This window comes from Hevea brasiliensis, chromosome 18, assembly GCF_030052815.1.
Source record: "Hevea brasiliensis isolate MT/VB/25A 57/8 chromosome 18, ASM3005281v1, whole genome shotgun sequence".
Classification (NCBI taxonomy): Eukaryota; Viridiplantae; Streptophyta; class Magnoliopsida; order Malpighiales; family Euphorbiaceae; genus Hevea; species Hevea brasiliensis.
The window spans coordinates 33,804,956-33,877,044 of NC_079510.1; the positions used below are offsets into that span (position 1 = coordinate 33,804,956).

At 33.5% G+C, this 72,089-nt stretch overlaps 2 protein-coding genes, 1 non-coding gene and 2 pseudogenes across 5 annotated transcripts; 3 read left to right on the forward strand and 2 right to left on the reverse strand.

The window, feature by feature from the left end:
• Positions 1–1,796: 1,796 nt before the first annotated feature.
• Positions 1,797–3,122, forward strand: LOC131175960 (metalloendoproteinase 3-MMP-like; annotated as a pseudogene).
• A 4,559-nt stretch (positions 3,123–7,681) lies between these two features.
• Positions 7,682–9,176, forward strand: LOC110633164 (uncharacterized; the record flags this gene model as incomplete). The annotated part of the gene is made up of 3 exons (XM_058140534.1): positions 7,682–7,848; positions 8,267–8,302; positions 8,681–9,176. Coding segments are annotated over 3 exons (456 nt in total), but the record flags the coding sequence as incomplete, so codon positions are not given.
• Positions 9,177–9,651: 475 nt separating this feature from the next.
• On the forward strand, positions 9,652–10,745 carry LOC131175959 (metalloendoproteinase 3-MMP-like; annotated as a pseudogene).
• Positions 10,746–12,731: 1,986 nt separating this feature from the next.
• On the reverse strand, positions 12,732–13,812 carry LOC110633162 (metalloendoproteinase 1-like). Of its 3 annotated transcripts, none has more exons than XM_021781674.2 (2): positions 13,337–13,812; positions 12,732–13,252 (listed from the first exon to the last, which is right to left on the reverse strand). In XM_021781674.2, exons 1-2 carry the CDS (start codon positions 13,733–13,735, stop codon positions 12,815–12,817), a joined length of 837 nt encoding a protein of 278 aa, XP_021637366.2. In that variant the 5' UTR covers positions 13,736–13,812; the 3' UTR covers positions 12,732–12,814. The 3 variants fall into 3 exon arrangements, with proteins under 3 accessions (XP_021637366.2, XP_057996833.1, XP_021637364.2); XM_058140850.1 differs by having other exon boundaries at positions 12,732–12,991; positions 13,022–13,812; XM_021781672.2 differs by having other exon boundaries at positions 12,732–13,808.
• A 29,139-nt stretch (positions 13,813–42,951) lies between these two features.
• On the reverse strand, positions 42,952–43,058 carry LOC131176156 (small nucleolar RNA R71). Its single transcript, XR_009146281.1, has one exon. It is a non-coding gene; the product is annotated as a small nucleolar RNA R71 (small nucleolar RNA).
• Between the last annotated feature and the right edge of the window lie 29,031 nt (positions 43,059–72,089).

Here is a 72,089-nt window from a genome sequence, read left to right on the forward strand (position 1 = left end):
GTAAGATCGAGCTTTTAACTTAGAATGCTTGCCTATTGAATTAACTCTACTAAGTACCAGCTTGAATCATGATTTGGGCTCTGATATTAATTGTAGGATCGAGCTATCACCATGCTAAAAGTTTAAATTATTAGTAGAGGTGTAACTCTAAGCCCCTTATTGCGTAGCAGCCTAAGCATCATAAGTTAAAAGGACATGAGCAAAATGATAGCCCATTGGGCTATTCTTACTCAGTATCAATAAATTCTAATCCAATAATCTTTTGTAACATTATTTTTTTTATTACACCAAAAAAAATATAATAATATATGCATTTTATTTGCAATCACAATCTTAATTATTTTGCACTTGTAGGCTAGTATAATTTATATAAAAACTAATTTTTTTGATTCCTAAGAGTAGAGGGCATGAATGCCGTCAATGTCATCCTGACTAAGATGCCCTTTGGTCGTATTTGCATTTTGGGAATGGACAGAAGAGCTACCGGACCCACTTCAAAAGTGGGTCAATATTATAGTCCATCTCACTATTTTCAGATGCCTTAAAAGCGTTCTAAGCGTTAGAATTGGCGTACGTAAGTCCGAACTCCGAATTGCCTTATTTACTTAATGCCGGAATTAGAATAAAATTCATAAAATATTCGTAGGTAATTAGAAAATTGTAATTCCTTTTGTAATAGTGTTATAGCATTGTTGTGGACTGCGAGGCATAATGTTAGAACTTTTAGACCGCCTAGTTTGGATGATTTTTGTAGAATGTTAGTTTTAAGGTTTATAGCTGAATTATCTGAATGCCTAAGTTTGGTTTGGTTTGGTTTGGCGGGCCTAGGAGGGACCATGTGATGTTGGTAATATATGGGCTTGAGGCATGTGGTCTTAGAAGTGTTGTTTGGACTACTTTGCAAATTGAGTAGGTCCTAGGTACAAGAGAAAATCTATTGGATTTTCGGCATAAATTAGGATGTCTTTGTCTCTTTAAATTATTGATTTGAGTTAGTGCTAATAAATTCATAATATAATTATTTAGGTAATCAGGGTCAGCTATCTTCCTCCACCCAGCCGCCACTGAAGTCACTGGTTGATCTGTGAGTAGGTATTGATTTTATTTATAATTTCAAAATTATTTTATATTCAAGGCATGCCCATGCATTCACTTATACATATATATATATATATATAGGGCTAAATATTAGGCATGATTCATATTGCATTTTTATTTGCTAAAATTATTGTGGTGTCGCTTTAAGATAATTTGGAGCTGTGTGCGTGTGTCGGCGTGCGTGTGGTGTGATATTGGATATGGGTAGGATGGGTAGAACAGCTGGAGCTTGACTCGTTGGGACCTGATCCTTTTTGTGGATAAGTCGGGGTGAGTACGGCTTTGAGTTAATCTCACTGACCCCCGCATTTAGATTATTAAGAGAAAGTCGGGGTGAGTACGGCTCAAGATGGCTAGACCTTTGCCAACAAGAAATTTTAGAACATAATCATCGGCATTATTATAGGCAATATTGACTTTCTTTTCTTCAGATTTTTATTGCCTAAATTCAGTCTATACTGAAAACAAGACACCAATAAAATTATCTATTAAATATATAAGTCTCATATATTTATAGTGGGCAGGTTATTTCCCTTTTGTATATATACTGAACTCACAATAACACCAGTCATGAGACGTAATGCTGGTCAATGGTCATAGAGTTGAGACCAACTCATTCTTCTAAACAAATACACATATATTGACTGCTGACTCATTCTTCTCACCGTATGATGATATAAATAGGCACAAGAGCTTTGAGTTGCTGCCATACCCAATACAAGCTCAACTTTGTCATGATCATGGCTTCTAATTATATAGCTTTTCCCATCTTCTCATTCACTCTCATTGTCTTCATTTCTCTCCTTTCTCATGCAGCTTTAGCCAACCCTAATGATGAAAAATCATCGCCATTTGATTTCCTTAAGCATCTTCAAGGATGCCATAAGGGTGACAACCTTAAAGGCATCCATGAGCTCAAAGCCTACCTTGAACATTTTGGTTACTTAAATTATAAAAAGCAATCCCAAGCCAATGATGATGATTTTGACTATTTGTTAGAGTACGCTGTTAAAACTTACCAGCTGAATTAACATTTAAAGGTCACTGGATCCTTAGATTCCCAAACGGTGTCCAAGATGATGATGCCTCGATGTGGGGTGCCAGACATCATTAACGGCACCACTCGGATGATCTCCAGCAAGGAAAACCACCACCATAGCTCTACTTCTTTCCGTACAGTCGCTCACTATTCATTCTTCCCTGGAAATCCCAAATGGCCAGCTTCTAAATACAACCTTGCCTACGGGTTTCTTCCCCGAACCCCAGTCAAAGCCATGGACCCTGTTACGAGAGCTTTCCAAACATGGGCTGCAAACACGCATTTTAGAATTTCCAAGGTACAAGATTATAGAACTGCCGATATCACAATAGGGTTTCATAGTGGCAGGCATGGGGATGGGAGTCCTTTTGATGGACGTGGTGGAATTTTGGCTCATGCTTTTGCACCGCAAGATGGACGATTCCACTATGATGCAGATGAGGCATGGACAGTGGGTGCAACCCAAGGTGCATTCGACTTGGAGACTGTTGCTTTGCATGAAATAGGGCATCTGCTTGGACTTGGGCATAGCTCAGTGGAAGGGGCTATTATGTTTTCGTCTATTCCTTCTGGAGTGACTAAGGGTCTGCATAGAGATGATATCCAAGGGATTCGTGCATTATATAACGTTTGACATCCAATTCCAATTTCTTGCATCAATTTTATTACTTTTTAGTGCCACTTGTATTTTCAACCAATACTATAAAATGTAAGAAAATGTAATCAAGGTCAAGATGTTGACTTTGCTGCAACAAATATAGGTCATAACCTGATTTTGCTTAATTAACAAATATCACTTTTCTTACTTAATTACCCTTCCTTCCACAGCGTTTGGTTCAAATCTAATTATAAACTTAAAATTTATCAAAAAATAAATTTCACTGAAGTCAGTATGATACAATTTAAAATATAGAATTTAATGTTATATATGTAGAGAGAGATAAAAACTGAGAGAGAAAGGTAGGAAAGAGGAGAGAAAAGAGAAGAAAGAGATAGGGGTACGTGTTTGTAAAGAATTCATGAATGTTTTAATTAAAAAATATTTGTCATCTTAATACAAGAATATTTAACTCCAAAAAATTTTATTGTCTTAAATTTTTTTTATTCATTACAAATTTCACCGAGTGTGATGGGAATTAATTTAATTTGTAACCAATTTCATGAAATTGAATTTTTAAAATTCAATTATATAATTAAATTGCAATAGTAGTACTTCACTTATAATATAAAGAATTGATCCCCCTCAAAAAAAAAAAGTTAATTATCAAGAATACATTAATTATAGAATATGTTAAAAAATTAAATTAAAGAAGTAATATATGGGACTTTTTGAGAATAAATTAGGATTGTACTTATAATATTAATACATATGCACTTCAAATGAGGGTTAATTATTAAAATAATATTAAAAAAATTTGAGCAAAGTAACGTACCATTCAAACTAATTAGAAAACTAATGTACAAAAATATTTGCATTCCTTATTGAGTTTGGAGTCTTCCTCTGCAAAATATCTAGGCCGGTAGCTATTAACTATTTTAATAATTATTAAATATTAGTTATTAATAATTAATTATTTATATAATTATTAAAATAAAAATATTTAGTAAAAATAATAATTAAATTAAATATTTGATGTAAAAATAATGATATAATATTATTAATTCTAATAAAAATGCTCTCTCTACCTCTAAAGCTAATTAACTGGGAGTAGTATTTTCATGTTCAAACTCTAAATACTAATATAAATAAAAAAGATAATATTTTAATTCTGATTAAAATATTAAATGCAATTTTAAAAAGTATTACGAATATGATTTATATAGAATTAGTATAGTAAGTAACATTAACGGGTATGCGAATATATGAATTTAAAAGTAATAAAAAAAAAAAAAAACACCCTCTCCATTGATCATTTTCTGTGATAAACAGCGACATAGTACGCCCAGCCAATAACATGCACCGGATCTGTGTGGCAGGCAACTGCTTGATGATCTAGATATTATTAGATTATTTAGAATAATTCAAGTGAAGCGTAGATATACGGAGGCTCCAGTTAGACAAGTAGAGCACATTAGGTTAGAGGATATAAAGAAAAAAAAAGGGGTAGACCTAAATTGACTTGGAGGAGAATAGTACAACATGACCTAGAAGCATTACACATTTCTGAGGATTTAACCCAAAATCGTTTAGAGTGGAGAAAGCAAATCCATATAGCCGACCCCAAATTTTTGGGATAAAGGCTTAGTTGAGCTGAGTTGTATTTAGAATAATTCAAGATTCTTCTCTTACATGTCATTTTGAAACTGCAAAAGACCTTTCTTTCTTTATCCAAAGTTTCTTTCAGCTTTAATTAATTGATTTTCTCTATCTAACTGTTACATAATTTTATGCCCTTTTCATTCTGGATACCAATCAAATTTCTTCCAACTAATCTTTTAATTAAATCTGAAATTTATATTATTATAATTTAAATTTATTTAATTTTATCATTATACTCATTTATGTTTTATTGATTTAAAATTTGATATATGTAATAAAAAAATTTATTAAATTTGCAAACATTATGATTACACAAAAGATTATTTTATTTCTTCAACAAATATATAACAACCACTTTTTTAAATTTAAAACAAGAGATTTTAAGAATTTTGTAAGATCGAGCTTTTAACTCAGAATGTTTGCCTATTGAATCAACTCTACTAAGTGCCAACTCGAATCATGATTTGGACTCTGATATTAATTATAGGATCAAGCTATCACCATGCTAAAAGTTTAAATTATTAGTAGAGGTACAATTCTAATTCCCTTATTACGTAGCAGCCTAAGTATCATAAGTTAAAAGGACATGAGCAAAATGATAGCCCATTGAGCTATTCTTATTCAGTACCAATAGATTCTAATCCAATAATCTTTTATAATTTTAATTTTTTTTTATTACACCAAAAAAATATATAATAATATATGCATTTTATTTGCAATCACAATCGTAATTATTTTGCACTTGTAGGCTAGTATAATTTATATAAAAACTAATTTTTTTGATTGCCAAGAGTAGAGGGCATGAATGCCGTCAATGTCATCCTGACTGAGATGCCTTTTGGTCGTATTTGTATTTTCGGAATGGACAGAAGGGCTACCGGACCCACTTCAAAAGTGGGTCAATATTACAATCCATCTCACTATTTTCAGACACCTCAGACGCGTTTCAAGCCTTAGAATTGGCGTACGTAAGTCCGAACTCCAAATTGTCTTATTTACTTAATGTCGGGTTTAGAATAAAATTCATAAAATATTCGTAGGTAATTAGAAAATTTTAATTCCTTTTGTAATAGTTTTATAGCATTGTTGTGGACTGCGAGGCACAATGTTAGAACTTTTAGACCTAGTTTGGATGACTTTTGTAAAATGTTAGTTTTAAGGTTTATAGCTGAATTATTTGAATACCTAAGTTTGGTCTGGTTTGGTAGGCCTAGGAGGGACCATGTGATGCTGATAATATATGGGCTTGAGGCATGTGGTCTTAGAAGTGTTGTTTGGACTACTTTGCAAATTGAGTAGGTCCTAGGTACAAGAAAAATTCTATCGGATTTTCGGTATAAATTAGGATGTTTGAGTTAGTACTAATAAATTCATAACATAATTATTTAGGTGATCAGGATCAGCTATATCCTTCACCTAGCCGCCATAGAAGTCACTGGTTGATCGGTGAGTAGATATTGATTTTATTTATAATTTCAATATTATTATACATTCAAAGCATGCCCATGCATTCACTTATACATATATTTATATATAGAGCTAAATATTAGGCATGATTCGTATTGCATTTTTATTTGCTAAATTTTTTGTGGGTGTCACTTTAAGGTAGTTTGGAGCTGTGTGCGTATGTTGGCGTGCGTGTGGTGTGATATTGGATATGGGGAGGATGGGTAGAACAGCTGGAGCATGACTCGCTGGTACCTTATCCTTTTTGTGGATAAGTCGGGGTGAGTATGGCTTTGAGTTAATCTCGCGGACCCCCGCATTTAGATTATTAAGAGAAAGTTCGGCTCAAGTGGATCTCACTGGCAGGTACTAGATTAAGAGAGCTGTGTAGGGAATTAGCTCCCATATTTATATACATTGATGTGACACATAGATGTATGAGTGCTCTAAATTATATTTTCTGCGAATATTGTTTGAATTTGATTGAATATGTTTGTGTGTTGCATTTTATATTTAGGGACGCATTAGCTTTAGATAGTTATAGAAATTGTATTTAAAATCAATATCTTACTCTATGAGTCGAACGCTCACCCCTATTCACTATATTTTTTCAGGCTACAGGAGGATTCGAGAATAATCTTCCTTCTTTCTCACAAGTTTAGTCAAATAAGTTTAATTATGTTTTTATTTTCCTTATTTTCATTCTAGAACTCTGCATGTATCGGCAGTGTAATATTTATTTAGATTTGTAATAACTAAATTCTATGGTTGTAATATTATTTATATGAATGTGCATGGATACATGGGATGTATTGTTCTGAGGATGAGGGAGCTGAGCTCCCATTTGATTATGTGCTTGATTGAGAATTGTAAGAGTGAGCTAAGCTCCCCAATCTGATATATTTTGTGTTCACAAGTTGGGTAGTCCAATTTATGGCCGAACTCCATCCATTTGATTTCTTGAAATTAGACTATGGATGGGCTTTATAGTAGGGTTAGGAACAGTTAGACTCACTACAGGTTTTGGAGGCGTTAAGCTGACCCAAGTCCTAGTCGTACATGAGATTTATAAATTCAATTTTAATTAGAACTAATTTATATATTAATGAAATAATTAAGAATTTTAGAAATATATTTATAATTAAAAAATATATATTTATTTTATATGAAATATTTTTGGAATGAATTTATTAGAAATTAAATTAAAAGAAAACTTTAAAAACACTAATAAAAGAATTTATATATTTGGTTGGTCAAAATTAATTTATTTTCTTGTTCATTTAGGTAAATTCAAATATAATTATATTAAAATATTTTTACATAAACAATTATAAAATAGAGATAGAAATATATTAAAATTCATTAAATAGGTTATTTATATAAATAAAATATCTTTATATTTTTTTTAAATAATATAAATTATGAAAGGATTTTTTAATAATTTTATTTTAAATTATATTATAATAAAAATTTAATAAAGTAAAATTTAAAAATTAGCAGAATTAAGAATTTTATATTTATATTCGATACCTAAATTTTAAGTCTTAAAAATATTAAATTTAAATATAATTATAAATATTAGAAATAATGGAGGGTAATCTGGTAAAATTAATGTTCACTCTTCCCTTCATACAATTATATATTATATAGATATATATGTATTATATTTATTAAATTATTATATAAATTAAATTAAAATTATATTAAAATAAATAAATAATTTAACTATGTCAATAATTTATTTTATAACTGTATTCACAAAAATTATTTTTTAATCAATACTAAAATTTTATTAAATTTAATTTTTTATTTTTATTCTTAAAATAAATAAAATTTTGTTTTTAAATATTAAAAATCTTCAAAAGAAATTTAAAGCAAGAGACCAATTACAATGCTGCCAGCTTTATGTACAGGGAAGGATGTTAGTGCTCAAGAAACCAGACCCAGATAACGCTGCTGCAACTGCTCGTTGGCTTGTTTCTCAGAATTCTTTGGGTTTTTTAAAGTATGCTTCTTTATCCTTTGTCTTGCTTTTGCTTGAAACTGTGCTTTGGTTGATTATTCGCTTTTTGTATTATTATTATTTTGGTTTAGAGTCTTATTCATTCTTGGTTGTTATTGCTTCAAGGGCTGGATTGAGTTTTATTCGTTTCTAATTAATTATTGAAGGGAGTAATGCGGGCATATGGGCAATTAAAGAAATTGTTGCTCAATTGGAAGATTTAATACAGGTTTTTGGTCATTTGCTTTTGAAGCTTGCGCCTGACTTGTATTGTTTATTGATCTTTTTGGTCTTCTATGATGACATGAACTTGTTTAGGTTTTATATTTTTATTTTTAGGAGGCTCAGATATTGTTTTTGGTGTCTGGGTAGTTTAAATAATTTTCAGATGATTGCGTAATCGTCATTTTTAATTTTGCAGTACCATTTCAATGGATTTGGGAGGAGCACCCATTGGGTAAGGTTTTTATCTTTTTTATTTTTAATTATGAGGTTTCTCCTCATAGTTAAGCTATAAATGTATTTTAATGCTCTGTCAAGCTAATTGAAGTACAGGTTAATGGTTTTATATCTTGGCACCTGTTCTGACATTTCAGTTGTCACCTGCTGTTGTTCTTGCTTTTAATATCATGCTACATTGAAATGATTTAGATTTGGCATGTATAACCTAGTTTTCAAAGTGAGGAGATTCAGTTTTACACTTAGCTTGAACCAGTAATCTTAGGACTTAAAAATAACTCCCTTTAAGTCCAAATTCTGAGTCAGCAATTGGGAATTCACATTCATTTCCTGGGGCTTGTTTTATACTTTGGTCATCTATTGTTTTGCACTGCAGGAATGTTGTTTCATTTAGTGATGGGCTACCTAATGAAGGTAGTGGCATCCCCTACTTTTATTTGACAACTCTTGATCCAACTGCAAGAAATGCATTGAAAGACCACAGGTCTTCACTCACAATCAGCGAATACCCTATAGGAACTTGTGGCAAGAATGACCCTGAGAACCCCACTTGTGCAAAAATTACACTGACTGGAAAGGTATTGCCCATAGAAAAGGCCTGTTGTAATTTTTATTTGGTTTTAGTATAGAATGATGAATCAGCTGTGGCATAAGGTGCCTAATGACTATTTGTGAGAAGATTATTTTGCCAATACTGCCACATGTACGCATATATCACAGGCACCTTAATGCTTCTCCTGTTTTTTTTTCTTCTGATTCTTTTTAGATATTTCTGTAAGTATTGTGGAAATACACTTAAATGCTTGTATATGTGCAATTTTGGTCAACTTTCAAATTTAAAGACTTATAGGAATCTTCCATTCATATTCCAAGTATGCGGTGAGAAATGGTCAATATAGGTTTTTTTTTTTCTAAACAAAAAATTTATTAATGATAAAAGAGAGTCAAGAAAGAAAGATAGCTCAAGATGGCTAGACCTTTGCCAACAAGAAATTTTAGAACATAATCATCGGCATTATTATAGGCAATATTAACTTTCTTTTCTTTGGATTTTTCTTGCTTAAATTCAGTCTATACTGAATACAAGACACCAATTAGATTATCTATTAAATATATAAGTCTCACATATTTATGGTGGGCAAGTTATTTCCCTTTTGTATATATACTAAACTCACAATAACAACAGTCGTGAGACGTAATGCTGGTCAATGGTCATAGAGTTGAGACCAACTCATTCTTCTAAATAAATACACATATGGAAGACTGCTGACTCATTCTTCTCACCGTATGATGATATAAATAGCCACAAGAGCTTTGAGTTGCTGCCATACCCAATACAAGCTCAACTTTATCATGATCATGGCTTCTAATTGTATAGCTTTTCCCATCTTCTCATTCACTCTCATTGTCTTCATTTCTCTCCTTTCTCATGCAGCTTTAGCCAACCCTAATGATGAAAAATCATAGCCATTTGATTTCCTTAAGCATCTTCAAGGATGCCATAAGGGTGACAACCTTAAAGGCATCCATGAGCTCAAAGCCTACCTTGAACATTTTGGTTACTTGAATTATAAAAACCAATCCCAAGCCAATGATGATGATTTTGATGATTTGTTAGAGTACGCTGTTAAAACTTACCAGCTGAATTACCATTTAAAGGTCACTGGGTCCTTGGATTCCCAAACGGTGTCCAAGATGATGATGCCTCGATGTGGGGTGCCAGACATCATTAACGGCACCACTCGGATGATCTCCGGCAAGGAAAACCACCACCATAGCTCTACTTCTTTCCATACAGTCGCTCACTATTCATTCTTCCCTGGAAATCCCAAATGGCCAGCTTCTAAGTACAACCTTGCCTACGGGTTTCTTCCCCGAACCCCAGTCAAAGCCATGGACCCTGTTACGAGAGCTTTCCAAACATGGGCTGCAAACACGCATTTCAGATTTTCCAAGGTACAAGATTATAGAACTGCCGATATCACAATAGGGTTTCACAGTGGCAGGCATGGGGATGGGAGTCCTTTTGATGGACGTGGTGGAATTCTGGCTCATGCTTTTGCACCGCAAGATGGACGATTCCACTATGATGCCGATGAGGCATGGACAGTGGGTGCAACCCAAGGTGCATTCGACTTGGAGACTGTTGCTTTGCATGAAATAGGTCATCTGCTTGAACTTGGGCATAGCTCAGTGGAAGGGGCTATTATGTTTTCGTCTATTCCTTCTGGAGTGACTAAGGGTCTGCACAGAGATGATATCCAAGGGATTCGTGCATTATATAACGTTTGACATCCAATTCCAATTTCTTGCATCAATTTTATTACTTTTTAGTATCACTTGTATTTTCAAACAATACTATAAAATGTAAGAAAATGTAATAAAGGTCAAGATGTTGACTTTGCTACAACAAATATAGGCCATAACTTGATTTTGCTTAATTAACAAATATTATTTTTCTTAATTAATTACCCTTCCTTCCACAGCGTTTGGTTCAAATCTAATTATAAACTTAAAATTTATCCAAAAACAAATTTCACTAAAGTTAGTATGATGCAATTTAAAATATAGAATTTAATTTTATATATGTAGAGAGAGATAAAAACTGAGAGAAAAAGGTAGGAAAGAGGAGAGAAAAGAGAAGAAAGAGATAGGGGCACGTGTTTGTGACGAATTCATGAGTATTTTAATTAAAAAATATTCATCGTCTTAATACAAGAATATTTTACTCCAAAAAATTTTATTGTCTTAAATTTATGTTATTCATTACAAATTTCATCGAGTTTGACGGGAATTAATTTAATTTGTAACCAATTTCATGAAATTGAATTTTTAAAATTCAATTATAATTAAATTGCAATAGTAGTACTTCACTTATAATATAAAGAGTTTATCCCCCTCAAAAAAAAAGTTAATTATCTCGAATACATTAATTATAGAATATGTTAAAAAATTAAATTAAAGAAGTAATATATGGGACTTTTTGAGAATAAATTAGGATTGTACTTATAATATTAATACATATGCACTTCAAATGAGGGTTAATTATTAAAAAAAATTTGAGCAAAGTAACGTACCATTCAAACAAATTAGAAAACTAATGTACAAAAATATTTGCATTCCTTATTGAGTTTGGAGTCTTCCTCTGCAAAATATGTAGGCCTATTCAATGGTAGCTATTAACTATTTTAATAACTGTTAAATATTATTTATTAATGATTAATTATTTATATAATTTTTAAGATAAAAATATTCAGTAAAAATAACAGTTAAATTAAATATTAGATATAAAAATAATAATATAATATTATTAATTCTAATAAAAACGCTTTATCTATCTCTAAAGCTAGCTAATTAGGAGTAGTAGTTTCATGCTCAAACTCTAAATCCTAATATAAATACTATATCATGAAATATCATAAATAAAAAAGATAATATTTTAACTTTAATTAAAATACTAAATATCATTTTAAAATGTATTACCCAATATGGTTTATATAGAATTAATAATAGTAAGTAACGTTAACGGGTATGCGAATATATGAATTTAAAATTAATAAAAAAAAAAAACCACCCTCTCCATTGATCATTTTCTGTGATAAACAGCGACATAGTACACCCAGGCAATAACATGCACTGGATCTGTGTGGTAGGCAACTACTTGATGATCTAGATATTATTAGATTATTTAGAATAATTCAAGATTCTTCTCTTTACATGTCATTTTGAAACTGCAAAAGACCTTTCTTTCATTATCCAAAGTTTCTTTCAGCTTTAATTAATTGATTTTCTCTATCTAACTGTTAAATAATTTTATTCCCTTTTCAGTCTGGATGCCAATCAAATTTCTTCCAACTAATCTTTTAATTAAATCTGAAATTTATATTATTATAATTTAAATTTATTTAATTTTATCATTAATGAATCACTCATGTATGTTTTATTGATTTAAAATTTGATATATGTAATAAAAAAATTAATTAAATTTGCAAACATTATGAGTACACAAAAGATTATTTTATTTCTTCAACTAATATATAACAACCACTTTTTTAAATTTAAAACAAGAGATTTTAAGAATTTTGTAAGATTGAGCTTTTAACTCAAAATGTTTGTCTATTGAATCAACTCAGCTAAGTGCCAACTCGAATCATGATTTGGACTCTGATATTAATTGTAGAATCAAATTATCACCATGCCAAAAGTTTAAATTGTTAGTAGAGGTGCAATTCTAATTCCCTTATTGCGTAGCAGTTTAAGCGTTATAAGCTAAAAGGATCTGAGCGAAAGGATAGCTCACTGAACTATTCTTACTCGGTGCTAATACATTCTAACCCAATAATCTTTTATAATATTATTTTTTTTTACACAAAAAAATGTATAATAATATATATATATATATATATATATATATATATATATATATATATATATATATTTATATTTTATTTGCAATCACAACCTTAATTATTTTGCACTTGTGGGCTAGTATAATTTATATAAAAACTAATTATTTTGATTCCGAAGAGTAGAGGGCATGAATGCCATCAATGTCATCCTGACTGAGATGCCTTTTGGTAGTTCCGTATGGAATTGCACGATACATTATTGCATTCTTATCCTGACTATGTCCAAGCCCAAGAAGGTGACCTATTTCATGAATAGCCACTGTTTCCAAGTCCACCTGATCTGCATCAGGGTTAGTACTCCAATTCTCATCTGCATCATAATGGAATCTTCCATCCTCTGGTGCAAAAGCATGGGCCAGTGTGTTTCTAGGCCCATCAAAAGGATAACGATCCCCGTGATCTCCACTGTAAAACCCTATAACAATATCTGATTTTGAACCAGCAGGTGCCTCCTCGAATGTGAACTGGGAAACATCAGCCCATTTTTTGAATGCCTTGGAGCAAACAGACTTTAATACCTTCTCATCAATGACTTGGACCTGGGAGCGAAATGTGTAGGTCAGGTGGTACTTGGAAGGTCGCCATTTCGGCATGTTTTGAAAGAAAGAGTAATCAGAAACTACCATATTGAATTTTCCTGGCTTGTGATGGCTTTGTTTTGTTGGGTGATTGATGTTATCAGGAACTCCACATCGTGGAATCATCATTTCTTTTATGGTATCGGAGTCGAGCTTTCCTGTAACTTTCAAACGGTAATAGTTTTGATATGTTTTGAGTGCAGACTCCATAACTTCATCAAAATGGTCAGTGACAAGATTGGTCTCAGTTGGATAGTATCCCAAATTTTTCAGGTATTGTTTCACCTTACTCAGCCCTTCCACTGTTGAGCCCTTTCCAGCACCTTCCAGGTTTTGAAAGGATTTGAATTGATCTTGGTTTTCAGACTTCAAAGTTCTAGACTGAGCTAAAAAGGGTTGGATTGAAGAGAAGAGGAAAAAGGCTATTAGAATATGGGAAGCCATTGGCAATTGTAAGAAACCAAGGCTTTAGTATTAATGGTGGCTTGGTGCAAGCTGCAGTGTGTGGTGTTCTTTTATGGACAAAATAAGGGGTGAATTAATTAATTAATTATTTCAATAATTTTTTTTAATTATGCTTTGATTTTTTATTGTTGCCATCAATCTCAATTTGTCATAATCTGATCACTAAATTTAATTTTATTTCATTTGATTTTATTTTTCTTCTCATTCAGCATGAATCCAACAAAATTCATTGTCATACTTGTAGCTTGGGTCCAAAACTAAACTTTCACATGCACTAGGTATTGTCTTTTGATTTCAGATTTTTTATTCTCAATCTTTGCAAATAAATTTAAATCATGTGATCATATTATCACGACCCGATCCCACGGACCGGACCGGCACTAGGACCTAAGTCGAAATATAGCGCCCGAGACCCATAATAAGTCTTACTATTCTCAAATCCATAATCAGGACCCAAAATTGAGGCCCAATATATAAAATAAAATAAAGTAAAATAAAATATTACATTTTTAATTCGGGTCAATCCAACCCGACAACCATCAAAAGCTAAAGCCAGGGGAGCCCAGCTCAACCCGATATCATCATTTACAAACGTTTAAATAACTCAAAAATTTTCTTTTATTAATACCAAAAAAAAACTTAATTAACATAGCATCTGACAAGATTCACACTACTATTAACACATGTTGAGTCTTAGATTACAAATTTAGAAGATACTAATACAAATACATAACTGCTAATAAACCTGTGAAGAAAGAAGCAGGTTATTCTGAAAAAATAAGTCCTCCTGTAGCCTAGAAAAATAAGATGAACATGAGTGAGCATTCGACTCATAGAGTAAGATATTGATTTTACATATAATTTTTATAACTACCTAAGTCTAGTGCATCCCTAAGAATGAATGCAACACCTTCACACAATTCAAATAGGTCAAGTCATAATCACATCAAAGGTAATTTGGAGCACTCACATACCCATGTGTCACATCCACACTTACACACATATATATGTGAGCCGATCCCCTATACAGCTCTCTTAGTTACAACTTCTGCCAGTGAGATTAACTCAAAGCCAGACTTTCTCTTAATATCTAAATACAGGGGCCAGCGAGATCAACTCAATATATACTCACTGGTTAACCAGTGACTACTGTAACAGTTGGGCGGAGAAAGACGGCTAACTCTGATTACCTAAATAATTATATTATAAATTTATCAGTACTAATTAAAAATACGACTCTAAAGAGATAAAAGACATCCTAACTCATGTTAGAAATCCGACAGAGTCTCTCCTATACTGAGGATCTACCCAACCTACAAAATAATTCAAATAGCACTTCTAAAATCATACATCTCAACCCATATCTCATTAACTTCATATGGCCCCTATTGGGCCCTCTAAACTAAGCAATAATCACAAAATTGGAAAATTATGTAAACTTATGCTAGAAATCTGACAGAGTCTCCCCTATACTGAGGATTTACCCAACCTGCAAAATAATTCAAATAACACTTCTAAAATCATACATCTCAACCCATATCTCATCAACTTCATATGGCCCCTATTGGGCCCTCTAAACCAAGCAATAATCACAAGATTGAAAAATTATGTTTTAGCCCCTAAAACTGACATTCTACAAAAATCACTTGGAATAAGGGTCAATTTGCCCCCTATACTTATTGTGGAGGTTCAATTTAGCTCATTTTTAACTTTTGGTCCAATTTAACCCACAAGTTTTGATTTATGCTCAAATTAGCCCAATTAATTAACATATGTCATTTTTTAATATTTAATTATTTTTTAATATTAAAATATTATTTTTATATTGTATAATTATTTAAATAAAAAATAAAAATTTTATTTTTATTATTCAATATTATTAATTAAAATGAAAATATTAAAAAAAATTTATATTTTCATATAATTAATTAAAATTAAAATTATCACTATAATTAATTTAATTATTTAAATGAAAAAATATGATTTTTGTATTTCATGCTTTTAATTTAAAATTAAAAAATTATAATTAAATAAAACTAAAAATATAAAAATATTATTTTTTCCATATTATTAAACTGAAAATATTAAAAAATATCTTTATATTTTCATATAATTAATTAAAAATAAAAATTATTACTATAATTAATTTAATTATTTAAATGAAAAAATATGATTTTTGTATTTCATACTTTTAGTTTAAAATTAAAAAATTATAATTAAATAAAACTAAAAATATAAAAATATTATTTTTTCCATATTATTAAACTGAAAATATTAAAAAATATCTTTATATTTTCATATAATTAATTAAAATTAAAAATTATTACTATTATTAATTTAATTATTTAAATGAATATTTTTATATTTTATAAAAAATTCATTTAAATAATTAAATTAATTATAGTAATAATTTTTAATTTTAATTAATTATGTGAAAATATAAAGATATTTTTTAATATTTTCAGTTTAATTAAAAATATTGAATAATAAAAATAATATTTTTATTAATTTTTTTAATATTAAAAAATAATTAAAGATTAAAAAAGGCACATATCAACTAATTGGGCTAATTTGAGCATAAATCAAAACTTCGGGGTTAAATTGGACCAAAAATTGAAAATGGATTAAATTGAACCTCCTCAATAAATATAGGAGGCAAATTGACCCTTATTCCAAAATCACTCAAACGAATTCTAAAAATTCTAAAATTTTGTCTCGAAGTCCTTAATAATACTATAAGGCCATTGCAAAAGGAATTACAATTTTCTGATCACTCACGAATATTTTATGAGTTTTATTCTAAATCTGGTATTAAGCAAAAATTGAGCAACTTGGAGTTCGGGTTTACCTTTGTCAATTCTGACACTTGAAACATATCCGAAACGTCTGAAAATGCTAGGATCGACAGTGATATTAGCCACGTTCCAAGATGGGCCACCGGGTGATCAGATCTGGCTAAAAACCTAATCTCGGCGTCGGTGAACAATCGTCAATCCGATCACTCCTAAATTGAGCTCAAAAATTGTTATTAATTATTATAAAATTATTTTTAATTTTTTAGAATTAAAAAAGTCCGAAAATCTCATCTAACCATCTGTGTAACACCCTAGGCAAATCCCACATCGACAAAACACGGGAGAGATGCTGGGTTCATAAGTTGATAGTTCGTAACCCCTATTGACGCGTTTTAAAACCGTGAGGGCTTGCCAGCGGACAATATCACTAGTGTAGGGCCATTACATTTGTGGTATCAGAGCCGCTCCGCGTGCAACCTTGAACGATGGTGGGGCAAGCCTCAGCGAGGACGCTGAGTCCCATAAGGGGGGTGGATTGTAACACCCTAGGCAAATCCCACATCGACAAAACACTGGAGAGATGCTGGGTTCATAAGTTGACAGTTCGTAACCCCTATTGACGCGTTTTAAAACCGTGAGGGTTTCAGCCCAGAGCGGACAATATCACTAGTGGGCCGGGCCATTACATTTGTGGTATCGAGCGCTCGCGTGCAACCTTGAACGATGGTGGGGCAAACCTCGGTGAGGATGCCGAGTCCCATAAGGGGGTGGATTGTAACACCTAGGCAAATCCCACATCGACAAAACACGGAGAGATGCGGCCGCCACTAGTGATATTGTCCGCCTGGTCAAGCCCTCACGGTTTTAAAACGCCGTCAATAGGGGTTACGAATCTGTCAACTTATGAACCCAAAGATCTCTCCGTGTTTTGTCGATGTGGATTTGCCTAGGTGTTACAATCCACCCTTTATGGGACTCGGCGTCGCTGAGGTTTGCCCCACCATCGTTCAAGGTTGCACGCGGAGCGGCTCTGATACCACAAATGTAATGGCCCGGCCCACTAGTGATATTGTCCGCTCTGGGCTGAAACCCTCACGGATTTAAAACGCGTCAATAGGGGTTACGAACTGTCAACTTATAAACCCAGCATCTCTCCCGTGTTTTGTCGATGTGGGATTTGCCTAGGGTGTTACAATCCACCCCCCTTATGGGACTCAGCGTCCTCGCTGAGGTTTGCCCCACCATCGTTCAAGGTTGCACGCGGAGCGGCTCTGATACCACAAATGTAATGCCCCGGCCCATTAGTGATATTGTCCGCTCTGGGCTGAAGCCCTCACGGTTTTAAAACGCGTCAATAGGGGTTACGAACTATCAACTTATGAACCCAGCATCTCTCCCGTGTTTTGTCGATGTGGGATTTGCCTAGGGTGTTACAATCTGGACCATTCAATGATCGCCTTTTTCAAATGGCGTCTGATTAGAGCGGGGCTCTCAAAGATTTCATCTCCCTAAGTCCATCTGTAGTCTCAAATTTCTGATCTGACAGTCGAATTGCCGGAAAGCTTGAAAATACCCATTTTTCTTTCTCCTCCTTTTGCGTGATTCTGGTGGCTGCCGGTGGTGAGGCTGGTTGGAAAATGAAGCTGGGCTCGTGGGGAGTCGACTGGAGCTGGTGGGGTTGCCGGTCACCAGCTTGAGAAAATTTCTCTCTCCTTCCTCTTTCTTTCCTCTCTCTCTCTCTCTCTCTCTCTCTCTCTCTCTCTCTCTCTCTCCCCTGCTAGCCGAATTCTAGATCTCTGCTGTAGATAATGACATTGCCGGAGGGTGGTCTGATGGGTTTCACCGACGATGGTCCATGCTCGTCGAAGAAAAGGAAGAAGGAGAGTGGGGAGGTGAGAGAGATGGTGAGGGGAGACGTGGGGGGTGGGGGGGGGGTGTTGGGGGTAGGGAAAGAAACTCCCACTGCTTCTTCAATTTTTTTTTTTTTTTTTTATAAATGGCTGTTGACAATGATGGGCATACTGCAACTAAAGTTGTAGTAGTCCCCTCACCTTTATATATATGTATATATGTGTGTGTGTGTGTGTGTATGTATTAAATTATTATATATATAAATAATATTTTTAACATTTAAATACACAATATTTTATTAAAATACCTTTATCAAATTTCTAATAAATCTAATATTAAAATACTATCAATATTTATAATAACCTCTTACTCCATAAATTAATTGAACATAATAATATTATTAATAATAATAAGAATAATTACATTAAATTTAAAAATATCAAAACAAAAAAAATTATAATAAAAATTTGATATTTCTAAAGATTAAATCCAAGACTTCAAAATAATTTTATAAAATATATCAAAATGACTAAATAATTTTTTTAAGCAATTAAATACATAAATTATTGAATTCTTAGTTAATAATAAGATTAAGCACAACTTAATGAATTGTTTAAATCAATAAAATAATATTAGAATAATATTAAACTTACATTTTGATATATATATATATATATATATATATATATATATATATATATAATTTGGATTGTTACATTCTTCTTTCCCTCTTAGGAAAAAATTCATCCCTGAATTTTCAAACAAGCAGGGAGATAAAGAATAAAAGGTTATTGGGATAGGTGCGGACATTTATTCTTCAAACTCTTTGCAAGCTACAGAATACGTTCTACTATTCTCTGTCTCTACCATAGTGTCCTGCCTGTTATTGTCATTTTGTCGTGAAACTCATAGCTTTATTGCTTGTTAACCTTGTCTAACATCTTTAATATCCTCTATGCTTCCTCATGCATTCTAATGTAATAACTTGTAATATTAATTTTTGTTTTATTCTATTATCACTCTACAGTGCAATGATGTGATTCATACTGTTCATTTTGCATTGTCTTGTGAAGTGCCCCCTTTATGATGTAATTCTTTTACAAGCACCTTACCTGACATCACTACCAATCTTGTTGGCCACAGAAACTTTAGTAAGACTTTCTCTGTGTTAAAGCACTCGTACTACTTATTTCCACGATATTGTGAACTTCTTGTTTATTTCATACCATTAACTAGGTTCTTGTACCAATTTCTACCTATCTCATAGGAATTCAACTATGTAGAGTTCCATCCAAAAACCAAACATCCATATTCTATCTATCGATATTAGAAAATGGGTTGGATCTCTTCTCTGTCATGATAAAAGTCTATGTATTCTCAAGCTATCCAGTTAATACAACTTATCATACCCTACTCCTTTTCTGAAAAGGCAGTTTCTACTTTCTCTTAATATCCAAATGCGGGAGCCAGCGAGATCAACTCAAAGCTGTGCCTACCCTGACTTATCCCTAATAAGGATCGGGTCCCAGTGAGTCAATCTCTAGCTGCATCTACCCATCTTATCCATATCCATATACACACCACATACACATCTACTCATACACACAGCTCTAAATAGCCATAAAGCAACAATCATAACAATATCATCAAATACAAATGCAATACAATGCATGCCTAGCAAGTATCTATATACATATATCTATAAGTGATACATGGACATGCCTTAAATATATAATAATATTAAAATTATAAGTAAAATCAATATCTACTCACTGGTTAATCGGTGACTACTGTAACGGTTTGGTGGAGAAAGATGACTGACCCTAATTACCTAAATAATTATATTATAAATTTATTAGTACTAATTAAAAATAAGACTCTAAATAGATAAAAGACAGTCTAATTTATGCTGAAAATCCGGTAGAGTCTCTCCTATACTTAGGATATACTCAACCTGCAAAATAGCTCAAATAATACTTCTAAAATCATACATCTCAACTCAGATCTCATCAACATCATATGGCCCCTCCTAGGCCCTCCAAACCAGGCAATAATCATAAGATTGAAAAATAATGTTTTAACCCCTAAAACTGACATTCTGTAAAAATTACTCAAATGAGTTCTTAAAATTCTAAAATTTTGTGCCGCAGTCCTTAACAATATTATAATACTATTACAAAAGGAATTATAATTTTCTGATCACTTACAAATATTTTATGAGCTTTATTCTAAACTTGGTATTAGGCAATTGAGCAACTTCGAGTTCGAGTTTACCTATGCTAATTTTGACACCAAAAATGCATCCAGAACGTCTGAAAATGCTAAGATTGACTGTAATATTGGCTATGTTCCAAGACGGGCCACTAAGCAACCAAATCTGGCTAAAAATGCGATCCCGATGTCGGTGAGCTATTGTGGATCCGATCGCACATAAATTGAGCCCAAAAATTAATAATAATTATCATAAAATTATTTTTAATTTTTCAAACTTAAAAAAGGTCTGAAAATCTCACCTGGCGATCTAGACCGTCCGATTATCGTCTTTTTCAAACGCTGTCTCATCGGAGCAGGGCCGATCCCATCTCAAAGATTTCATCGCCCTGAGTCCATCGGTGGTATTGGATTTTCAATCCGACAATCGAATCACCAGAAAAGTGGCCTTAAAACTTGAAAATACCTATTTTTCTCTCTCCTCACTTTGCATGATTCTAGAGACTGCCGGCGGTGAGGCTGGTCGAAAAATGAAGCTGGGCTTGTGGGGAGTCGGCTAGAGCTGGTGGGGTCACCAGTCACTAGCCGGAGAAAATTTCTCTCTCCTTCCTCTCTCTCTCTCTCTCTCTCTCTCTCTCTCTCCCCTGCTAGCCAAATTTTTGGATCTCTGCTGCTTCTGGTGATGTCACCGGAGGGTGGTCTGATGGGTGTCGCTAGCGGTGGTCCATGCTCGCCAAAGAAAAGGAAGACGAAGAGTGGGGAGGTGAGAGAGATTGCAGAGGGGGGGGGGGGCAGCGGGGGAAGAAACTCCCGCTCCTTTTTCAATTTTTTTTTTTTTTTTTTATAAATGGCTGTTGATAGTGATGGGCATACTGCAACTGAAGTTGCAGTAGCCCATCACCTTTATATATATATTGAAATACATAATATTTTATTAAAACACCTTTATCAAAATTTCTAATAAATCTAATATTAAAATATTATCAATATTTATAATAACCTCTTACTCCATAAATTAATTGAACATAATAATATTAGTAATAATAATAAGAATAATTACATTAAATTTAAAAATATCAAAACAAAAAAAAATTTAATAAAAATTCGATATTTCTAAAGATTAAATCCAAGACTTCAAAATAATTTTATAAAATGCATCAAAATGACTACATAATTTTTTTAAGCAATTAAATACATAAATTATTTAATTCTTAGTTAATAATAAGATCAAGCACAACTTAATGAATTGTTTAAATCAATAAAATAATATTAGAATAATATTAAACTTATATTTTGATATATATGTCACACCTTACCCCTTTGTAAGGTATAACATGTTCCTGTAGTATACCTAATGAATTATCGAACTACACCTACCGAGAACCCATTAAATATATTATAAGGGATTTTCAACAAATCATAGCATTTTATTTTATTTTTATTTCGCGAAAAACTGCATGATGGTGGTTAAAACTTTAACAAAGCCCAAATTTATATCCTATTGAAATCATAATATCAGTCAAATAAAAGATTTCCTTCAATCCATCTCACAAGCATAATAAAATTCATTTACATTTCAAATGCTTTATTCATTAGAGATAATAAACTTAATGTTACAAAAACTACATTTACATGAGTCTCAAAATGAAATACAAATATTTACAATCTCGTAATGTTATAGCAATGGAATACTTTTTAATACAAACTGCTCAATGTCCGTATATCATACATATAGCTACAAAATACATCAAAAGGAATTACAGAAGTATACCTACTATATATACCCACAGTCAATACAAAATGCTGCTCCCAAGTCTTTCACTTGGTAGCCTTCTCATTTTCCTTACCTACGACAGTATAAATAAGCTATCGCTGAGTATATCGCTCAGTGGTGCATAACTAATAACTTTAAAACTTAAGATAAAGCATAACTTGTCAAAACATAATAAATCATATTTTCCATAAGAACCATTTATTGAAATCACCTTTTACTTGAAAAATCATACTTCACAAATCACAAATCACAAAGCATAAGTGTTGCCAACATCAACACACAGTTTAGACCATCACAAAAAATTTCACGATCAATGCCATGTTGTACACCATGATAAAGCAAATCAACCTCACTAACTGTTATTAATGAGGGAAGGGCTAGCTATTTAATGAGTACTCATATAGTCTCACCCCACTAACCGTTATTAATGGGGGAGATGATCATAATTAATTATCAATCCCCAAGTATCCGTTACTACTGAGAAATTTCAAAAGGGACTGTTATGCTAACTGTGGTTTTAAAACAATTCTCAAGAGTTTCTAAATCGATAATCACCTTTGCAAAGCAATAAACATATTCAAATCATCATAAAACGCATAAAGGGGTTGGCCACACATAATTTCTCCATTTCAAAAGATCATAAGTCATTTAAATCCATTTATAAAGTTAAAACAAAGAAAAAGGTTAGTTGTGCGCAAACCTTCAATGATCTACTTTCTCTTTTCTTACTTCTTCTTGTCCGTTTCAATCTCTTTTTCTACTGAAAACACACAAGTAGAATGTCTCAATACTCATCTCAACTATTGTCAAGAACTCATTACATAAATGTCTAATGCCTCCCTAAGTTAGATTTGTAATTTCAAAGAGTTTTGGATTTTTGGATAGCTTAGTGCCCTCATCTTTGAACTTAATTTTTACCTAGTTTCAATCATAATTTTGAAGGAGCCGAAGCATAAAAAATATAAGTTTAGATCATTGAATTCAAAATTTTTCTTCTATGGTATCATGCATCATGCAAGATTCATTATTTATCTATTTGATTTCAATGATAAACAGCATATTAAAATACTTTTAATATATTTTTGGATCTACATTTGCCATTTAAGATTTTAGAATTAACAGATTAATTCATTAGAACCCTAGATAAATCAAGAACAAGTGCACTAACATTTTGATGCATTATAGTTGTGTTTAGCGCCTTTGTGATGCACCTAGGACACTAGATGTTGTCCCTCTAGCTTATCCACACTAAGATCACCATTAGCAGCCCATTGAACAGCTTCTGAAGCCTTTTCAATTAATTAGAAATTCAGGTTTTACCTTTAGAGAGATTACAAATATATATTGGACACTAAAAACGATTTCTATTAATTTTAATTCAAGAGAATTTTGGCAATTCTCTTTGAATTGATGAGAGATGAAGAAGAAGAGAGGAAGAACAAGGTAAGGGTGGCGACACCTTTGGAAGAAATAGCATATTGTCTTTTGTTATTTCATCCTTTCCCTTATATAGCTAGGTCATCACTTAAAACCCTTGCCACATGTCACCTTCTGATTGGCTCTTAGTTTAATTGAGCCAATCACATTGTGCCAAGTGTCAAACTTAGATTTAATCTTGACTTTGATCATCTTACATGATTAAAAGACAAATGGCTAGCTTATGTGTAGTGCCATGTGTCACCATCTCATGGTGCCACATGTCACCCTGTGAAATGACCAAAATACCCTTGTGTCTTAATTTTGAGTTCTCAACCCAAAATAATTATTTCTCTTCTTCTAATCAATTTACATCAAATATAAATTAATTAATTAATCTCTATTAATTAATTTCTCATAATTAAATTCATATTTAAACGCTTTAAATATAAATTTAAATTATACTATACATCCAATAACCTAGATTTGGTTTCAAGCTATGCTAGGGACTTTGCAATCTAATTGCAAACCAAACCTATTTAATTAATCAATTAAACTCTTTAATTAATTAATTAAATCATATTTAACTTGGTGATTACTTGTGTATGTGTGTGACTCACTAGGCTCATCACTAATTGGCAATGAGATATAATATCAACTCTTAATATCATCAAAACTTTTTCTTACCATAAATGATTTCTCTAAATCATCTTAGGCACCTCATAGGCTATGGTTAACTCCTACCATAGCATGCCATAGTCACCCAACTAGTAATAAAGTTTACCTTAAATGAACCTATAATCATATGTTACCATGCACTAGAATCTCTCTGTTACAAAATCCCAATCCAAGCTGGAGTCATGGTTTATTTCAAACTCCATTTGCTATGAATATTATGTTCTCTTTTAATTTCAGTTCTTGATTAAAAAGATTTTCTCATCAGAAACTCTTTTCTTATTAAATCTATCTGTCCTGGCCAGGAACTTGAAACATCAAGAACAATTAAATGAACATAGGATTTTATCCCTATTTACTTAGGATAACAGATTCCATCTTGATCAACACCTACCTCTATATATAACTAGTAGGAGCCAACACATGCACATAGACCCATACATAGTACAAGTATGAAAGCAGTATCAAACTCAAACCACCTATATATAAGATAACTGTGCCATCTCAGGTCTAAAGATTATATGCACTGATATGATTTATGACAATGCATTGACAAGAGTAAACTCCATGTGCTTGTCATAAATGTCACTGGTTCGGCCTACTTATCATGCATAAGTGCCTATCATGTTTGTTATATGGCATGAGACTCACCATTCCATCTTATTTATATCTCATATAAACACATTGGAACAAACATGAATACAATCTTTCTGGATAAGTCATGTCTTGTGTGAAGTATCCTTGATTGTGAACCAATTTATGATACTTTGTGCTAGAAATACTGTCACTCATATTCTTGACAACTTAAGAATAGAATTTCTAACAAAATATTAATGGACCTTTTCTATTACACATAAATATATTATGTAAATGAAAAAGTGAAAATGCCTTTTATTAATAAAATATGTACAAGATACATACTAAATATTATGCTCTAGGGCATACTACTAACAAATTTGGTGAGGTGTTCTTCATGAAAACTGTTCCTCTAGGTCTCAACTTTATTTTCCTTTTTGAATCACCTAATTTGGAATTCTGTAGCTCAAGTTATGATTAAATTAATAGTTATTGTTCACATGGGCAAATTCTGGCAAATTTGTTGACCTAACTTTGCCCAGCAATTTAGTTGAGTTAAGTTCATAATTTGACTTTACATTATTCATATGAAATGTTTTACTATGTTTTAAGTTTCCATCGGTTCAATAATCACCTAATTTGGAGTTTTCTAGAGTGAGTTATGACAATGAAAAATTTACTATTTACGTGGTCACACTGCCAATGTCCAAAATTCCATCTCTAGGTTCAAGGCTCATTTAGAGTAGCTTATGGTCATTTTCAGGGCAGGGTATCTTCATGAAAATTTTAGCCCTATGTCTTAAGTTTCATTTTCAATTGATTTCACACTAATTGGAGCTGTGTAGCTCAACTTATGAGCTGCCAAGCACACTAGACTCAATGTCTAAAAATTTCAGCAATTCACCTCTTTCAATTCCCTTAACTTCTCCCACCAACCAACTTCAATACATGGTCAAACTATCTCAAATGATCACTAGTTGACCTTAACTACCTCATTTGAGTATCATATCAACAAATTCCTAATTTTCATGTAAAACCCTTACCTCCATAATCACATCCCATGCAACTTATATCAAATCAACATGTCCATCACATATACACATCTAATACCATTTGTAAGCCATTTTAATATCAATTAAACTCATCATACTCTCATACATCAAGGCTGTCAAATTTCACCTTCCCTAAATACTTATCATTTTCTTAAATTTTCATAGAAATTCAACTCAATTCCACATGCTTTAAAAGGTGAAAGAAGAGAGCTAAGTAGAACTTGCAGTAACCAACACCAAATCAAATTTAATTCACCCAAAATGACTATAATTTAACATTAATACATCCTTAGCACTTCATTTTTCAAAACCCTAGTTTGCAATTTCCCCAATCCATACTATTTCATTGCTTCCATTCATCTTATAAATGTCAATTCACACTCAAGGAACTTCAAATGACTATAATTAGGTATTATAACTCTCAATTGCATAACATAACACAAAAATCCTAATTTCTCATGAACCCTAATTTTTTATTTTTTAATTTATGTAAATCCCATGCAATTTCACTACCCCAAACATGTATACCACTTCAATTAAATTTGAATTCATCATCAATTTAGTTAAAACACATCAAACCCTAATTTTCCCCAAGTTGGCCAAAAATTACACCTCTTCATACATGCATGATTCTCATGCTTTCTTATATAATTTTATCACAATCTAATTTGATTTAAAGTTTGTATAACTAATTGAGTAAGAAAAGAAACTTACCTCAAGTGACCAACTTCTAATATTCAATTTCCCTTCAAAATCTCTTATTCTTCTTGCTTCAATCCCTCAATCAAAGGTCACTTTGGTGTTTTCTACTATTTAGATGGAGAACCCATGAAAGAAAAGTGAGGAATTAAGTTTTGAGAATGGATGTTAATGGTGAAAAAAGGAAGAAGAAGAAGAAGAGAGAAAGAGAGAGGGAGAGGGTGTGGGGCAACACAATGGGAAGGAGAAGAAGATGTTTTTTTCCTTTTGATATTTATCCCAATTTTTAATTTCTTTAATTCATAAATTTTAACTATGTCATGCTTGTGTCATAATTGTAATTAAAAATTTGAAAATTTTTATTTCTTTTCTTTTCTTTTCACATTTATACTTGAATTTTTCAAAAAAAAAAAAACTCCATAATTCAATTCATTAATTTCACTTAATTTAATTGACATTTTGGTCAAAAATTAATTCTTGAAGTGAATTGACTAAAATACCCCTCATCGGATTATAATCCATCTTTTTCATAATACCCAATGAGTCCTTAAGTTTTTTGTTCACTTAAATTTTTATTTAGTCTATCTCAATTAATTTTTCCTTTATTTTTAGTCATCAAAATGGCTTTGAATAGTACTAATCACAAATAAAAAATGATATTATTCAGAACTCGAAGGTTCGAGGTGTTACAATATATATATAAATTCGGGTTGTTACAATTTTAAATTATATGGTGATTTAATTTGATGTAATAATTATTCATCAAATTAAATCGCTATATAAAATAATTAAAATTAAACATTCATATCATGAATTTATAAATTATGAGTTATTTTAAATTAAAATGTTAATTTTTAAAAATTAATTTTAAAAACAATTATATTCATTTAATTTTTATTAAAATAAAATCAATAAATTAGGAGTTAATAAATTTGGAGTTAAGAGTCATATAAATTTTTAATTAACCCTTAATTTAATATACATATTATTTTACTTTAAATATAAATTTAAATGGATTGTCTAAAAGATTCAAATTGAATTAGTGAATGAGAGTGACAAATTACCACCCGTTGGGCAGCCATCAATGCAATCTTCATCTGTCGCTCTTATGGGGTCATGTTCCACCATTGTAGAAATTTTAGCCCATAATTTTTCCTCAAATTTGTACCATTGCATGCAACCAAACTTTTAGGTATTATGTCAATATAATTTATGTTCTTTTATTATTATTATTATTATTATTATTATTATTATTATTATTATTATTATTATTATTATTATTATTGTGGTTGTTGTTGTTAATTGATTTTGTGCATGCTCCATCTTTTTGAGTGATGACAAAAAGGGGGAGCAGTGTGGTTATTTTGGCTATTTTGTGGTTATCTAGTTGATATTTTGGATGCTTAATAGTTACTTTGGCTATTATTTGGTTATTTGGTTGATATTTTGGATGCTCATTGACCGTTTTTTATTGCTTATAAACTGTTGTTGACATTTGAAAATTATGTTGGAACTTTGAACAAACTTGTATATATTAAATTATGAAGTTTATGTGAAGCTCTTGTGTTGATTTTACTCCTTATTTGTTGTTATTATATACAGATTTAAATGTTTGAATATAGTTGTATATCTAACTCATGGAATTTTTTATACTTGTGTGCATAAATTTAAGAGGAGTTTGTAAGATTCACAAGTTTTCTTTATTTTATTATTTTTTTTATCAAGCCTTCATTGTGAATTTTTTAGAACTTTGTTATCATCTAAAAGAGAGAATACTATAAAACAAATAAGATATCAGTGACAGATTAATGGATCTATCGCTAAATCCATCTAACGGATCTCTTGCTAAATCCGTCACTAATCCATCGCAAAAATATAAATTAGTGATGTATCTGTCACTAATTTCTTCATATGAAATGTTCTTCTATGTTTAAGGCTTTCATCGGTTCAAGAATTACCTAATTTGGAGTTTTCTAGAGAGAGGTCACTGAAGCCCACTAACAATGAGGTTTTCAACAATGACCGGAATCCATTGTTAATCTGTAATTAATTCAAAAAAAATTATTTTTAATGAAGGATTTTAATCTGTCACCGAAACTCTTATCACTAAAGTATCAGCGATAAATCTATCACTAATGTATATTTTTGCATTGAAATTTTAATTCATCACTAAATTTATTTTTGATACATGTGTTTTCTTGTAATAAATATTGGCTCATGAATTTTGATGAGCATGATTTTGTTGATTTCAAAACTTAAAAAAAATCTAATCTAACTATATTTTCATAAATGTGTAAGTATCATATTGGACTTTGTGTTGAAAGACTTTGATGGGAAGGAACACAAAGAATTTGAAGTGCTAATTACAAAGATTTTAGTAAGAGCACCAGAAAATGCAAAGTCAAGCCACGTAGACAAAACAAAGGGTGAATCAATTAATTATTGCCATATTTTTTGAATTATGAATTGATTTTTTATTGTTGCCATCAAATCTCTATTTGTCATAATCTTATCACTAGAATTTAACTTTATTGCATTTGATTACATATTTCTTGTCATTCAGCGTGAAACCCACGAAATTTAATGTCATACTTGTAGCTTGCGTCCAAAACTAAACCGTCATGCCATTAGGTATTTGTCTTTTGATTTCAGATTTTTTTTTTCTTTTATTCTCATTTTTTTAATACATTTAAATCAGGTCAATTTATAAATTATGATTCATTTAAATCAAAATGTTAATTTTTCATAAAAAAAAAAACTAATTTAAAAATAATTATATTCATTTAATTTTTAATTAAAATAAAATCAATAAATTGGGAGTCAAGTCATATAAATTTTTAATTAACCCTCAATTTTTACCTATTATTTAAAATTGAATTGTTTTAATATGAATATAAATTTAAATGGATTGTCCAATAGATTCAAAATGAATTAGTGAATGAGAGTAAGAAGTTACAACCATATGGGGCAGCCATCAATGCAATCTTTATCCGTCGCTCTTATTGGGTCATATTCCACCATTGTAGACATTTTAGCCCTCTTAATTGTACCCTTGCATGCAACGGACCTTTTAGGCATTACTATTATGTCAATGTAATTTACGTTTGTTAGCCCTGAATGAGGATAGTCATTGGAGCAACATCCTACTTAAATTCTTTCAGCGTATGACATTTTGACTGCTACTTGATAAGGGATTAGAGTTGCACATCTATTAATAGCTGAAGCTCTTAGCAAGGTGACCTAGTTGATCAGCACCCTATCTAGATCCTTTCAGTCCATGATGCTTAAGCTGTTATGAAAATATAGCTTAGGGTTGTGCCTCTGCTAAGAGCTTAATCTTTTAGTCTCATTTGCTAGTAACTTAAACTTTTAGTATGGTGGTTAGGGCTGAGCATTTGTTTAGTTAGATTCAAAACTGAACTGAACTGAATTATATAAACAATATAACTAAATTAAACCAAAATAAATCGATTCAGTTTGAAAATTCGGTTTTCCATATCTTCGTTCTTCTATTCTCATATCACAGAGACCCAAACATTGCAAAATCACAGCATGCCACAAAAAAAAAAAAAAATCACAATTGATACTAACAACAAAAAATTTTCATCAAAAATTTTTCATTAACACAAAATTGATAAATATAATTTACATTAAACTCAAAAATCACAAAATTACAAATTGCTGCAACTAAAGTAAAAATTAAAGGAAAAAGAGAGGGGTGTTGCTGTTAGTAGTATGCCTTAGAGCATATCATTTTGTATGTATCTTGTACATATTTTATTAATAAAAGGCAATTTTACTTTTTCATTTACATAATATATTTATGTGTAATTGAAAAGGTCCATTAATATTTTGTTAGAAATTCTATTCTTAAGTTGTTGAGAATATGAGTGACAGTATTTCTAGCACAAAGTATCATAAATTGATTCACAATCGAGGATACTTCACAAAAGACATGACTTATCCAGAAAGATTGTGATCATGTTTGTTCCCAATGTATTTATATTAGATATAAATAAGATGGAGTGGTGAGTCTCATGCCACATAACAAACATGATAGGCACTTATACATGATAAGTAAGCCGAACCAGTGACGTTTATGACAAGCACATGGAGTTTACTCTTATCAATGCATTGTCATATATCATATCAGTGCATATAATCTTTAGACTTGAGATAACACAGTTATCTTGTATATAAGTAGTTTGAGTTTAATATTGTTTTCATACTTGTACTGTATATGGGTAAATGGGCATGTGTTGTGTAACGACCTCACCGTAGGTAGTCCATACATTTTACTGTTCCGACGATTAATGTCTGTTCGGACAGTCAGAATGTCTGGAACTACACTTAAACTATAGTGAGGAGGCATAAATTAATGAAATAAATATTAAAAAAATATAGGAAAAATTTTGAGAAATAAAATAAAATTTAGAGAATTTATTAATTGGTATAAAAAATAAAAATAATCCGATGAGCACCATGAAAGGCATTTTGGTCATTTCACCCTTAGAGGTGAATTTTGACTTCAATGTCAAATTAAAATTTGGAAATAGAATAATTAACATAAATTAATTTTATGAATTTGAATTTGAAAAATGAGAAGAGAAAGAAGAAGAAAAGAAAAGAAAAGAAAAGGAAAGAAAAGAAAAGAAAAGAAAAGAAAAGAAATAGATTTATGAAATTTAAAAACAATAATTATAGAATATATATATATATATATAAGACACAAGAGACAAAAATTCACCAACCACAAGTCTTCTTCATTTCCTCTTCTCTCTCTCCTTGCCGTCTCCATGTTCTCTCCCCTCCACCATTTTTGCTCAAGCTTTGAGCTTGAGTTTCTCTTCATTTATCCACCAAAACCCATGGTCCCCTTCATTAAAAATTTAGCCCACATCATAAGGAAGCTCTAGGTACCCATAGGGAGAAGGAAAGTTGAAGTTTTAGGAAAATTTTCAAGTTGGGTCACAAGAGGTTAGTGCTTTTCTCCCTTCCTTCTTCTTTTAATACTTGAAAGTGACTTGAGATAAGTGGAAATTTCAAGAAATTAACAAGAAATTCATGAACCCATGATGTCCCCAATTTTTGGAAGCCATGAAATGTATTGGGCTTTATTTCAAATAATGTAAATGAGTTTAGAGATGATGATTGATATGATTATATGTATGAGAAGTGAAAAGGGATTGAATTGATTGAGTTTGAAACTTGGAAATTAGGGTTTGTGTACATGACTTGGAGATTTTGTGTAAATGCTTGAAATTTGACCTAATTGGGATGAGATTGTTGCTTATAGAAGTGTATTGCATGCAAATTGAAGTAAGGAAGTTGGAGGAGATTGAGTTTTGGAAGTGTCAATTTTCTGCAGGTTGTGTTTGTTGAGGGCAGTGTACATTTTAGGCCATAAATAAAATTGTGTGACCCCAATTGGTATGAGGCCAATTGGAGGTGAAACTAGACCCAAAATAGCCCATTTTCCATGAAGAAACCATGCCCAAATTCTGTCCAAAACTTAAGCTAAATACTGCCCAAATTCGGATTTCCCTGCACCCAACCCAGAAAATGACCAAATGAACAGTACGTGTTCATTTGGCCATAACTCTCTCTATACTAGTCCAAATGACCTAAAATTTTATCCATGGGAAGTTTAGACATAGGGCTACACTTTTCATGAAGACCACTTAACCCAGTTTTGCATTTAACAAATTCAAATTGTTAGCAAAAGTTGGGTCACTGAAACTGCCAACCCAGAAAATGACCAAATGAACAGTACGTGTTCATTTGGTCATACCTCTCTCTATACTGGTCCAAATGACCTAAAATTCTACCCATGGAAAGTTTAGACATAGGGCTACACTTTTCATGAAGACCACTTAACCCAGTTTTGCCTTTAACCAATTCAAATTGTTAGCACAATTTGGGTCACTGAAACTGCCAACCCAGAAAATGTCCCAAAATACTGTTCCTTTGGTATGCTTGACCAGTTTTGGCAAAAATGCCATAACTTGGTCTCCAAAACTGCAAATTGAGTGAAACTAGTGCCAAAAGTTTTATAAGGCATAGCACAACAATTTTTATGTTTTGACCAAGCTCTAGAAACCGTTGCATCCTAGGGAAAATATTAGCCAAAGTTAGGAATTGAAATCTAGAAAATGTTAAGTTGAACCCAGAATGCCATTTGATACCTGTGTGTTCATTTGGTCATAACTCTCACTAGGAAATTCCATTTGAGATTTGCCAATATGATCTAGAAACATGATACTTAGGGCTACAACATTGATTTAGACAGCTTTGCCAAATTCTAAGTGTAAAGACCCTAAAAAGAGGGTCAAACATACTGCCCTGAAGTTGATTTTTGCCCTTATAGGATTGAGAGTCCAGGTTAATTCATTAACCATAACTCACTATACCAAGCTTGAAAAATTATGAAATTGAACCTGGGAGTCCCTAAGACATAGAGGAACATATCTTGTGAAGGAACCTAAGTCTAAAAATGACAATAAAATGATCAAATGACTGGTCAAAATTTATTGACTAGAAATTGTAAATTCTGGACAGCTTAGAGGCAAAGGGACCAGTTATGGTATTTTGACCATAACTTGAGTTCTATAACTCCAAATTCAGTGATTCAAAAACTGAAATTCAAGTTTAAACATAGAGGAGAAATTTTTATGAAGGAAGTGTGACTAAATACGTAACACCCTAGGCAAATCCCACATCGACAAAACACGGGAGAGATGCTGGGTTCATAAGTTGACAGTTCGTAACCCCTATTGACGCGTTTTAAAACCGTGAGGGCTTTAGTCCAGAGCGGACAATATCACTAGTGGGCTGGGCCATTACATTTGTGGTATCAGAGCCGCTCCGCGTGCAACCTTGAACGATGGTGGGGCAAACCTCAGCGAGGACGCTGAGTCCCATAAGGGGGGTGGATTGTAACACCCTAGGCAAATCCCACATCGACAAAACACGGGAGAGATGCTGGGTTCATAAGTTGATAGTTCGTAACCCCTATTGACACGTTTTAAAACCGTGAGGGCTTCAGCCCAGAGCGGACAATATCACTAGTGGGCCGGGCCATTACGTAGTGGGCCCATAACCCACAGGTCCCAGGATCGAAACCTGGCTCTGATACCACAAATGTAATGGCCCGGCCCACTAGTGATATTGTCCGCTCTGGACTGAAGCCCTCACTGTTTTAAAACGCGTCAATAGGGGTTACGAACTGTCAACTTATGAACCCAGCATCTCTCCCGTGTTTTGTCGATGTGGGATTTGCCTAGGGTGTTACAATCCACCCCCCTTATGGGACTCAGCGTCCTCGCTGAGGTTTGCCCCGCCATCGTTCAAGGTTGCACGCGGAGCGCCTCTGATACCACAAATGTAATGGCGCGTCCCACTAGTGATATTGTCCGCTCTGGGCTGAAGCCCTCACGGTTTTAAAACGCGTCAATAGGGGTTACGAACTATCAACTTATGAACCCAGCATCTCTCTCGTGTTTTGTCGATGTGGGATTTGCCTAGGGTGTTACAATTCAAATGTAATGGCCTGGCCCACTAGTGATATTGTCCGCTCTGGGCTGAAGCCCTCACGGTTTTAAAACGCGTCACTAGGGGTTACGAACCACCAACTTATAAACCCAGCATCTCTCCCGTGTTTTGTCGATATGGGATTTGCCTAGGGTGTTACAATCCACCCCCCTTATAGGACTCAGCGTCCTCGCTGAGGTTTGCCCCACCATCGTTCAAGGTTGCACGCGGAGCGGCTCTGATACCAAATTGTAACAGCCTGATCCTTCTCCAGTTAGTTTTGTCCGCTTTGGCCCATGGGCCTCACGGATTTGTCCCTTGGGAGGTTTCATTCCCAAAAGCGCGCTGACCAGGTGAGGAAGGCTCCCACATATATGGCCCAAATCTTTTTCTTCCCATTTCTGATGTGGGACACGAAGTTTCCACCCCAGTGCGTAGCTGGTTGAACAAGCACGTCCCAACCCCATCCCTGGGTCGTGACAAGCCCACCAGCTTCCGCCTGGTGCGTCCTCACACCACACACCATACTAGAGGGAGTCCAGCTCTGATACCACAAATGTAATGGCCCGGCCCACTAGTGATATTGTCCGCTCTGGGCTGAAGTCCTCACGGTTTTAAAACGCGTCACTAGGGGTTACGAACTGTCAACTTATGAACCCAGCATCTCTCCCGTGTTTTGTCGATGTGGGATTTGCCTAGGGTGTTACAAAATAGACATCCTAACCTAATCAAATTCCTAGATAAAGATAACACATCAACATGAACCTAAAGAAAGGTTCATGGGAAAAATGCTATATATGATAATTAAAATACTCATAAGGAAAATTAAATATTAAAAATGATATGAATATATAAATTAGGACTAATGTCCTATTTATATGAAATTAATGGTACCAATGAACAGTAATAAAAAATAGTAATAGTGAATAGTGCTAAATTAATTGCCCATAGTATACCTAGACTTATTTATTTAGTTGGATAAATTGGTATACCAATTAGGGACTACAGATAGCGATCGCCTCGAGAAAATCATAAACCGACAATATATGTCGGTATGATTGTTCTCTGAGCTATATGCCTACTTCGCGGCCATTGTGCCTACTTTATTTACGGCTTTACAAGCCCGACAATGTCTCGTGCGACGGTGGCCTCGTGCACGATGGATGTATCTGAGGGTAGATATATGGCTGTCTAACTCGTATACTCCCGTGTATCCAGCTTTTATAATTTGTTATAGGTTTCTTGGGCATTGATAATAATTAATTAATACTGAATATACAATAAGTAAACAGGAAATATCCCAATAATTTTAATTGTTTCCAAAGTATAATAAAAAAATGTAAAAGACCCAGAATTTATGATTTGTAAATATTATTTCAATTGTTTAATTATTGTTATTATAAATTATGCACCACTAAGCGTTATGCTTAGCGTGTTGGTTTTCCATCGCGTAGGTACTGAAGATCAGCAGCCGCCACAGTAGTATTCGGACAGAGTTCCGACCAGATCTGCCACCGATCAGCGTCACCTCACCAGTCTTTTGTATTTTGGTAGGGCCCATGTGTAGACTAGTATTTTGGTTCATTATGTCTAGTCATGATGTAATTACTAGTTTATGATGTATTTCATTTTGGACTTGTAATTAAACTTTGAGATTGAAATGAAAATTTGTAATTTATTATCTATGAATTTCTATATGAATGCAATAGATAATACTTCATTTTGGGATCTCATAAATAATTGTAAATGATATGATACATGAGAATATATGAATGCAATAGATGATACTTCATTTTTAGATCTCATAAATAATTGTAAATGATATGATACAAGAGAATATGATATGGAAATGTGTGAAATGAATATAGACATGTTAACAGGTGATTAGTGGAACCCGCCAGATGCTAATAAAATAGGGGAGGCTCTGTCCGGGTCTCCAAAGAAATAAGATATAAAAAAAAAATTCTACACATAGAATACATGTTTTAAATGACATCAAAAGTTTATAATAGATATGATAAAACAAGATAGGGTGCTCCGGCACCGAATGTGGCACTTCTTGCTCGGCTATATAGTAGACGGGTAAAGGGCGTCACATTTAGTGGTATCAGAGCAGAGGTTTAGGCGGTCCTAGACCTAGATAGATAGAAAGAAATAGTTGCATCACATGCATGGGCCTTTAGATAGAGTCGAGGTGACACTAATATATATTTGTTCTTTATCTGTTTTATAGGATCGATGGCATCTAATCCTTCAGAGCACGGACCTCCGAGACCGATAGAGGAGGAAGTAGAGAGTCACGCACCTGCTCCTAGTCGGGGGAGAAGTAGCAGTAGAGCAGAACCATCGTTGGGTACTTTAGTAAGGACACAACAGGCCTTCCTAGAGCAAATGACTCAATTGCTCCGTCAGGTCACTGGAGCTATGCCACCACCTCACCAGCTAGTATGTAGATCCACCCCCCTTATGGGACTCAGCGTCCTCGCTGAGGTTTGCCCCACCATCGTTCAAGGTTGCACGCGGAGCGGCTCTGATACCACAAATGTAACGACTCGGCCCACTAGTGATATTGTCCGCTCTGAGCCGAAGCCCTCACGGTTTTAAAACGCGTCAATAGGGGTTACGAACTATCAACTTATGAACCCAGCATCTCTCCCGTGTTTTGTCGATGTGGGATTTGCCTAGGGTGTTACATGTTGGCTCCTACTAGTTATATATGGAGATAGGTATTGATCAAGATGGAATCTATTACCCTAAGTAAATAGGGATAAAATCCTATGTTCATTTAATTATTCTTGATGTTTCAAGTTCTTGGCCAAGACAGACAGACTTAGTCAAAAAAGAGTTTCTGATAAGAAAATCTAATTAATCAAGAACTGGAATTAAAAGAGAACATAATGGTCATAGCAAATGGGGTTTGACATTAACCATGACTCCAGCTCAAATTTGGATTTTGTAACGGAGAGATTCTAGTGCATAGTAACATATGATTAAAGGTTCATTTAAGGTATTCCTTATTACTGATTGGATGGCCATGGCATACTATGCTAGGTGTCAACCATGGTTTATGAGATGCCTGAAATGATTTAGAGAAATCATTTATGGTAAGAAAGAGTTCTAATGATATTAAGAGTTAGTATTATTTCTCATTGCTAATAAGTAATGAGCCTAGTAAGTCACACCTCTACACAAGCTGATCACCATTTAAAATATGATTTAATTGATTAATTAAAGAGTTTAATTAATTAATTAAAACGGTTTGGTTTGCAATAAGATTGCAAAGTCCCTAGCATGACTTGAAACCAAATCTAGGTTATTAGATATATAGTATAAATTAACAAACACTAAAACCCAGAAAATGACCAAATGAACAGTACGTGTTCATTTGGTCATAACTCTCTCTATACAAGTCCAAATGACCTAAAATTTACACCAATGGAAAGCGTAGACATATGGCTACACTTTTCATGAAGACCACTTGACCCAATTTTTCCTTTAACTAAGTCAAATTGTTAGCAAAATTTGGGTCACTAAAACTGCCAACCTAGAAATTAACCAAAACACTGTTCCTTTTGTATGCTTGACCAGTTTTGGCAAAAATGCCATAACTTGGTCTCCAAAGTTGAAAATTGAGTGAAACTAGTACCAAAAGTTTTATAAGACATAGCTCAACAATTTTTATGTTTTGACCAAGCTCCAAAATCCATTGCATCCTAGGGAAAATATTAGCTAAAGTTAGGAATTGAAATCTAAAAAATGTTAAGTTGAACCCAGAATGCCATTTGATACCCGTGTGTTCATTTGGCCATAACTCCCACTAGGAAATTCCATTTGAGATGTGCCAATATTATCTGGAAACATGATACTTAGGGATACAACATTGATTTAGACACCTTTGCCAAATTCTAAGTGTAAAGACTCTAAAAAGAGGGTCAAACATACTACCCTGAAGTTGACTATTGCCTTTATACGATTAAGAGTCCAGGTCAATACATTGACCATAACTCACTATACCAAGATTGAAAAATTATGAAATTGTACCTGGAAGTCCATAAGACATAGAGGAACAAATCTTATAAAGGAACCTGAATCTAAAAATAACCATAAAATGATCAAATGACTAGTCAAAATTTATTGACCAGGAATTGCCAATTCTGGACAGCTTGAGGCAAATGGACCAGTTATGGTATTTTAACCATAACTTGAGTTTTATAACCCCGAATTGAGTGATTCCAAAACTTAAATTAAAGTTTAAACATAGAGGAGCAATTGTTATGAAGGAAGTGTGACCAAATAGACATCCTAACTTAGCCAAATTCCTAGATAAAGATAATACATCAAAATAAACCTAAAGAAAGGTTCATTGAAAAAATGCTATACATGGCAATTAAAATACTCATAAGGCTAATTAAATATTAAAAATGATATGAATATGTAAATTGAGACTAATGTCCTATTAATATGAAATTAATGGTACCACTAAACAGTACCAGAAAATAGTGATAGTGAATAGTACTAAAATAATTAAAATCATGCTTAATTGCCCATAGTATACCTAGATTTATTTATTTAGTTGGAAAAATTGGTATACCAATTAGGGACTACAGATAGCATGTAACACCCTAGGCAAATCCCACATCGACAAAACACGGGAGAGATGCTGGGTTTATAAGTTGATGGTTCGTAACCCCTAGTGACGCGTTTTAAAACCGTGAGAGCTTCGGCCCAGAGCGGACAATATCATTAGTGGGCCGAGCCATTACATTTGTGGTATCAGAGCCGCCGTTACAGCCGCTCTGCGTGCAACCTTGAGCGATGGTGGGGCAAACCTCAGCGAGGACGCTGAGTCCCATAAGGGGGGTGGATTGTAACACCCTAGGCAAATCCCACATCGACAAAACACAGGAGAGATGCTGGGTTTATAAGTTGGTGGTTCGTAACCCCTAATGACGCGTTTTAAAACCGTGAGGGCTTCGGTCCAACTTATAAACCCAGCATCTCTCCCGTGTTTTGTCGATGTGGGATTTGCCTAGGGTGTTACAATCCACCCCCCTTATGGGACTCAGCGTCCTCGCTAAGGTTTGCCCCACCATCGCTCAAGGTTGCACGCGGAGCGGCTCTGATACCACAAATGTAATGGCCCAGCCCACTAGTGATATTGTCCGCTCTGGACCGAAGCCCTCACGGTTTTAAAACGCGTCACTACGGGTTACGAACCACCAACTTATAAACCCAACATCTCTCCCATGTTTTGTCGATGTGGGATTTGCCTAGGGTGTTACATAGCAGTACTGCCTATCGAGAAAATTATGAATTGATAATATATGTCTGGTATGACTATTCTACAGGCTAAATGCCTACTTACTGGCCATTGTGCCTACTTTATTTCTGGCTTTACAAGCCTGACAGCGGGTCTGGTGCCCGACAGCTAGCCTCGTGCCTAACAGATGTATACATGGTAGACATATGGCTGTCTAACCCGTATACTCTCGTGTATCCAGCTCTTATAGTCTGTTATAGGTTTCTTGGGCATTGATAATGATTAATTAATACTGAATATACAATAAGTAAACAGAAAAGATTCCAATAATTTTAATTGTTTCCAAAGTGTAATAAAAATGTAAAAGACCCAGAAACTATGAATTGCAATTATTATTTCAATTGTTAAATTATTATTATTATAAAATTATGCACCATTAAGCGTTATGCTTAGCGCGTTGGTTTTCCATCGCGTAGGTACTGGAGATCAGTCCCAGCAGCCACAGCAGCCGTAGTAGCAGCAGTAGTAGTGCTCACACAGAGGCCGATCAGATCTGCCAGTGCTTATTAGTCACCTCTACAGTTGTATTTCTTTTTGGTAGGGCCCATGAATATCTAGATTTTATACTTTTTGTTCATTATACATAAACACATGATGTATTCCATTTTGAGATTGTAATGTAAACTCGTAATTTATTATCTATGAATTTCTATATGAATGCAATAGATGATATTTTTGAGATCTAGTAAATAGTTGTGAATGATATGATAAAAGAGAATATGATATGGAAATGTGTGAAATGAATATAGACATGTTAACAGATGATTAGTGGAAACTGCCAGATGCTAATAAAATAGGGGAGGCTCTGTCCGGGTCTCCACAGAAATATGTTATATAAAAAAAAATTCTACACATGGATTACTACTTTAAAATAATATTAAAAGTTTACAATATATATGATAAAACAAGATAGGGTACTCCGGCACCGAATGTGGCACTTCTTGCTTGGCTATACAGTAGACGGGTAAGGGGCGTCACAAGAGAGGAGAGAAAAAGAGAAGAAAGAGATAGGGGTATGTGTTTGTTATACTCATTTTATATAGGCATTTTAGGGTAGTTTTGCATCCATTTTGCCCTTATATTTTAGTATATTCTATGTTTTTAGCTTTATTTTAGCTTATTTGTTAACTTTAGATACTTTATATTTGACTTTTGTAATTTTGTTATTTTTGACAGGATTTTATGGCAAATCAAAGATCAATGAGTGCATTAGAAAGTGATTTGAAGAAATTTGGAGTTCTTTAAGCATAGAGGAAAGTTGAAGAAATCAAGCCTTGAAAGAGCAAGTTAGCCGAAATTTGCTTGAGACTTTGCTTAAGATCCTGCTTAGGGTAAAGCGGCAACGCTTAAGGTGCAGCACAAGTCAAGCATGAGCAGAAAAGTCTATTTTACTCTAAGTTTGTCGAGATTTACTGAGGGTCTGCTTAACCTTAAGCGCATAAAGGTCGACCAGTGAAATTTGCTAAGAAGCTGCTTAGGGTTAAGCTGAACCCTAAGCAGACTGCCCAGAATGTGAAAAATGCTGCTGACTTGGATAATTTTACACCTCATTTCCTATCCACTCCTTGGCTCTTATTTACTTTTAGGGCAACTTTTTGGGACCATATAAATTCATCATTTCCTAATTTTTGCCACAAGAGGAAAGGGAAGAAAAACAAAAAAAAAAAAAGAAAAGAAAATTTAATAGAGAGAAAGGAGGAGACGCCACTTTCTAGGGGAGGAGCTACTGCACCCAGTTTTGGAGCTCCAGGAACCAGAGTTTTGGGTTCTTCTACCTGGGTTTTTCTATTTTAGTTCTCTTATCATGTTTTTCTCTACTTTTCCATCAATCTTTCTTGTAAATACCATCATGAGTGAGTAAACTCTTTAGATTTCAGAGTTGGGAAATATGTTTTAGATTAATTTGTGGGTTTGGACTGGGTATTTCCTTATTTTACATAAATATAAGTTTTGATTCCTTCCTTGTGTGCTTGATTTACTTGCCTAATGTTGGTACCCATTGGGTATTGTGTTAATCTTTGATTGAAGGACCGAAAGGTGAAAGTCGTTGATAGATAATCAAGGATTGGAACTTAAAATTCCCTAGATTTAGAAATAAACTTGGGATTTAAGAGGAATTAATATTGGTTACAAAACTTAATGGGTTTTAAATTAATTAAATATTGTACGAAAGTAGATTTGGTTATTTTAAAACACACTTTGGTTTGCTTGAAAAAGATATCAAAGGAATTTAGAATTAATCACCTTCAAACTCTATTTTTCCCTAAAAATTGGAATGCCCAAGACAAATCCCAATTAATTTATGCATAAACCCCCAACTCTGGAATCACTTTTAACATAATTAGACTTTGATTTGAATTACCCATTATTAATTTAGTTTAATTGCAAACTAGATTTAGAATTTATTTGTTTGCTCTTTACCCATTTCAATTAGATTAATCAATTTATCTTGCTTATTTACATTCACCATTTATTCATCAATCATTAGCCCAAATAATCGCTTCATTCATAGTTTGGTAATCAAACAGCAAATCCTCGTGGGAACGATACTTGATTCATCACTTTATTACTTGAGACGACCCGTATACTTGCGGATTCGCCACATCAAGTTTTTGGCGCCGTTGCCGGGGATTTGATTTTTTGTTTGATATTGAACAATTGTTTGTTTGGTTAATTTGGGCATTTTATTTTATTTTCTTTTTACCATTTTACTTTGAGAATTTGTCTATTTTGGTTTTCAGGTGCTTTATTTTATGAGAAGGACAAAAAGTGAAGAAATCAATTTATTCTTTGATCCAGAAATAGAAAAGACAGCAAAAGCTTTAAGAGCAGAATCTAAGAGGAGAAAAGCTGAAATTAAAGCTCAACAACAACAAGAAAGAGCACAAGAGCAAGAGCAATTACAAGAAGAAATGGCCAACAACAATAACAACCGCTCTGTGAAGGATCATGCCTATCCTAACATTGGGGATTTCATGCCAAGTATCACAAGACCAAGAGTAGAAGCTAATAATTTTGAACTGAAGCCTGCACTCTGTCAGATGGTACAACAATCACAATTTGGAGGAAATCCAAGTGAAAGTCCACATGTGCATCTAGCACACTTTCTTGAGATCAGTGATATGTTGAAGATAAATGGAGTTTCTGATGATGCAATTCGACTCAGATTATTTCCTTTTTCTCTGAAGGACCGAGCTAGAGAGTGGTTACATTCATTGCCACCGGGTTCTATCACAACATGGGATGAACTTTCTCAAGCATTTTTAGCTCAATATTTTCCACCAAGCAAGACAGCTAAGCTAAGAAATGAGCTGACTTCTTTCAAACCTAGAGATGATGAGAGCTTGTATGAAGCATGGGAGAGGTACAAGGATTTGTAAAGGAGATGTCCACATCATGGGATTCCTAAGTGGATGCTTGTTCAACACTTTTACAATGGAGTTTCACCAGCTATTAGAAGTACAATTGATGCATCTTCTGGAAGTGATCTTATGGAGAAATCTGAAGATGAAGCTTTTTCTGCTCTTGATAAAATTGCTTATAACAACTACAATGGAGTTGTGAGAGGAATGAGATCAAGAAACCAGCTGGTATGTTTGAGCTTGATGCCATGAATATGATTAATGCTAAGTTTGATGCTTTGACAAGGAAAATGGACAAGCTAAGCATGAAAGTAGATTCTTCAGCTGGAGGTTCTAGTAACTCAGTAGAAGTTGGAGCTGCAAATGTCAATTGTGCAGCAGATTTTTCTGCACTTAATCAAGATTTTTCAAGTGAGCAAGTGGATTATGTGGGGAACTACAATCAAAGACCAGGTGGTAACCCATTTTCTGCAACTTATGATCCAGCATGGAGAAACCACCCCAATTTCTCTTGGGGAGGAAGACAAGGGCAGAATCAGAATTTTCAACAACCTTCTGGGTATCAACAAAATCAGAATTTTTAGCAGAATAGAGGTCCTCCTCCTGGAATTTCTAAACATCAAAATGCACCTGCTCCACCTCTACCACAACAAGCATAACCAGACAAGACAGCTAGATTGGAAGCCATGATTGAGACTCTACTTGTGAGCCATCAAAGTCAACAAGAAATGATTTCTCAATTAGCATCTAAAGTGGATCAAATGGCAACACACAATAAGATGTTAGAGAATCAAATAGCTCAACAAGCTAGCTCTTCAAGTAACAAAGCATTTGGGAAGCTCCCTAGCCAGCTAGAAAATTCAAGGGAGCATTGCAAGGCTATTACATTGAGGAGTGGAAAAATATTAGAGAATGGAGATAAAAAGATTGAAGAGAAAATTGAAGAAGAGAAAAACAGAGAAGGAGATGAACAAACTGAAGCTAAAGTTAGAATTGGAGCTGAGAAAGAAAATTCAGTGGAAGAAAAAGGAAGTAAGGAGAGGGAGAGTAAAGAGGAAGAACCTAAATATGTTGCACCTATAGCCTACATGCCACCTTTACCATTCCCACAAAGGTTCCAGAAAGCGAAATTGGATAAACAATTTAGGAAGTTCTTGGAAGTATTGAAGTCTTTGCATGTGACTATTCCTTTCACTGGTGTCTTAGCACAAATGCCTTCATATGCTAAATTTTTGAAGGAGATTTTATCTAACAAGAAGAAATTGGAGGAATTTGAGACCGTGGCTCTCACGGAAGAAAGCAGTGCTATTTTGCAAAATAAGCTTCCACCCAAACTGAAAGATCCTGGAAGTTTTTCCATACCATGTCACATTGGGGATATCAGTATAGATAAGGCTTTATGTGATCTTGGAGCCAGTGTTAGTCTAATGCCATTGTCTATCTATGAGAAAGTGAAGATTGGAGAAATGAAGCCTACTACTATCTCACTACAGTTAGCAGATAGGTCTATTAAATTTCCAATTGGGGTAATTGAGAATGTTCCTCTGAAAGTTGGAAAATTTTTCATACCAGTGGATTTTGTGGTATTGGAGATTGAGGAAGATGTACACATTCCTATTATTCTTGGTAGACCTTTCCTTGCTACTGCTGGAGCTGTGATTGATGTAAAAAATGGGAGGCTTACATTAGAAGTTGGGGAAGAGAAAGTTGAATTTAATTTGTTTCAAGCAATGAAAAAGAAAGATGATTCAAATTCATGCTTGAGAATTGATGTGATAGATGAAGAGGTCAGAGAAGTGCTTAAAAAACAACATCCTAAAGATCCCTTAGAAGCTTGTTTGGTTCATAACATCAAAAAAGGGGATGAGATTGAAGAAGCTGCAGAATATGCTACAATTTTGGAAGGAAATCCACCTTTGCCTATGGCTGATGTTGAGAAGATTGGGGACTTGAAGCAAGAAACAACTTCATCATCAAAGCTTGAAAAAAGTGAAGCACTGAAGGTAGAGTTGAAACCTCTTCCAACAAATCTCATGTATGCTTTTCTAGGTAAAAATTCTACATATCTTGTAATTGTTAGTGCTCAATTGAATGATTGTGAAGTTGAAAAATTATTAAGAGTTCTTAGAAAGCATAGAAGGATAATTGGTTATACCATTGATGATATTAAAGGAATACATCCTTCTGTGTACATGCATAGAATTTTGTTGGAAAATAATCATAAAGCCTCTCGAGAGTCACAGAGGAGATTGAATCCAAATATGAAAGAGGTTGTAAAAAAGGAAATCTTGAAATTGCTTGATGCAGGTATCATCTACCCTGTTTCTGACAGCAATTGGGTAAGTCCAGTTCATGTTGTACCCAAGAAAGGGGGCATCACTGTAACGGCCCGACCTACTAGTGATATTGTCCGCTCTGGGCCGAAGCCCTCACGGTTTTAAAACGCGTCAATAGGGGTTAGGAACCTCCATCTTATGAACCCAGCATCTCTCCCGTGTTTTGTCGATGTGGGATTTGCTTAGGGTGTTACAATCCACCCCCCTTATGGGACTCAGCGTCCTCGCTGAGGTTTGCCCCACCATCATTCAAGGTTGCACGCGGAGCGGCTCTGATACCACAAATGTAACGGCCCGGCCCACTAGTGATATTGTCCGCTCTGGGCCGAAGCCCTCACGGTTTTAAAACGCGTCACTAGGGGTTAGGAACCTCCATCTTATGAACCCAGCATCTCTCCTGTGTTTTGTCGATGTGGGATTTGCCTAGGGTGTTACAATCCACCCCCCTTATGGGACTCAGCGTCCTCGCTGAGGTTTGCCCCACCATCGTTCAAGGTTGCACGCGAGCGCTCGATACCACAAATGTAGCAGTCCGCCCACTAGTGATATTGTCCGCTCTGGGCCGAAGCCCTCACGGTTTTAAAACGCGTCAATAGGGGTTAGGAACCTCCATCTTATGAACCCAGCATCTCTCCCGTGTTTTGTCGATGTGGGATTTGCCTAGGGTGTTACAATCACAGTAGTGAAAAATGAAAATGATGAACTAATACCTACAAGGACTGTAACTGGATGGAGAATGTGTATAGACTATAGGAAATTGAATAATGCAACTAGAAAGGACCATTTTCCATTACCATTTTGTAACACCCTAGGCAAATCCCACATCGACAAAACACGGGAGAGATGCTGGGTTTATAAGTTGGTGGTTCGTAACTCCTAGTGACGCGTTTTAAAACCGTGAGGGCTTCAGCCCAGAGGGGATAATATCACTAGTGGGCCGGGCCGTTACATTTGTGGTATCAGAGCCGCTCCGCGTGCAACCTTGAACGATGGTGGGGCAAACCTCAGCGAGGACGCTGAGTCCTATAAGGGGGGTGGATTGTAACACCCTAGGCAAATCCCACATCGGCAAAACACGGGAGAGATGCTGGGTTTATAAGTTGGCGGTTCGTAACCCCTAAAGACGCGTTTTAAAACTGTGAGGATTTTATAAAAAATCCGACAGAGTACCGGCTAAAAATGGAGAAAACAGTTCTTCGGAACCTGTGAAAAACACTTCCAATAATCATATCCAATCATTCTCAAACTCCAATATCAAAATCTCAATATTTTTTTCAACAACATTTCCATTTCTCAATCATTCATTTCTCATGGTACTCATATATAAGCAATAAATAAATACTTAAATTTTCCATTCATAACCATAATTTTCACTATTTACATTAACATCAAAATACATTACATAAGTCTCAATTACATAAGAGAAAATAAAAGTTAGTTACAAAATACCAAAATGAAACCTAGTGTCCTACCAATGCACTGAAGATGGTGAGGTGACACGGACACTATGCAGAGCTGTAGGAGGTCTCACCCAGTCTGTGTAATGGCCCGGCCCACTAGTGATATTGTCCGCTTTGAGCCGAAGCCCTCACGGTTTTAAAACGCGTCACTAGGGGTTACGAACCACCAACTTATAAACCCAGCATCTCTCCCGTGTTTTGCCGATGTGGGATTTGCCTAGGGTGTTACAATCCACCCCCCTTATGGGACTCCGCGTCCTCGCTGAGGTTTGCCCCACCATCGCTCAAGGGTGCACGCGGAGCGGCTCTGATACCACAAATGTAATGGCCCGGCCCACTAGTGATATTGTCCGCTCTGAGCCGAAGCCCTCACGGTTTTAAAACGCATCACTAGGGGTTACGAACCACCAACTTATAAACCCAGCATCTCTCCCGTGTTTTGCCGATGTGGGATTTGCCTAGGGTGTTACAGTCTGTGGTCTACTGGACTCTCGGTCAGTATCTCCAGAACCTACGCGTGGCAAAAGCAACGCGCTAAGCAATAATGCTTAGTGGTGCCAATAATAAAATAAAATAAAATAACAGAAAATAAATATGTAGTGAATATATTGATGTCTCATTGTAAATAAATTTTTGTTGAGTATTTGTAGTCATACTTATTTTGTACTGGTTATATTTATTATTTCATTAAATTTATCCACTTTCATTTTTGGTTGCCCAAGTAACCTATCTTTGGATGATTGGATGGATAAGCGGATAAACCGCACTTTGGGTATCAAGTACCTCGGGCCGTCACACCATCGGTCACATATGTATCTCCGGTGTGCAACGAGCGGCTAATAAGTCAGATAACATCGAGCACAAGGCCAAATCTTAACACAATGTCGAATGGCTAAAAGCCATGAAATCGCAGAATGGCATAATGCCATGTGCGATCGCTAATCGAACCCTATTGGCATGCCAAGCTATCCAAACCAATCTTGTTAGGTATACTAGGGCATTTGACACTTTTGAGTTTTACAATTTTTGAATTTCAAGTTTTGGTGTTACTATTCCCTTCATTAGTCAACAAAAATGTTGACTTTTGCATAGACAATAGGTACATTGGTTTTAATACTCCCAACATACCACATTTTGCATTCAAAATTTGTTGGTATTGGTTGCCAATACCATTTCTAAGTTTAAAGTTAATGGGGCAGAATTTTCAGTTTTGATACCTTATTTTTACTGTTCCATTAGTTACTGTTGCAGTGGGAATTTGGAAAAATGATAAACATGAAAGTTGTTCCTTATTTAGTCTAATTGAATTTCTTTTTTCGAATCACTCCATTTGGAGTTTTGTAGCTCAAGTCATGGTCGAAAAACCACAACTGGCCGGATTGGAATTTTTCTGGACTGACCATATCTACAGTGTAGTGAACAGTATTTGCAACTCCCTTGTTGGATAGGTTCTGGTCATAATTTGGGGTGGGTTTCTTCATGAAAGTTGTTGGTCTATATCTTAGCTTGTTGTTGGTAAAATTTCAGGTCAATTGGGCCATTCTACACTGAGTTATGGCCAAATGAACAATCACTGTTCATTTGGTCATTCTGTAGAAACAGATTGCAGGACACCCGGATTGGGGCAGGCTTTTGGTCCACTTGGTTTGGTCTTATGGGCATGGTTTCTTAACCAAAGTTGTGCCATTTTGTGAAGTTTAAACATAGAGGAGCAATTGTTATGAAGGAAGTGTGACTAAATAGACATCCTAACCTAGTCAAATTCCTAGATAAAGATAACACATCAACATGAACCTAAAGAAAGGTTCATGGGAAAAATGCTATATATGATAATTAAAATACTCATAAGAAAAATTAAATATTAAAAATGATATGAATATGTAAATTGGGACTAATGTCCTATTAATATGAAATTAATGGTACTAATGAACAGTACTAGAAAATAGTAACAGTGAATAGTGCTAAATTAATTAAAAATGTTTAATTGCCCATAGTATACCTAGACTTATTTATTTAGTTTGGATAAATTGGTATACCAATTGGGGACTACAGATAGCAGTACTGCCTACCGAGAAAATCATGAACTGACAATATATGTCTGGTATGATTGTTCTACAGGTTATATGCCTACTTACTGGCCATTGTGCCTACTTTATTTCTGGCTTTACAAGCCTGACAGCGGGTCTCGTGCCCGACAGCTGGCCTCGTGCCTGACAGATGTATACTGGGTAGACATATGGCTGTCAACCCATATACTCCCGTGTATCCAGCTTTTATAATTTGTTATAGGTTTCTTGGGCATTGATAATAATTAATTAATACTGAATATACGATAAGTAAACAGGAAAGATCCCAATAATGTTAATTGTTTCCAAAGAGCAACAAAAATATAAAAGACCCAAAAATTATGATTTGCAGATATTAATTCAATTGTTTAATTATTGTTATTATAAATTATGCACCACTAAGCGTTATGCTTAGCGCATTGGTTTTCCATCGCGTAGGTACTGAAGATCAGCAGCCGCCACAGTAGTATTCGGAAAGAGTTCCGACCAGATCTGCCAACGATCAGCGTCACCTCACCAGTCTCTTGTATTTTGGTAGGGCCCATGTGTAGACTAGTATTTTGGTTCATTATGTCTAGTCATGATGTAATTACTAGTTTATGATGTATTTTATTTTGGACTTGAAATTAAAACTTATAATTTATTATCTATGAATTTCAATATGAATGCAATAGATGACACTTCATCTTGAGATCTCATAAATAGTTGTGAATGATATGATAAAAGAGAATATGATATGGAAATATATGAGATGACTATGAATATGTTAACAGGTGATAGTGGAACCCGCCAGATGCTAATAAAACAGAGGAGGATCTGTTCGGGTCTCCACAAAAATAAGATATAAAAAAAAAAATTTCTACACTTAAATTACCTGATTTAAAGGACATTAAAATTTATAATAGACATGACAAGACAAGATAGGGTGCTCCGACACCGAATGTGGCACTTCTTGCTCGGCTATACAATAGACGAGTAAGGGGCGTCACACATTTATAGATCAAATGCTTGAGAAACTAGCTCATCATTCTTATTTTTGCTATTTGGATGGCTATTCAGGGTTCTTTCAGATCCCTATTCACCCAAATGATCAGGATAAAACTACCTTCACATGTCCTTATGGTACCTTTGCATATCAAAGGATGCCATTTGGACTATGTAATGCCCCTGCTACATTTCAAAGATGTATGATGTCCATATTTTCTGACATGATTGAGGGTATTATGGAAGTGTTCATGGATGATTTTTCTGTGTATGGTAAATCTTTCGATGAATGCTTATCTAACTTGTCTAAGGTTTTGCAGAGATGTGAAGAGTTCAATTTAGTTTTGAATTGGGAAAAGTGCCATTTTATGGTACAAGAAGGAATTGTTTTGGGACATCTTGTGTCAAACAGGGGTATTGAGGTGGATAAAGCAAAGGTAGAAATTATTGAGAAAATGCCACCCCCAACATCCGTGAAGGGAGTGAGGAGTTTCTTGGGGCATGCCGGATTTTACAGGAGATTCATCAAGGATTTCTCTAAGATTTCTAAGCCTCTTACCAATTTATTGAGTAAAGATGTGGAATTCCATTTTGATACTAATTGTATGAACGCTTTTTGCAGGATAAAGGAAGCTTTGATATCTGCTCCTATTATGCAGCCACCCGATTGGTCATTACCTTTTGAGTTAATGTGCGATGCTAGCGATTATGCCATTGGGGCTGTTTTGGGACAAAGGAGAGATAAGAAGGTGTATGCAATATACTATGCAAGTAGAACCTTAGATGATGCTCAAATAAATTACTCTACTACAGAGAAAGAGTTTTTGGCAGTGGTATTCGCAGTAGATAAATTCAGGTCCTATCTTGTGGGGTCAAAGGTAATAGTGTACATAGATCATGCAACTATCAAGTATCTCTTTCAGAAAAAAGAGGCTAAACCTAGATTGATAAGGTGGGTGCTACTCCTTCAAGAGTTTGACTTGGAAATTAAAGACAATAAAGGAGTAGAAAATGTAGTAGCAGATCATCTGTCTAGATTGAGGCAAGAACAAGGAGATAATTTGGGAAAAGAGCCCCCAATAGATGACTATTTTCCTGATGAGCAACTATTAGTAATCATGAATGCAAAAACCCCTTGGTATGCAGATTTCGTTAACTATCTAGTGTGTGGAATCCTTCCACCTGACCTAACATGGCAGCAAAAGAAGAGATTTCTTTTTAATGTAAAGGATTATGATTGGGAAGAGCCATTTTTGCTCAAGAGATGTGGAGATGGGTTTATTAGAAGATGTTTAGCTGATGAGGAGATAGGGAATGTTATTAAAGATTGCCATTCTTCACTTTATGGGGGTCATATGAGTGTGACAAAGACTGCAGAAAAAGTTCTTCAAGCAGGGTTCTTTTAGCCACATATGTTTAAAGATGTGAGAAAGTTTGTAAATGCATGTGATAGGTGTCAAAGGATGGGTAATATCTCGAAGAGAGATGAAATGCCCCTCCAAAATATATTGGAAGTGGAACTATTTGATGTGTGGGGCATTGATTTCATGGGACCTTTTCCTTCATCCTTTGGACACAAATACATTTTAGTTGGAGTAGATTATGTGAGCAAATGGGTTGAAGCTATACCATTTCCAACTAATGATGTTAGAGTTGTGATTAAATTCCTTAAAAAGTTCATTTTTACAAGATTTGGAACTCCACGTGCCATTATAAGTGATGGAGGTTCTCATTTTTGCAACCATCAATTTGAAAGATTATTACAAAAATATGGAGTGAAGCATAAGGTTGCAACACCCTACCATCCACAAACTAGTGGTCAAGTGGAGATCTCAAATAGAGCGTTGAAAAGAATTCTTGAGAAAACAGTGAATAGTTCAAGGAAAGATTGGTCACTAAAGTTAGATGATGCTCTTTAGGCCTATAGAACAGCTTTTAAAACTCCTATTGGCACCACCCCATTTAGATTGGTTTATGGGAAAGCTTGTCATTTGCCTTTGGAGTTGGAGCATAGAGCATATTGGGCCATAAGGACACTGAATTTTGACTTAAAAACTGTAGGAGAAAAAAGAATGCTGCAACTAAATGAACTTGAGGAACTTAGATTGGATGCTTATGAAAATGCCAAGGAAAGAACTAAGAGATGGCATGATAAGCATATTAGGAGGAAAGAATTTCAGGAAGGGGATGTTGTTCTCCTATATAACTCTAGGTTAAGGTTATTTCCCGGAAAATTAAAGTCAAGATGGTCAGGGCCCTACACTATTATAAAGGTATACCCCTATGGAGCTGTTGAGATAAGCAAAAACCTCAGGGACTTTCAAAGTTAATGGGCAGAGATTAAAGCATTATATTGTTGGAGAACCCACACAAAAGGTTCTAGAGGTTTCATGGCTTGGTTCTCCAATCAGGGATATTTAGGTGATTTGGAGTGGAAGGTCAAGCTTAAGACCATAAACAAGTGCTTCTTGGGAGGCAACCCAAGCGTATCCTTTTATAGATGATTAATTTTCCATTTCATTTCATTTTCAGTTTTTACCCTCATTAAACTCAAAAGTGACATTTGTTTATCTTTTGTAGGTCATTCATGAAGATTGGGCAAATTGACACTTGTAGCAAAAACAAAGAATTGAAAGGGAGCAAGTAAAAGCAAAATTATGCACTTTATCCAGTACCTGTGAATAGTAACACCTTTAAACTTGTGTTAAATTACTGATATTGCAATCCACTTGATAGCACATGTTTGATTTTTTGTCTTGTGTAAATTCTGTGAAATGCAACTTGAATGAGGATCAATTTTGATATTTAGGACTGATGTGAGCTTTATTGAAGTGCAAAGATAGTGTTTATTAAGTTTTACCTTTTAGTGTATATATAGTTCTGTAATCTGTTAGGAATTTACTTGTTTTTGTTTGAATTGCTGCTAGTTTTTACAGTCTGCAGATTTTTGTTACTGTTCATGCTGCTTAAAAGGTCAATTTCTATGTCTTTTCTGTAATTTTTGAATGTCTAAAGCTTGTCTCAAATGCTGCTGAAAATGTGCTTTTGGTATAAGTTTAGAAAGGAGACCATTTCATTAAGTGTGTAAAAAGGTAGTCACAATTGGTGCCTAAATTAAACCATGATTGCAAAAAGCTAAATGAACATGTACAATGCTTACTAAGTTTATGAGAGATGATGAGCTTAAAATTTTCAATTTGGTGGTATTAATGTGAATTTGGTAATTGCTGAGGGTCATGATAGCATTCCATAGCATTTGGACTGTTTTTGGTAAGTAAAATCACAATTTTTCCCAAAACCTGTCGAAACTTGCTGATGATGTTGCTTATTAAGCAGTATCCTATGCAAATTCTGCTGAACCCTATGCTTAACCCCAAGCACAGCCCAAATTATCAGTTGTCTGTCCCACATTTTAAAAAGCCCAAAACTTCTGCCATTTTTATGAAACCCTCACCCAAACTCCCGATAAACCACAACTTTCATTCTGCCGACTCCCTTCCCGCACCATTTTTTCCGGCAAATTTTAAGGGAAGCTAAAAAGTCTCTTTCTCTTCATTAAATGGTGAGAACCAAAATGTGGTCCACCCACAAACCCAAACCCAGAAGATTTCGACACTCTGTCAAATCGAAAATGGGTATTCCATCATCTCTACCCACAAACCCTAACCCCAGTCCTAGTCCGCCGCTTCCTCAATCACTCCCATTGCAAATGCCGCCGCTACCTCAATCACCACCACCTCAATCACCACCACTACCCCCATGCCAAACACCAACTCTCATTCTGCCGACCCCCCTCTCGCTACAAACTGAGCCGTAAAATGAGACACCCGTTATCGAAACTCAGTTCCCAGAACCAATACCTGAACCTGCGCCTACTCAAACGAAATCTAAAGGTAAAACTAAAAAGGCTGCAGGTAGACCCAAGAAAGCCCCTGTTGAAAAATGAAAAAGAGTGCCCTCTGTTCCTTTCGACCTAAACTCTCCACCTCAACCTTCCTCTGAACCAGTCAGCAAAAGAACTAGATCCTCCTCGCAAATTCCACCACTAGCGGTCCAAACCCCTGTGTCTCAGTCACCCTTAAACTCTCCAGCAGCACCTGCGTCATCTGCCAATGATATAGAGGAGGTACTTTCTCCATTACCCTGGGCTTTTAGAGACATGGATATGAAAAATGCTTATGACAGTTTAGCTTCTAAACCTATTTTGGCAAACAAATATATGGATGAGCAGATTTTAAAAGAGTTAGGCATTTATGACTCTGTATTTGCCTATTTAGATGCTGTTAACTGGACTAAATTTGCTAGGATTAGGGAACCAGTGTACAAGGATTTGACCTTAGAATTTTTGAGTTCCTTAAGGCTGAATTTCAAACCAGCAGTACCTGAGCATAAGGATGTGATATATTTTCGATGTGCTGGAATTGATAGGGAGTTAGACATGGATGCTATGAATGCAATTTTTGGTTTTCAGGGTTCGGGCTATAAAAATATTGAGTGGCAACAAACTATTTATGACCCTGTTCAATTCTGGAAAGACATTGCACCTTTTGGGGGTTATTATAGACAGAGGACTGCAAAAGCCTCTAGGATAGTTGATCATGTGTTGAAATACCTCCATAGGTTCATTTCTTACCTTTGTTTTAGGAAGGGACACGAATGACATTGTAGGTCTTTGGAGATTTATTTTTCCTGTGGTGCATGAAGGAGAGAAAACAAGTAAGCACAACCCATTTCCTAGCTACTCATTAGCACCAAATTGTCACAAAGCATACCAAAGGTAGTATAGTTTTTGGAGGATATATAACTGCTATAGCAAACTCCTTTAGCTTTGATGCTAGTCTATATAAGCTGCTGCCAGTTTCTGGTGAATCATATATAGACAGCACAATGTTGCTACACATGGATGTTTGTGAGAAAGTAGGACATACCTATGCTTTGTTACAGCAGCATCCTGAAGCCAGTGGTACTGCAGACCCCACTACCTTTGCACCAGCAGAACCCCAACCAACCACTGCCCCGCAGTTTTTAGCAGACATTTTGTCCCTCTTAAGATCCTTGGAATCCAAAATAGCAAGTTTCACTGTCCAACCATCTGTTCCCTCACCTGACACCACAGATATCCTTGCTACCTTGAAGAACTTAGAAGTCAAAATTGATACCATGGGTCAGCAGCAGGTCAACCAAAAGAAGAAGCTAGAAAAGAAACTTAAAAAGAGATTTTCATCTCTTAAAAAGAAACAGAAGCAGCAACAAATTCAAATGCTGGAGCTCTACAACAAATTGGCCCAATCTTACAACAATTTATATCATTGGGGCCAAGATATGCTTCAAGAAATGAAAGACCTCACAGAAAATTTGGAAACTGCTTCTGAAGCTTCAGATCACAATGAACCTACTGCAGAACCTGAAGCAGACCACGATCGACAACAAAGCCTTGGCAGAGCTTGAGCGATGTGACAATTTAGTATTAGTTTTAGTACAAGATGTGATGGCGATGAGTACTAATTTTTCAATTCAGTTTCTGTTTTAGATTTATTTTGTAATCTATTTATTTTAATCTTCAAACTTTAGTAATAATTGTAATACTTTGGTAATTAGTTTTTATGATTATACTTGCACTTCTTTCCTTTAGTTTACTTTATTTTATTTTATCTTCTGCTATGGACATAGTTATTCTGTGAATGCTTTTTGGTTTAATTATTGATTTAACTGTTAGATCTTATTTCATTACACTTTTTCAACTTCTTGCATATTATTTTTGTACTTTATCTTTTATTCAGTCCTAATTTTGTTGATATTGATGAGTTGCACAATTTCCTTTGAGCTGCATATGTTTAACATCATTTTGAGGTAACTGCTTACCCTTTTACTATTTATGCTTATGGTATGTTGTCAATGCTTATGCTTTTGCTTACCCTATGCAACAGGTTAAGCAATATCTTAAGCAGTGTAAATTCATACATTTGGGATACCTTTTCACATTTTTCTCTTTAAAGCTTTATTGTTAATATCATTTTGAGCTAATTTTGGAATTCTTGAGTTTATATTGATTTAATCCCCAATTGTATATTGATTAGTTCACACATTTTTGCCCATCTTTGCATTCATTTTAAACATTGAGGACGATGTTTCATTTGAGTTTGGGGGTGAGGGCAAAATTTTTGCAAAATTTTTAAAATTTTCATTCATTCATTTATTGCATTTCATTCATCCATATATAGATAATTCATACACTTATACATATACCATACACATGTCTATACCCATATACATACATTTGCATATAGTTTTCATATAGATTACACTTAGTTTTAATTTGATTTATGCATTCATTTTAGGATCATACATATCATAAAAATAATTTTTTACCTTGTCCTTAGAGGATTGAGAATTGCTTTGAAGAGCAATTAAGCTTACTTTTAGAAGGGTTTGATGGACTGAAAGTTCTAGATAGGTGCAAAGTTATTAGATTCTTGCTTTAGTTTATATCTTATTAGCCAAGGGCCACCCAATCAATTGCGTTGACTTTGAGTGCCTAGAGAAAACTCTAGGATGAGAAGTAGCTAATTGATGTCTCACCAATTCTAGAATAATCTTTCTAAACCTTTGAAGGCGAAATCATAGCATACACTTGAAAAAGAAATGATCTAGGCATTCTTTGAATTTTAAACCCATATTTTAGCCTTAGCCAACCTCACTTTAAAATTTCCCTTTAGAACCAATTTGAGCCTACATTTATCTCTCTGACTCCTTTAGAACCCACATCAATGCCTAGCCATAAACCCAAACACTTACCTACCCTTTATGAGAATAATTCTTTGAGTGATAGATACACATAAAAAAAAAAGAAAAAAAAAATATATATATATAACAATTAGTTGGGAGAAGTGACTAAAGTAAAAAAAAAAACTAGCAAATTCAATTATGGTATGTAAAGTAATTCACCACCCAAGTACACAAAGAAATGAGTTTGGGCGTGAATTGAAAGGGACAATTATAATTCAAGTCAATGTTATTTATGTAGTCCCTCTAAAAGCTTCAAAATTATATGCTAGCATTGGTGAATAGTTGTAAAGTTCCTTCTCCCATTTGATTCAAAAAAAAAAATTTGTGTGTCTTGATCTTTTAATAATTTGATTATTCTCATATTTTGTTACCTTTATCCTTTTCTTGTTAGCCACATTATCACCCCCTTGGCCCCATTACAACCCTTGGAAGTCCTTTTGATATTTTGATGGTGTTTTGCTACATTAGTGGAGATTGGAATAGGAGAATTGCCTATGGGATTGTGATATCATTAATCCATTCATTTACTTTCATTATTATTTAAGACACTTTAGTTTATGGATTACCCTATAGTCTATTTAGGCATGATTATTCTTTGTGATTGATTGGTTTGGGCTTGATGATATGGATAATTGATCCAAGGCTAAGCAGTGATAACTTTGGTAAGGATTGAATTCTTTGCATCTTGAAAGTGGGTATATGGTGTGTTGGTGGCTAAAAGTAAGTTTAAGAGTTTGGATAAGTAATTTTTATAAATTTAAGGTAAGGTACCCCAAATTGCATTAATTGTTTTAATTTGCTTGAGGATAAACAAAGGTTTGAGTTTTGGGGGAATTTGTTATACTCATTTCATATAGGCATTTTAAGGTAGTTTTGCATCCATTTTGCCTTTATATTTTAGTATATTCTATATTTTTAGCTTTATTTTAGCTTATTTGTTAACTTTAGATACTTTATATTTGACTTTTGTAATTTTGTTATTTTTGACAGGATTTTGTGGCAAATCAAAGATCAATGAGTGCATTAGGAAGTGATTTGAAGAAATTTGGAGTTCTTTAAGCATAGAGGAAAGTTGAAGAAATCAAGCCTTGAAAGAGCAAGTTAGCCAAAATTTGCTTGAGACTTTGCTTAAGATCCTGCTTAGGGTAAAGCGGCAGTGCTTAAGGTGCAGCACAAGTCAAGCATGAGCAGAAAAGTCTATTTTACTCTAAGTTTGCCGAGATTTGCTGAGGGTCTGCTTAACCTTAAGCAGACAGTGCGACCAGAAGCTGAAATTTGCTAAGAAGCTGCTTAGGGTTAAGCCGAACCCTAAGCAGACTGCCCAGAACGTGAAAAATGCTGCTGACTTGGATAATTTTACACCTCATTTCCTATCCACTCCTTGGCTCTTATTTACTTTTAGGGCAGCTTTTTGGGACCATATAAATTCATCATTTCCTAATTTTTGCCACAAGAGGAAAGGGAAGAAAAATAAAATAAAAAAGGAAAGAAAATTTAATAGAGAGAAAGGAGGAGACGCCACTTTCTGGGGGAGGAGCTGCTGCACCCAGTTTTGGAGCTCCAGGAACCAGAGTTTTGGGTTCTTCTACCTGGGTTTTTCTATTTTAGTTCTCTTATCATGTTTTTCTCTACTTTTCCATCAATCTTTCTTGTAAATACCATCATGAGTGAGTAAACTCTTTAGATTTCAGAGTTGGGAAATATGTTTTAGATTAATTTGTGGATTTGGACTGGGTATTTCCTTATTTTACATAAATATGAGTTTTGATTCCTTCCTTGTGTGCTTGATTTACTTGCCTAATGTTGGTACCCATTGGGTATTGTGTTAATCTTTGATTGAAGGACCGAAAGGTGAAAGTCGTTGATAGATAATCAAGGATTGGAACTTAAAATTCCCTAGATTTAGAAATAAACTTGGGATTTAAGAGGAATTAATGATTGGTTACAAAACTTAATGGGTTTTAAATTAATCAAATATCGTACGAAAGTAGATTTGGTTATTTTAAAACACACTTTGGTTTGCTTGAAAAAGATATCAAAGGAATTTAGAATTAATCACCTTCAAACTCTATTTTTCCTAAAAATTGGAATGCCCAAGACAAATTCTAATTAATTTATGCATAAACCCCCAACTCTGGAATCACTTTTAACATAATTAGACTTTGATTTGAATTACCCATTATTAATTTAGTTTAATTGCAAACTAGATTTAGAATTTATTTGTTTGCTCTTTACCCATTTCAATTAGATTAATCAATTTATCTTGCTTATTTACATTCACCATTTATTCATCAATCATTAGCCCAAATAATCGCTTCATTCATAGTTTGGTAATCAAACAGCAAATCCTCGTGGGAACGATACTTGATTCATCACTTTATTACTTGAGACGACCCATATATTTGCGGATTTGCCACATCAGTGTTTGTGAACTATTCATAAGTATTTTAATTAAAAAAAATTTGTCGTCTTAATACGAGAATATTTTACTCCAAAAAATTTTATTGTCTTAAATTTTTTATATTCATTTCAATTTTCATCAAGTTTGATAGAAATTAATTTTAATTGTAACCAGTTTCATGAAATTCAATTTTTAAAATTCAATTATATAGTTAAATTGCAATAGTAGTACTTCACTCATAATATAAAGAATTTATCCCTCTCCAAAAAAAGTTAATTATCATGAATACATTATTTATAGAATATGTTAAAAAATTAAATTAAAGAAGTAATATATGGGACTTTTTGAGAATAAATTAGGATTGTACTTATAATATTAATACATATTGTAAGGCCCAGCCAAGTGGTATCTAAGTAGTCCAACCCATAAAACATAACCCTAGCATTTGTATATATATATATATATGTAAAAAAAAAAAAAGAACAGAACAGAACAGAACAGGGCAGTCGGGTAGCAGAACAGGGTAGAAGAAATTCACACACTCCATAACCAAATTTCACTTTGATCCCTCCATCTTCAACCCAAACTTCTTCCTCATACTTTCTTTTACATCCAAATCACTCAATTACACCCATACATCCATAAAAACCTTAGCTACAACTCATTTCTTCCCATAATAGCACAAATTAAGTTTCAATAGCTAAGTCCTTCCTCTTTTTCTTGTGAAATATTAAGCTTAAATTATCTTCCTTTATTATTTAATTGTGATTTCTATGGATAAAGAAATTGAGGGAGGCAAGTTTAGGATAAAGATTTGTGGTAAAATTGATATTAAAGTAAATTAATTTCAAGGAAATTCATAGCTATAATATATATACATATATATTAGGTATTTTTAAGAGGTGAATAACAAGAATTAGTTTTCAATTATGAGACTTTTATTTAGGTTCTTTAAGTCCTGAATATTTGGTTGAGAGTAAAGAAATTTCATATATATGTCCTAGGATTTGTTGAGTAAATTTAACATTAATTTTAATTCCAATTTAGGTATATTATTTTAAGAATGAGTTAAGGGATTGAAGTTGTTATTATTATGTTGCTAAATTCTATTTTAAAGAATAGAATTGGTAGGAATTATAAGGGAAGTGATTGGAAATATTATGAATGAGTAAATTTGGGATGGATGGTCAAGTTACTAATGGTTTGACAATTGTTGAATCTTAACTAGAAACATGCAAGAAATTTAGCATGTTGTGTACATAGAAAAAAATAGAGTTAAATATTATATCTTTAGTATCATTGGAAGTTATAAACTAGTGAAAATTTTGAAGTGTTGTTAGAAATAGGAAAATTTGTGAGTGGAGGGATGTATTTAAGTTTTATATCTTAATTGCTAGGTGGATAATGAAGTATTTAAAGTATGATGTGATTATCGTGGAGCTATTAATGGAGATTAATTGTATTAAAATTAGCAAGAATTTTGATGTAGTGAAGGAAAGGAATTTTGGCATGAAATGTTAAAGGAGAAAGAAATATATATTAAAGGGAGGAGGAGAAATAAATGAAGAAAAGGTGAAATATATTATATTATTTTGTGTAGGTTTTGGGAAGATGTTTTAAAGTTATTTGTGATATGTGGTAAATGGTTGAGAGCTTGTTGAACTGTTGAAATTTTGGGGAACGTTCGGATTATGTTGAAGTGCTGCTAGTTTTCTTTTAAAAAAAAAAATTTCGTACACCAATCATGCATTAACATCTCACCATCCTCATTCTAGAATTTAAATATCCTTTCTTAATGCACTTTACTTTCTTTAACTTTAAGAGAAGATCCAGCTACTATAGTAGATACTAGGGGTGCTCCAGCGGTCTAGGCCTCAGTCTATCTTCAATACAGGTGAGTGGATAAATATATAACTCTGGTATTTTATTAACTATAAATTATTTATATTATTCTTAATTTCAATTATGTAAATGGGAACAGAAAATGGTAATTTCATGTTTTATTATTGAATAAAATGAAATTTATAATTACAGCTGAATAAATAGCCGAATATACTCAATATATGCACTGAATAAATAACACATTGATAATGAGTGATTTAATTTCAGCTCAGCATATATTTATACTGTCTTTGGGACAGCGCTTGATATACATATAGCCTTTGGGGCGTATATTAGGTGGTCATTCTTTGAGGGTAGCTCTGCACATGTATATGACCAGTATTTTTATCGCTCTTAAGTTATTTTTGTCATCATAAAGCCCAAGATGCCGGCATTGCTCTCAGGCTACAAAGTTTATTATTGCGCCTGAGATGTTAGCATTATCTACAGGAAGCATATTGCGAGTGTATGAGAAAATTGCAGATTTCATGATTTTAATATATTTATTTTAGCAATATTGTTACAGCATAAATTGTGTTTTAGCTTAGCTATATGATCTAGATTAAATGATATTTATTCAGCTGGCCTATTTTAATACAGCATAATTGGTACTATTAAGTACCAGAACCTTATCTGTTCCCCCTTTGTTATTTATTTATCCGCTCATTGAGTAGTTGTATTCACTCTCTTAATTTTTAATATTTCAGATTCTTTTGCTGATTCCATCAATAGCAGTCTCCCTTTCATTGTTGTCCTCTCTTCCACTTCACAAACTATAGAGTATAGTGGAGGTCGGACCAATATGCTTCTTTTGGATGTTTTTTTTGTTATAGTTTGCTATATATATGTATAGACAACTAGAAGTTTGAATTGTAAATATTCTCTTTTGATCCTCACAAAGAGGATGTATTTGTAGTTGTGTATTTAAATATGTCTGATGGGCGTAGAGCCCTGTTTTATATGCCAGATGTATTTTAACAAGTTTCACATGTTCATTTAGCTATAGATTTAGGGGAAACTCTGTCAGTTTTCCAGGTTACATCAATCTCTATAGGTTACAGACGTGTGTGACACATATTCACTTCAAATGAGGGTTAATTATTAAAATAATATTAAAAAAATATTTGAGCAAAGTAATGTACAATTCAAACATATTAGAAAACTAATGTACTGTTAGGATACAAAGAATATTTCTTCCTTATCTATGTATATTTTCAAATTGATTGTATTTAACTTCCTTTGATTTTCCATATCTGACAATGTACTTTTATATATATAAATATATATATGTAGGTCTTCAATGTATTGATTTTAATAATAATAGATATATATTTCTTCCAAACACTTATATGTTATCAGAGCTTCAACCTTACTCACTAGAAATGAGTTCCTCCAATGGTACTTCTTCCACTAATCAAGCTGCCCTTTTTTTCATCAATTTCTTCATCCCCTACCTCTGCTCATCATGTTTTTTCTATTAAAGTAAACGCCAAAAATTATCTTGCATAGAAAATGCAATTTATTCCATTGTTAAACTATCAGAAACTTCAAGGTTTTGTTGATGGCACTCTTGTTGCCCCACCAAAAACTGTTACTGATTCCTCTACCTCAGAACTTATTCCCAATCCTGAATATGAGACTTATTGGTTTCAGCAAGATCAGATGTTACTGTCATGGCTTCTTTCTTCTCTTACTGAGAAAATTTTTCCTTAAGTTATTGGACTTCTTCTCCTGAAGTGTGGCAAGCTTTAGCAAAGGCTTTTGGATCAGTTTCCCAGAACCGGTAACTGCAAATTCACATTGAGTTATAGGAGTTAAAGAAAAATGATATGTCAGTGTCTAATTATCTACATCGCGCAAAAACTCTAGCTGATGAACTTCAAGCTACAGGTCGTCCCCTCTCTTTTGCAGAGTTTAATTCCATAATCTATAGAAACATTGGGAGTGAATATCATCCCATCATTACAGCTTTAAACCTGCGACCCGAACCAGTTTCATTCTATGAGTTGTATGGACAACTAGTTGCTCATGAAATTCTCATAAAGAGTTCTCAAGAACCACCTATAGCAAATATGGTGGTACGGTCATCTTCAAATGCACCACTTTTGCCTACTCCTTCTCGCCCACCAACCACATCAAATAATCAACGTCGACAACAAAATTCCAGTTTTAATGGTGGTTCTTTTCGGCCTAAAGGGCCTTATCAGATCTGTGGCCTTAAAAATCACACTGCTGATCGCTGCCGCCGTCTGTATGCTCCTTCAGGAGCATGATTCAATTCTTATCCTCAAGCCAATTATCATTCCTATGGCAGTCCATCACCGGTTCCTCTTGTGCCTTCTTCTGTTTCTTTTAACTGACAGATTCCTTAGTTTCCAGATACTGCAAGCTATCATATCACACCAGACTTGTCTACACTAAGCATTGCCAATGAATATAAAGGAACTGATAAGCTTCATGCAGGTAATGGACAGGGTGTGCCTATATCTCATACTGGCATTGCTTCTATTCACTCTGCTAATGATCCTTTAACTTTACCCAATGTTCTTTGTGTTCCCACAATTACAAAAAATTTATTATCTGTCCAAAAATTCACCTCTGATAATTCTTGTTTCTTTGAATTCTGGCCTTCCCACTTTGTTGTGAAGGATCAGGTTTCCAAGAAGGTGCTTCTTCGGGGACCAAGTGAAAATGGCATGTATACATTACATCCACCAATAAAACAAGCTTTTGCAGTTGATCGGCTCAGTATGGATGAGTGGCATGCCCGTCTTGGCCATCCTCACCACCGTAAAGTTTCAAAAATTGTTTCTCAATCCAATTTGCCAGTGTCAAAGTCTTCAATGTCTCCTTGTTCGTCATGTTACTTAGGAAAACTGTCTAGAATGTCTCTTACCTCAGTTGAGCATAAAACTCAGAAACCATTTGAAATTATTCATTTTGATATATGGGGTCCTGTTCCTTTATTGTCCTGTCTGGGTCATAGATATATGGTCCTATTTGTTGATGACTTCACTCGCTTTACATGGGTCTATTTTATGAAGAATAAAAGTGAAGTTTATAATATCTTTCTTAATTTTCAGGGTATGATTGCTTGACAGTTTGATTCCACTATCAAAGCTTTTCATTCTAACTGGGGTCGAGAGTTTCAAAAACTCCACAAATATTTTCTTACTTGTGGTATCTAACATCGTATTGCTTGTCCCTATATACATGAACAAAATGGGACAGTTGAACGAAAAATTCGCCATTAAGTTGATACCGGTCTAACCTTACTAGCTCATGCGAGTGTCCATTTAAAATATTAGAACTATGCTTTCGATGTGGGTGCTCAGTTAATAAACACCTTGCCATCTACATCAATTCATGACAAATCTCCATTCTGGTTACTCTATAATAAGGTTCCCAATTATTTACATCTTAAGCCATTCGATTGCTCTGTATTCCCATAATTATGTCCCTATAATTCGCATAAGTTTCAATATAGGACACAACCATATGCAGAGTGGGGTGGAGCCATGTCATCTGAGATAAATGCCTTACTTCAGAACAACACCTGGACCTTAGTGCCAAAGCCACCTGATAAAAATATTGTGGGTAACAAGTGGATATACAAGATTAAACGGAAGGCTGATGGGACGATTGATTGCTTTAAGGCTATATACAGTAAGATGGAGTGGACTATGCAGAGACTTTCAGTCCTGTGGTTAAAATGACTACCATTCAAACAGTTCTTTCAATTGCTACAGTGCCTCATTGGCCTACTCGTCAATTGGACATATCGAATGCCTTTCTACATGGCTTTCTTAAGCATGAAATCTATATGACACAACCAGCAGGGTTTGTTGATCCTGCGCATCCAGATTATGTCTGCCGCTTACACCGATCTCTGTATGGCTTAAAACAAGCTCCCCGTGCTTGGTATCATCGCCCGGCATCTTTTCTTCTTGATCTTGGCTTCCAGTCATCCAAAGCTGCTACCTCTCTTTTCATTCTTCGTGATGGTAATATTTATCTTTTTGTATTGGTTTATGTCGATGATATTTTGATTACATGTTCCCATGAACCAAAGCTGCAGTGGTTTCTTGCTCACATTAAAAATATGTTTTAGGTTCATGATTTTGGTAGTCTTCATTATTTTCTTGGCATTAAAGCTAAGTCTTTATCCATGGGTCTGTTTCCCACTCAGCAGAAGTACATTAATGATTTGCTTCTTCAAACTCAAATGGTAAATTGCAAACCTTGTTATAAGCCTATGGCTACAAGTCCACCGTTAACTAAATCCTCTGGTGCACCACTTGAAGATACCGTTTTGTATTGCCAAATAGTTGGTGGTCGTCAGTTTGTCAATTTAACTCGTTCAGATATAGCCTACACTGTCAATAAATTATGTCAGTTTATGCACAGTCCCACTACAGAACACTGGAAGGCTGTGAAACGCTTGTTGCGTTATCTACGATACACACATGATCAAGGTCTCTTCATTGCTGCAGATTCCAATTTGCAACTCCAGTGTCATTCTGATAGTGATTGGGGAGGTGATCGAGATGATCAGTGTCATTCTGATAGTGATTGGGGAGGTGATCGAGATGATCGTCGATCAACCAATGGATATGCAGTTTATTTGGGTCGGAATTTTATTTCTTGGATGGCTAAGAAGCAACCAACCATTGCTCGCTCTTCTATAGAAAGCGAGTATAAAGCCTTGGCCAATGCAACAGCAGAGATTTTATGGCTCAATAGCTTGCTTCGGGAACTTGGTTTTGCTTCTGCCACATCTGCAATCTTATGGTGTGATAACATAGGTGCAATTTATCTTAGTGCTAATCCTGTTTTTCATGCCCGAACAAAACATATTGAAATGGATTATCATTTTGTTCGTGAACAAGTGCATAAAGGTGCTATTCAAATTCGATTCATTGCTTCTGATGATCAAATTGCAGACATCCTCACTAAACCACTTGGTTGTCGTCTGTATGGAAAGCATAAAGAGTCCTAGGGTCTGTTCGGCTCCGAACCGAACCGAACCGATAAAACTGAAAACCGAAAATTAAAAATTTTAAAAACCGAACCAAACCAATTAATAAGAGAGAATCGAACCGAACCAAACCGATAAATATCAGTTCGGTTCGATTTTAAACCGATTAAATCAAAATTTATAAAATTTCATATTTTCAACATTAAATCTAAATAATAAAAAAATAAAAACAAAAAAAATTAGAAATCAAAACTCAAAAATCTTAGTATTTGGTTCGGTTTTCTTTGATTTCCTTGATATATATATATATATATATATATATATATATATATATATTAATAATTTCGGTTCGATTCGATTTTTTTTATTTTTTATGAAAAAAACCGAACCGAACTGATTAACCGAAATTATCAAAAATTATAAATCGAACTGAACCGATTTGTAATGGCCCGGCCCACTAGTGATATTGTCCGCTCTGGACCGAAGCCCTCACGGTTTTAAAACGCGTCACTAGGAGTTACGAACCGCCAACTTATAAACCCAGCATCTCTCCCGTGTTTTGCCGATGTGGGATTTGCCTAGGGTGTTACAATTCACCCCCTTATGGGACTCAGCGTCCTCGCTGAGGTTTGCCCCACCATCACTCAAGGTTGTACGCGGAGCGGCTCTGATACCACAAATGTAACGGCCCGGCCCACTAGTGATATTGTCCGCTCTGGACCGAAGCCCTCACGGTTTTAAAACGCGTCACTAGGAGTTACGAACCGCCAACTTATAAACCCAGCATCTCTCCCGTGTTTTGCCGATGTGGGATTTGCCTAGGGTGTTACATGATTGAATTTTAAAATCAAACCGATCGAACCGAATTGACTCGATTTGATTCGGTTTAAACCGAACACTGCTCTCCCCAAATAAAGACAAGTTTTGGCTTCTATCTCTTCCATCCTCAGCTTGAGGGGGGCAGTTAGGATACAAAGAATATTTCTTCCTTATCTTTGTATATTTTCAAATTGATTGTGTTTAACTTCCTTTGATTTTCTGTATCTTACAATGAACTTTTATATAAATAAATAAATAAATAAATATATATATATATATATATATATATATATATATATATATATATATGTACACTGATTTTAATAATAATAGATACATATTTCTCCCAAACACTTACATGTACATAAATATTTGCGTTGCTTATTGAGTTTGGAATCTTCCTCTGCAAAATATCTATATCCTATTCTGCAATATTAAGCTATTTTGGTAACTATTAGCTATTTTTTTAACAGTTAAAGATTTTATATTAGCTATTAATGATTAATTGTTCTTATAATTATTAAAGTAAATGTGTTTAGTAAAAATAGCGTTGGATTAGCTATTAAATATAACAATAGTGATATAATATTGTTAATCCTAGTGAAAATACTTCATCAACCTCTAATAGCTAGCTAGCTAGTTAGGAAGAGTAGTTTCATCAGCTATTCCTTCAATCTCTTAACACTAATGTAAATATTATGCGATTGAACAGTATAAATAAGAAAGATAGTCACTACAAGAAATTTGATATTTTGCAACGAATTTCTTTTTGATGACCTATATTTCGTCATTAAAAAATCATATATTAAGACGAAAATGTTAAGTCGTTGTGTTAACAATTTTTTAGCGACAATATATGATTATGTCATCATAATGTAGTTATTTCATCATCGAATATATCTATTTGATGACGATTTCTAAATATTTGTCATGAAATATATTTGAGGTTAAAATTTTGGCACCAAATCTTTTTATGACAAATAATATATTTTATTATGAAATAAATTATAATAAAATGAAAATATATTGTAACGACTGTCGTCTTGTCATAAAAACATTTTTTCAAAGACTAACTATAAAAATCACTGTAAATTATATTAGAGACAAAAATTCCCTCAAATTTTTATATGTAAATTTTTTTTCATTGACAAAAAAATCTTTATTTTGTGACAATACTTAACCTGATTAAATTAATAATATTCATGACATAAATATTAGCTTTTTCACTGAAAAACATCTTTTATGACTACTTATAAATACGTCACAATTTATCCTTGAGGAATTATTTTTACCATTATATGATGAAATTAATCATAATAAAATGTAAATTTTTTTTATGACAAATCCATATTTCGTCTTTATAGAAACTCAATTAATGACAAATATTAAAAGTCGTCATATATTTTATGGAAAATTTTTTTAAATTGTTTGTGACAAAATAAATCGTCATAAAATAATAACTTACTATGATAAATAATATTGCGTCACTGAAACATAATGTTTGATGATGAATTATAAAATTCGTGACTAATCAACTTTTAATAAAAGTGTTATCAAAAAGTGTACTGACAAAAATAATCGTTGCAAAATATACTTTATCATGACAATCAACTATTTTGTTAGTAAAAATAAATAATGACGAATAATATGTGTTACTAAATATTTTCCTTTATGAAAAATTATAAAATTGATAAAAAAAATTCTGCACACAATATTTCCAAAAAAATTTTGGATAATAGAAAATTTTAGTGGTGAAAAAAGTTATTTGGTGACAATAAATATCGTGATAGATATTATAAACAAGTCATGATATATTTTAGTGGAAAGATTTTTTTTTTCTATTTTATAATGAAATTAATCATAATAAAATGAAAATTGTTATTGATAAATCAATGTTTTGTTATGATAAATACTCATTCCGTGACAAATATTAAAATTTGTCATGTAATTTATGCAATAATTTTAAAATTTTTTGAATCAAAATAAATCGTAGCAAAATATTAATAAGGCATTGTTCAATTCACAAAAAATTAACTCAAAAATGGGAATGCATAGGTTTCATTCCCTTTGTCGAGTGTTTGAAAACTCATTTTTTTTCATTCTCATTCCCACAAACTAGGGAATATGATTTCTACAACTAAGAGAATCACTATTTTCCTTTCTAATATAAAGAATCAAAACATATAAATGGGAATAGTTATTTTGGTAAAACCTAAATGCTCAATTTCAACCATATAGTTACTGGAATGTTTCAATTTTATATTTCATAGTATTAAGTAAAATAAAAATTTTTAAAATAATATTTTTTTATTTCATATAATTAATTAAAATTGAAATTGAAATTAAAATTATAATAATAAAAGTATTATTTATATATTTTGATATAATTAATTAAAAATAAGAAATTAAAATTAAAATTAAAATAATTATAATAAAAAAATATAAAAATAATATTTTAGATTTCACATAAATATTTATAAATTAAAATTAAAATTGGTTCAATAATTAAAAATATTATTTTTATGTTTTCATATAAATAATTAAAATTAAAAATTATGATTATAACTAATTTTAATTATTTAAATTAAAAAATGTAAACAAAAAATATTTTTATATTTTCAAATAATTAATTAAAATTAAAAAGAAGAAATAATTAGATTTTGAATTTACAGTTTATATATACAAATCAACCATCTTAAAAAAGAATTTGATTTTGATTCCACAATAGAGCAAATATAAATAAAATTAAATTCATCATTATTTTGCTCGATTTTGATTTCAATATATTTCAATTTCAATATGCGAACCCAATGGGCGGGACCATCAAAATACACTTCATAGAACTGATTAGGATCTAATTGCATCCATAGAGCGTGCGATACAAACCTTGCACCTTAGCGAAAATTCCTGAAGCATGGAATCCTTCCTATCTTTGAAGTGACTCAGATGACAATGGTACAATATGTGCTGTAGCAAGAAATTTTTTACAATTTCAAATTAATTTCTTCGTTTCATCACATAAGTCCCACCGATTGTTTCATATAATTTCATCTATAATTTATATTATCTAATCTTTATTAATTATATAATTAAAAATACAAATTTACATAATAAAAATATTTAATTAATATTAAATTATAATAAATGTAATTACAATTATTTGTTTATATAAAATTATGCATTATTTATTATTTTGAAATTAAAGGTTATTTGTCTAGCTCAGTTTGGTTCAATGGCCAAATGCATATTACTCACTTGTAAAGTCAAATTTGAGTCTCCACATTTTCAATTTTCTATTAAAAAAAAAAATGAAAGATAGTTCATTGAGATATTAATTATCGAGCAATTCATGTCGAGATAGATAATTTGTTTATTTGTATAGCTATTACTTAGTGAAAGAAATGATTTAAGTATTATTAATAGTTTTTTCCTTGAAAATATTTTATGGTTTGTTAGCTAAAAATTGGCAGGTTGAGTTCATCTAATGATATTGGGTATAATCCAATTGCAAGATTCTCTTAGTGGAATCATTCCTATTGTGGGGAGTGATATTTCTAAATTAGTTTTACTTAATCTAATATTTTGTTCTTCTACCATACTTATTTAAAAAAATTATACAATATTATAATTTAATTTTTTATTAATATTTTTATTTAAGTAAATGTCAAAATATAAAACAAACCATGGGTCATTTAAATAAATAAATAAATAAATAAATAAATAAATAAATATATATATATATATATATATATATATATATATATATATATATATATATGTATTTATTTGATAATGAAGCAACTTTCACTGCAGCATCCGATATATATATAACTTATTTATTTATAATTTCACTATATTCAAATACTAAATTTAAAATTTAGTAAAATAATAAAATTAAATACATTATAACTGGTTGTTGTATTATTGTTGGCATTTTTTTTAAAGTGTTATTTTGGTAATTAATTTCCACTTCTCACATAGAAAATATACATATTTTAAGATATAATTTCATCCTTATAGGGTCAAACAACTAAATCTTCAACCTGTTGAATTTGTTGCTGAGAAGTTGATTGTTGCCTTCAAACAGTCGAATTTTTGCCCCCCAAAGTACAAATTGATTTTATTTTTTTAACTGATTTTATGTTTAATTTGAGCTCATGTAGGCAATTTTCGTTATTAATTTTTATAAATTCTAAGGCCAAAATGAAGCAATTTAATTTAAGGATAGTAATAGATTTTTTTTGGCAGATTATAGTAATTTTTAGGGAAAAAATTGCTATTAATTAAGATATTTTATTATTATTAAAAAGGGGAAAAAATATATATAGTCTGATTAAAAAGATAAAAATTACAAATATTATCCTAGAATTTCCTAAAATAAAAACACCTAATTAAAATTAACCGGGAAATCTTAAAATCTTGCAGTGTTTTTAGCGGGTAGGTAACTGTGACCTAAAAAAATTTCTTTTATCCCTCTCTCACAAAACCCCTAATCCTGAAGCTGTTTCGCAGCATATTCTGAAGCTTTTGGTGAGGAAATCAACAAATTGCATTAATTTATTCAGGTAATTTTTTATTTTAATTTCTGTTTAGAATGTTATGATTGTAGACTACTGAATGTGTATTCTACTTAATGTGTACGTGTATGAGAGTTGTCTCTTAGAGTTTTGTTATTTTATATATTTATTGTCAATCAATAAAAGCCGTACAGATATAGCCATGGATGTAAGCCTTCCTGGCTGAACCATTAAAAACTTGAGTGTTTTTTTTTTTTTTTTTTTTTTTTTATTTATTTATGGGAAGTGGTTTGACCATGAGTTGTACCTATTGCATGTCTCCATGGTAAAAGTAAGTTTGTTTTCACAACATCAATAATTTAGGATTAGTTCATTTTCTCTAATTTTTGAAGCCTTTAACTTCAGGTGCTCACTTTTATTCTTGCAAATTTAGTTAAGAAATTTACTTTTGAAAGTAGCTAATAGCTATTGATTTGAGTGTGTCAATTATAATATTAAATATGTTTTTTCTTATTATTGCCTACTAGCTACTAGATGTTGAAGCCACACTTCTGATATTGGGTGAGGTTTTTAGATATTAGATTAGGCTTTACCTTTGCAGACCAAGATGTTTAAATCTTCTAAAGGCATTTGATGTTCTTGGAATTTAATGCAAAATTGATAAAGATTATGTTGAGTGGCCCTTGCTATAAGCTTTATTGATCTGTTTTAACTGTGGTTGACCAATCTTAGAGACAAATTGCCAAGTGACTGACTTGTAGATTGAAGTTTCATATATTCCCTTCTCACAGCAATAGAATTGTTTATCTCTTCCAAAAAATTGGCACACCTAGTTACACTGTAT

Excerpts from the sequence above, each read along its gene's own strand:
- LOC110633162 (XM_021781672.2), bottom strand. The coding sequence starts at position 13,735 with ATGGCTTCCCATATTCTAATAGCCTTTTTCCTCTTCTCTTCAATCCAA.